Genomic DNA, 72,089 nt, shown 5'->3' on the forward strand with positions numbered 1-72,089 from the left:
GCCTCTCTGAACAGTTTAATGAAGGCATTAGCTAAGCAATAAAGGTCAAAGAAGCAAAGCAGTCTGAACTACTAGGCAAACAGATCAAACCAGAAAACATTCTTCCAGATGAACTTTGAGCTCATATTTTGCGTACAGTATGGAGCTCTCATACCTTTAAATTAGCTAAAGCAGAATTATGAAATGTACAGACAAGGGTGACCAGGATAATCAGAGCATTTTCCATATAAGCAGAGATTAAATAAATGAGGACTTTCCAGCCTGGAGAAAAAGAGGTTACTAGAAGCTGATAATAATGATGACACATAAAATCATTGATGGGCTGCAGGAGAATAGATGCAATTGTTCATTATTTTTCACAGTATAAAACTGGAAGACATAAAATGAAGCGCTCACATACCAGGTTGCATGAAATAATTACCTAACAAAGTGCTTTTCTCACACAGCCAATACATACCCGTAGCATTAACTGTAAAAGGGTGTTATGGTAGTAATTTAGGATAGTTAAATGAGCTAAATAATATTTACCTTGGACCACAAAGTTACAAAATCCTTCCCAATACTTGGAAACACTATGTAAATAGATAGGGCTATCCACACTTTAGCTGTGGAAAAGCAATAGCAGCAGCAGTGAGATGACTCTAGGCATTTATATTCATGCATGTGGTCCCTCCACATCTTAGATCACCCTAGATGCAGAGCCTGTGGTCCCCATAAAGGGAAGAGATTTATATATTTTTCATAGTGCCTCTTCTATCTATTCCTGGCAGTTTTTATTTTTAAGGATCCTCAAATAGATGCTAGTATGTTGGATGCCATCTATTCTACCCAGCAACAGAGGAAGTCATAGATGCCCTCCAGCTGCCCTCCATGCATGCAGAGAGATGGGATAGATGAGCTGAAGCAGGCTTCCCTTTTTAAGGATTGAAAAAGCAAAAGCCCTGGTGTGCTGCAAATGTTCCAGCCACTATTTTCCAAGTACATGATCTGCCTTCTCATCTAAGCTGAACATGCTGAACACTTGAATGTGTTCAGCTCTCACTGACACCAGCAAGGTCAGGCAGCAGTGCTGCTGTCCTGCTTCTCCCTTTGGAACCAGTGCTCTATTACATAATCCATCCTGTTGTCCTGGAACCTCTGCAGCCACTTTCAGTCAGGAGTGGTTAGTGAAGGAAAGGGAGTGGGGATTCAGCCTTGGAAGTTACTGTGCAACACAAATGGAAAAGGTGCCACCAAGGAGAAGTTGAAGGGACGCTGTACATAAAGCAGTGCCAAGTTCTCAAATGCATCTGCTTCCCTGGCTATAGCACAGGCTGCCAAAGTACAATGCTGGTTTATGGCTCAGTCAAATTGCACTTTAGTCACACTACTGTCACTGTCCTTTGCAACTGCTTTAGTCCAGGATTCCCACACAAGCCTTACTTCTTTCACATAGGTATCCATTCATGATTTTTGCTGAAGAAAATGCAGGCCAGGTGGAATTCACTCTTCAGCCTGGAATCAGGAGTGCTTCCTTTGCTGCTTCTGCCCATCAGACAAAACCCCGGGGGCAGAAGGCCAGGAGCTCTATGTAGAAGCTGCTGTGGTCTGCAGCTTTTTTCCCTCCAGCACTGTGGGGACGCAGGGCCCTGGGGAAGCCACGCAGCCAGGGCTGCCCCATGGCTCAGAACTGGACCAGCCACTGCAAAGCCCCTCAGCCAGAGCCCTGCAGCTCTGCTGTCATGGTGCAGGCAGGTGAGAACACCTCTGAGAGGCCACAAATCTGGTTCTTACACATGAAAGTGAAGAAAGGAAGAAGCTTGGTCTCACTTTCTGCAATACCCCATGGCTAAAAATAAGTCGGTACAGAGTAGGTATACCACAAAGCCTGGGAGAGTTTCCTTTTCCCCCAGGAGGTGGGGAGGGAGCAGAGCATGAACCAGACCTGGTGCAGCTGCTTTCCTTACGAGGCTGTGCAAGCCTGGCCCGTGGCTTGGGCTGCCCTGCAGTATTGCCTTCTGTAACTGCCTTCCCTTCCTGGCTACAGACTTGGCACAATCACTACTCACCATTGATCAGCGAGACTGTCTCTACATAAGGCAGACCACACATCACTGAGACACCAAGAACATGCTACAGGAACAACAAGGCTGATATTTATCAGCCTCTCCATTGTAGCAGTATTGTTATTTTCAAAATACTTACATTTACCCATCCCTTCCATTTGCTCTGAATATAGACACCAGCTCAGCTGAAGAGGTGTTTGCCCATCTATCACAAGCTGGGACTGTTGGTTTCCACACCAGATCTCTTTATGCCAGATCATCACAGAGCCCAGTTTGGGCAGTTTCCCAGCCAGCTGCATGCATTCCCCATTCAAATCCCAGACAACAGAAAAAGAAAAGCCCATCCAAAGTGTGTGATACTGTGTGTGCAGTATCTTATCTTTACACAAAAATGTCACTTCAGTTCACTTTTTCCCAAATACAGAGCTCACTGACTGGTGATAATTTTCTGTGCTATCTTCTTAAAACTGTAGAAAAGAATCAGTGCCATTCTTTGGTAGCATACAGTATTCACCCCAGCACAGCCAGGTAGTTTGAAACACCCGATGCTCTTTGCAACCAGTGCTTTGGATATATTTCCAGCAAGGGTTTCTTCCCTCCCGATGAAAACAGACACACATTCTCATTTAACAACTAATTGATTTATTTAACAATACAAATTTCTTTCTACTGCATGGTTTAGCAGAGAGAACTTGAGAAACAAAATTAGCTTCTTTTCTTTTTTCTTTTAAAGTTTAAATGTTTACACAAAAAACAACCTTTACTTCAGTAAATATAAAATTTACACACAAAAAAAATCTACATTAAAAAAGAACAGAATCATGACAAACCAACAAAAAAAAAAAAAAAAAAAAAAAGAGGATGGGAATTCAGTGTAAAGGATCCAATTGCAAGGAAGGCAAGATGGGGCAACACTAACAAGGCATCCCATTTGTACACCTAGGTATCTGAAGTCATAGGTACAATACAAACCCAAAATACATTAAAATTAGAATTAAAACCTGTATTTTTATACCATAATATTTTATGATATAAATATCTGTAAATTCTGTAGGCAACACAGTTAATGCATGAGCTCCACAGCTGGCTCTCCACTGGCAGGTCACTGGAGTGGTGTAGGAGCACCGTGTGCCCCACGAGTGCACTAATGGTCAGCAGGGAGCAGACTTTACTTTAGATGTGCAGCCCAGATGTGATAGCCCCTTGTCTCTGTGCCAATCTGTGCTATTTCTCACACATCCAATGACATGACAAGAAATTCTGGTCACCTTCAGCAGTGATCTCCAGCACTTCATCTCCTGGCATTAGTCTGTTACCTGACTTAGGCATGTTCACCTGCCAGATCCTGTTTCTCATTCCCTTTTGCACTTTTTAACCTGAACTCTAAAGCTATCTTGTAGCTACCAAGAGAGACTGGCTTCTAGGTTGAGATATTTGGGATACACAGTTCTTCAAGCCACCTTCAGGCATCTGTAGAAATATTTAAAGTAGGGTGGACAATTCATGGTCAAAGGTTATGTGATACAAAAACCAGGGACCTGTATAGTAATGGTTACTAAATCTTTAGCATTTTTTTGTATTGCTTTAATATTTAAACTTAACATTCAGTTTTCATATATTAAATGGGTAGAGCATCTTATTGATGGAAGTGCTACGTTATCTCCAAAACACCAGGTAGTAAGGGAGACTGTAAAATTTAAAATTAGGTGTAATTTAAAAGATCATTTAAAGGAATCAAGTATCTTTTTTTTTAATAATCAATATTGTGACTGGCAAATTATAAAAGCTTAAATTATAAAACTATTAGGACTCTACCTTTTAAACTGTATGTACTATAAAGCTGTATTTTTGTACTTACAGATGTTACAAAATTTCCAAGGCAGAAAGTGGAGGGGGGAAAAGGTAGTCTTAAACACTTTTACACATTTCATTTTTATTAAGAAAGGTTATTCCCCCACAACTCTTATTATGTCATATAAATCTGATTAAATTTATTGTACTTTTCTCTTTTCTGGGTAGATAATACAGTTTTCAATCATGCTTTGGAAGACCTTTTTCAGTGGATAACTCAGTTCTCTAGGTCAGCAAGTCCAACTTGCTTTACTCAGAAACAAAAGCACCAGATTATCTCTAACTTGGCCCTCCTCCTGCAAAAAACCTTTGTAGCAAGACTGAGGCAGCCTGTCCTGAGAGCAGGACTGGCCCTGAAGCAACCAGCTACAATAACTTCTGGAGTAAGAAGATGAAATGTTATCATTTCAACTTGAGAAAGAGCTGGAAAGTATTAAATTTCAGACAATTTTAGGAATTTCACTTGTTCTGTTAAAACAGGGAAAACTAAAACAATCCACAGGTGTGCATTAAACATTTAATAGCAAGCCTTTGCTTATGTATATTAATTTAAAAATTATCCACAGGGATCTGTGATACATTGGCCTTGCCTTGTTACTATAATTAAATTTATCAAAATATTAATTTAAAATAGGAAAACAAAGAAACTACTCCTTGGGGAACATGTTTATTGTGTTTGAGATGATACACTGGGTGCTCTCTGAGCTACAAAGGGAAAAAGGAAATCCTTTCATTACAAACTGACAAAGGTAAAAGTTAAAACAGTTTTCACAACAGCATGTACCACATATTGGAAATAGATCTGGGTTTAATACAAATGACATAATTCCTAGTAATCTACAGCTACCTTTAATAACTTCATACAGATAATGAATTAGGCTAAAATGCACTATAATATTTGGTTGACTTCAGGAACAGTATCCTTAGTACATCACAAAATACATTTTGATATCCCAAAGAAGCAAGACTTGCAAGTAGGCATTTTAAACATAACTAATCTACAGCTACAAACTTCTACTCTTGATAGCATTTACCTTTTTGGGGGGCAGTATCCCAGTCTTCCAAAGGATAAAAGCAGAGTAGAATCAGTATAACATATACACAGAAGTCCGTATTGTAAAGGCTATAAAGATTTGTTGCACACTGCAAAGTTGCCTTCTGCACCTTCACACTGCACAAGTAGTTTGTCATTTATGTTGCATATCTCTTGGTCCACTGTCTGGCTATCCTGTCATGTTCTGCTCTGTTGGTCAGGTATTGAGTGGCTATGCTTCCAACCAGAGGGTCAGCTGCAAAAGGCAGGAGAAAATGCATCAGAATCCATCCCACAAGTAACAAAAATCCCCAAGCAAAAACATACTCTAAAACACAACATCCATTCCAAAATATAGTTTAGACCAGAAATATAGTGGAGCTCTTATCATATCAGACATTTCCAAGAAAGCACACGTGAACAAAGCACAAAAAAGAGAAAAAGAAAACAGGAAAATCTATTGTGGTTATCTGCACATGAATGAATCTTGCCTCAGGCAGGTGCTCTGCTTTCACCCCTTTGGGGCCAGGAGACATTCAGTGAGTGCTGCCTGGCACCCTCCTGTCAGGGAGTGAGTTAGGGCATTAGGGCTGCAGAACACAGCTTGAGGGGAGCTGCTCCAGGAGTCACCAAGCCTTTGCACCTGAGAGGATGATGCATTTCCCCCTAACTGTGACCACTTTCTGTACATGAATGCTCCCTTAGCACTACTGCTCAGTTCCTGCCCTGACCACAGGCAATTAGCATCCATTCCTAATGACTGGTCACACAGTTGTTGCTGAGGTTCTGTACTGCTTCCAGTGGAGCTCCTCCCCTCCCCACAGGATCAAGGAAGGCTCTTTGAAAAAGGGAGAGTTCCCTCTGAACATCACTTCCCTTACATTTGCAAGATGAAACCTTTCAACTCCTGTCTAAAGAGACTTCCTGCGGCCCCTTCCAGCATGCAAGCTTTATAACAGGAGAATGTTGCTCCTTTCCAAGATTGAACACTCATTTGCTGGACCTCCTTCAATACAGACCTTCAATGACATCAGGTTATTTTCTCCATCATATCTTGGAAATAAAAGGACTTAGTGATATTTAATTTCTGTTGTGTCATAGGAGTGAAACACACCATTAAAAGTGGGACCATATCCAATCTGGAGTGCTTCATCTCAAATTAAAAAAATATTAAATTTTATCTAATCTGCATGCAATCAAATACACAAATTACATTCCATGGCAACTAAGTCAAACAACTGAGAGTCTCTCAAAAAAATGAGAGTCTCTCAGTGAACTATGAACTCCTCACCTGGGTTGCAGTCTGTCAGAAGAGAACAAATAGACAGCAGAACCTTTGAAATAGTCAAAGCAGGGCTCCAGTTGTCTTTCAGGATATCCAGACAGATGACTCCCTGACTGTTGATGTTGCAGTGATAAATCCTGGTGCGGAAAGTAACCTGGAATCACAGTGTAAGAGACAGAGAGAGTCATTCAGTGCTGCCCAGGGATGGTGCCCCTTGGCTCTGAGCAGCCTGTGGGACTCCCAGAGTTTCTGCACAGGCAGCTCCTCTCTGCTTGGCTTCCAAACCTCAGTTGATTTTCTATAGCCAGGGCTGCCTTTAAGAAACCTACCATGATAAGATTAGGGCCTGCTTTCACACAGGCTCTCTGTATGGTACCTACAAAAATTAGGACCTACTTTATAATATGAAAGCTACTTAATGGGCATACCACGTCAGGAACATTCTAATCACAAATGGAACTTTACTGTGGTTTCTGAAGGTGAAGAAGTACACAGAATTTGTCTGCATGTGCAATATTAGTTGATCTTTTTCTTCATTTCAAAAGCCTTAAATACAGACCATGAAAATTAGAACTAAAATTTCTTGAATCTTACCTCTTGATCAGAATTATCATCTCATTTATCACTTGGTGAAGTTTGGAAATCAGTACTGACTGTGGTAATCAAGAAGTAAATTAGAGAGGATTTTTCTGAGACTACAAGCCAAGATTTTGGACCTTGTAGTTTTCAAGAGACCATAAACAAATTTGATATTCAGAAAGCACTCACTTGGCTGCAAGCTGCATTCTTCTCACATGAAAAAATGATAAGCACAATAAAAACCTTACCCTTACCTTTGGTGGCTTGAATGGATAGTCAGATGAAAACGTGATATCCAAGAAGAAAACGCCTCCTTCATATACAGAACCTGGAGGTCCAAGTATAGTAGATCTCCATTCATAAATGTTATCTCCTTTAGGACCGGCACTGTACAAAGAAAGAACAGGAGAGGGAAAGAAAGAGTCAGATGTACCTTTGAGAAAGGCATTTTATGGATTTCCTCCAGCATTCACTTTATTTAATACAAACCACTAGACTATTTTTAACACCTGGCCAATTTCCAGGTGATTTCAGTGGCTCTCCAAAACGTATCCCCAGATCTATTTTCTGAGTATGTTGTTGCCCCGAGGTTTTTCATCACCCTTTCTACATCAGTCTTTCAAAGCCATCATATTCACACACAAAATGAATTTTACATCTTGACCACATTTGTCTTCTCCAAGCATTTAACAGATCATACCTTCATTAAAAATGTGGCTTTCAAGTATATTGATACACATTTATTACTACTTGTTTCATAGGCTAGAGTGAAATGTTACACCCTTGGGCAGCAAAACTAGGGAAGGGAGAGAGAATGAAGTTACATGGAACTGAGCTTCTTGCAGCAGTCATTCCAAATAATTGTTTCTTCAGGATGTATTTGTATTATGCCTTTGGGCAATCAGCATTGAGACGAAACAAAAATATTTTATTTTAAGAATGCATTTCTCACTAGGGGCAGGGTTACTGCATAATTAATTATTAAAAGTTTGAAAGAATGGATAATATACTGCCATTTTCTCAATTTCTGAGCTATCACTAATGCTATTATCACACAGTAACCATTTAACCTCCTCACAAAAAACCCTAACCAAACAATAAACTGCTCCCTCCCCCACTCCCCCCAAAGAAACAGCCACCAAAAAATCATATCTTTAGCAAGTCTGGATAAAAACTAACCTAGCCTTCCACAAAGGGTCCTGAACTCACCCTGCTGAGAGCCAAACATAATGAACTCACTGCTATGGAGAACAAAAGCACTGAGCTCATGCGGACACAGTGGCTTGATCACATCTATGCAGGTAACTCAATAACAGAGCACTGTAAAAGATCCTTTCAGCTCTCCCCACTTGGGCAGTTCCCCAGGCACCACCTCCACCTCCCAGACATGCTGAAGCTTCTCCCTCTGCCAGGAACAGGCCCTGAGGATTGTTACATGTGATTGCACACGAAGCGAGTGACACAGCACGGCACCACTCTGGAGCCTGTGAATTTGTGGTTTCTGGAACTGCTGGACACACAGAGAAAACTCCCCACAAATGTTAAGGCTCTTCCTATGTCGTGTCACCCCATGGATTTGTCACACACACTTGCAGTCTGTAACACGATGAGTTGGACATTCATCCTTACTGTGTAGTCAAACACGGAGACACTCATCAGAGACAAGGAATATGAGCAGTCTGCTCTATGGATCTGCTATCCCCACATGAAAAAATTAGCTATTTTTACATTGAGATCATATTTGAGGAAAAAATGCTGATTTTGATTATGAATTCTCTTTCAATTCATAGTTTTCCAAGATTTTTTTTTTAATCTTGTAGATATTTCATGTATCAAATGTCGCAGTTCTTTCATAAACAAGACAAAATAATCACGGAATTTGGCTGACACCCTATTTAATTAAAAACAAAAAAATATTTTATGAAGCTGCAGCTATTTTCCTGTTGCCAAAATGAAAGTAGGTAACATGAGAATGCTGGCCTCCAGAGCACAGCTAGGAAACGAAAAAACTACAAGTGCCGTCAAAAATAAAGTTTGGGTCTAAAATCTTACTTTCTATTTGCAATGCATGCATCAAAGTGGAAGGAAAATACTAGATACATTTTAAGAGAAAACAAAAGAAAATCTAGAAGCAAACAGGTCCACCTTTGGTAACACCATGAACTATTTGTACCTTCAATCACTCCAGAAGATAATTTTATTCATGCTCTCTAAAAAGCAATTAGTGTAAGAACTGAAAATATTGGGGCAATAATGACAATATTTAAAACTCACACAGGCCACTGAAATGTTTCAATTAATTCTTGACATTCATCAAGCTTACAGCTAATTAGTATTGTGCTTGAAAACCAAATTTCTGTGGAGCAAATCAATTTCAGCATTAGATGTCCTAATGGCTGTTTTATAGTTTAATGCAGAGGTTAGTGCTCTTGCCCTGCATGTCAGGTACCTTTCTTTCATACACCTCTGACAGCTGGATGCAATTCAATGAAATTAATGAAATGGATGTATCAAATCAGTGACATGTTTCAGCCCAATGAATCAGTCATGATTAACTGCAGCACTAGTTCAGGGTCAAACTATCTGGTAATCACTTAGCAAGTCAGAGCATGGGCATCCATGAGCTGGTAGCCATAAGCCCAGTGCCAGGGCCCTCTGCCTGTTATTATTTGCTCTTATCCTCCATGCTACCACCAGAAATACTGAAAAGGACCGGGCTACAACACAAGAAGGGTTGCAAGGCCTTAACCTTGTAACAGAAGAAAATGCTATGTTTGAAATCCATCCTAACTGCTGGAGAAAGATTGCTGCAATGTCAACAAAAACACAAAGCTGCAACAATAACTGCACTAGAGAAAGGAGTAAATTTTAAAATGTTAAATCTTTATATCTGACTGAGATTTGTTAAACTTCTATTTAACAGCTGAAGCAGTGTCTCACTTCCAGTGGTGTAAAAGATGCCCCTGCTTCACTAGCAGCCTAAAAATCCCTGCAATTGCTACATTATTGGTTTGAGGAGACACAAGACTACAGACCAGAGCTGACATCTCACTTGGCTTTGACAACCTTGTATTTCCACTAGGAATCATCCTCAACCAGCCATACTGCACTTTTGCCTTGCGTATATACGGCAAAGTAATCTCTTCTGGAAGCAAACAAGTGCATTTCTCTATGACTGAGCAGCGGACAGCAGACCCATTCCCAGCAGCAGCAGCCCTGCAGTGATCTCCACAAGGCCAGGACAGTGGGGTCCCACTCACTTGGCTGCCTGCAGGCAGAGCAGAAAGTGCAGCCCTGCCAGCCTCAGGCCACACCGTGCTCGTGTCCGAGCGGCAAGCGCTGCTGGAGCCCTGCTGGAGGCACTGCCTTGTCACTGCAGAGCAGCACTCAGGGCTGCAGAAAGACACAGGGAGGGAACTGCTTCTCCATTCCCAGAGAACAGCAAAATACCCAGGCTGAAAGCTGGCAGTAAGGAAGCTTTACCCTGTCCATAATCTTCTCTTGAAAATATTTTCTATTGAATATTTATATTAACATTTTATATTGATACAACCAGTAGAAATGCTGTCCTCCTTCTGGACACTGAAGAGGCTGGCACAGGAGGCCTTCTGGGAGCTATCCTTGAGCTCTTCATTCCCAGAAGCTCTCCAGGTGTTCAAGAGACTTTCCTACTGCAAGCACAGGCTGCAAGCATCTCACCTAAAACCCTGGGAACTCAACGAGTGACAGCCTAGGACTACTCCTCTCTGTCTGCCACATTGGACAGAACACTCCAAGTACAGCACTACAATGGGGAACACGGTTTTGTTCCCATTCTCTATTCATCACTGACAGACACAGCTCCTTACAACTTCCCACACAGACTCCATCCAGACAAAAAATGCTCCTCTATCCAGTCCTTTAAAACACAAAATCTTGATGAAGCAACAGGTCTGTTGAAATCTTCAGCGTTTTGGCTACAGAGCATACAAGTGCAGCCCATTGCTAATGGCAGGACAGCCTGCTGTCCTCCTAAATTAGCTTCAGAACATCACAAATTCAGTAAAGGCACCAATACTTCATTTGCAATAAAAAATTCACTTGATTATTTTTTTTACAATACAGGCTAAAAAAAAATCTTGGACAAAATAACAAAGCAATTTAATTGAAATGACAAAATATTATTTTCAAAATTAGGGGGGTTTACTTCATATATTAAAGATGAATTGCTTTTTAAAAATAAATTAGAGTGAACTGGCTGCATCTGCTTCCTAAGCAAACATTCATTATGCCACTTCACTGAGGGATATATATGTGATTCAGGTAAGACAAAGGATTTACAACCATGCCGTAGCCAAGCTAGTCCACTGAACTTTTAATTTACAAGTCTGACTTCAGATGGTGAATTTGAAAAGATATGAGCTTAAACTTGAGGGGCCCAAGGGTTCATACCAGGTCTTTCAAGCCTAACTCTGCTGAATCCTGGCTCTAAAGTTTCCCAAAGATGAAGAACAGCTTTTCCAGCACAATGTTAAGAGCATTCATGTGGATGTGGCAGCATTGACACCAGAAGAAGCCTGTTAGACTCCCGATGCAGTGGCTACAGAAATCCAAGTTCAGCTTTTGTTACAATTCATTAAATCAAAATGCACTGAAGCTGCCTATATGGAACTAAATGCGGACAAAAACTAGGGCATGAAATTTCTACATTCTACATCTACATGATGCTGGTAGCATTTTGCTTTCTGTGCTTGCTAAATGCACTGCTCTCAACAGCACTTCTCTAAAACACAGGGCTCTAAATCTGGCAACATAATGGAACTTCATAGTACTGAAAGTGTGCTAATTGAGATGAAAAAGGATGAAGGAAAATGTAATTTGGCTAGATTTGATGTTAACTCTGTGTTATGCTTTATTATGATATAGAATATGGGTCTGCAATAGTATACAAATAGGGGACAGGTGTGCATGTTTTTAGGAAGCTTCCAAAAATGAAGTCTGTCAGACTCTAGAAGTCTTATAAGAAATGTCATTGGTATCATAAAACTAAAGGTACTGATCTACACCTCAAGAAAATCACCGAGGGTACCTGCATGGCACAGGTTTAAGTGGTGGAATATCTTCTCACTTTCTTCTTGTGAATCAGGTGTGATTCACAAGCAGGCAGAATCATAGAACTGTGAAGGCTGGAGAAGATCTCTACTGATCATTACAAAGGCAGCAGCTAACAAACCAAATGGGGCACCTAGGGTGAGAAGTACGTAAGGAAGGACTTTCTTCCATCCTTCCCAAATGTTTATTTCAAAATAAGATTCAGTAAAAGTAAAACTCTTGGAAGTTCTTCACAGATAGCTCAGCCACAACTCTGTCATCACTATATAATTTTTACAGTGGTGTAAGTGAAGACAGTGCTTTAAGAGAGGAATAAGATATCTCTTTTGATTTTTCTTATTTCAACTGAAGGTACTAAGCAAAGAAAGAAAAATGCCCTCAAGCATGTTCCACAACCTTGTGCTTGGAAAATCCATTTCATCATGCTACAGTATAGTTCTGCAAAATCTTCAACACAGCTTTGAAATTGACTTTTACAAATCCTGCTGGAAGAAAGGCAATTAGGTTGTTATCAGCACAAAAGTCTGTGTTTTGGACACCACTGTCTCAGCTAAAGCTGTTGGAAAATCTAGTTCAGTGAGACACCATGAGATGCTAATGGGGGTGTGAAAGATCCCATCAGCATATACAATTCAGGCAAATACACAGACCCTATCTGTAGGGAGTCTGCCTGCTTCACCATCTCAGCTTCTGAGCTTGATGAACTCATTTCCAGTGAAAGAAAATTGCCCCAGGATCAGGTAACTTATCACAGAGGTAATATTTACCATGCAGAATATCTAGTGTAGAAGCTGATGTTTGCCCCTAAGACCACCCAGACAATCAGGACAGAGAGAAGAGAGACTGCAGCACACGAAACATCTAAATACTCCCTAACACCAACGTTTTACATCTCCCTCTGGTGACACCTACTTTTCACCAACAGCATGGGGAGCCTGGCTCCTAACTCAAGCTGCTAAGCTCAGCACTTGAGAAAATCCTTCTCACCCCTCCATGCAGTGAGAAAGTGAGTGTAAACAGAGCTAGACAACCCTATCTTGTAGCACACTACCTTTTTATCTAGCTACAGATACACACTGTCATGCTTCTGGTAATTAAAGAACAAAAAATAATCTCACAAGCAACCAAAGGATCTCTATCTGGTGCAAGCTGTCTGAGCTGCTCAGTGAGGCCTGGAGAGAGCACAAATAACTTATCAGTAGTTACGTTTTAATGTTAAGCATGGGAATAGAAAATGCTCCAAATATTTTCTTGCTTTGATATTTTCAACATTTTGAAGAAAATTTATCCATTATCCTTTTTTTTTTCTTAATTCTCTTTTCCAAGTGTGGAGGTACTCTTGTGGTTTTGGTTATAGAGTACAAGAAAGGGAATGAACATTAATTAAAAGGCATGTTTGTGAGTGGCTTTCAGTTCCATGACCTGTGACAAGCATGGATAACCATTTCCATTTTCTTTATTTTTCAATGCCTTGTTTACAATGCTTCTTCTCAGTACTCATATTATCAGTACCAGTGCCTACTTACAGAATCTGAGTACTACAACCTACAGACACAGAAAGCATTCTGGTTTCACTGGCAAGAGCTACAAGTATAGCCCTAATTTTAGGATTACAGCATTTTTCCAAGGTTGGACACATGAGGGCTGTCTACAGCAATGTATCAAAATGGTGCAGAAAACACGCTTCGATAAGGTGCTCACTATTATTAAGTTTTACATGTCGTGTGCAATTTTTTACAAAGACAACATTTCAGTCTATTGTGATCTTTATATAGTTACAACTGTTTTTATTTTACCTGCCACTGAAGTACCTGCTACATTTGTTTGCTGGAAAAGGTTATTTACTGCTTCTAGCACATCCACAGAGGCTCTGTGGAATTGAGGATACAAGGATCTAGTTCAGTGTACAAACCTTTCCTTCTGTCACTTCCCTGAAGTCTATCCTGTCCTTAAGAATGAAATCTAGAAATTAGCATTAAAAAAAAAACCAAAACAACAGCAACAACAAAAAACAAAAAACAAAACCAACCCTATTTTTACTTCATGGATCCCCTGACAATTCAGCTGGTTGTAAAGCAGTGCAGGACTTGTGCACAAGGACACGGTTCAATGCAAAGCAAGTGCAACTTGAGAGCTCCTCAAAACAGCATGGCTACTCCAAGCAAAGTGCTGATCCAGCCAAAACTAACTTGGCCAAACCATACACGTTCAAAAACCATCAATGGATTATTTGCTTTATGCTTAATCAGGCATCATTGGCCCTCCTGCAGAGTAGGGCATGAACTTCAGCTGCTTGCTCTGGCTTAGAAATGTAACCACTAATGTGGCTGTGCTAGGTTCAGGTCACGCTGTACCATGGGGGGATCTAAGCCAGTGCAGATCTGCTCTAAATCACCCTGAAGGGAAAGATGAGTTTTAGACCAGTAGAACCTCCAGTCTAAACTTGTCTTTAGGAGAAGAATATACACTGTTCTTACCAAAGGAAGCTAAGCAACAAATGATTTGCTAGTTCCACCAAAGCTGTAATATGTAGAAAACCCAAAGAATGTATTTTGGAAAGCTGACAGTTTTTCCACTGCCTAAAGCCCCATTAAATTGGTTCATTGCTAAAACAGCTTTAGATTATTTCCGTCCTTGTATTCCTGCTAGTTCCTAGGACCTTTCTTGCTGCTGTTAGAAGTCTGCACAGGTCCTTTCCATCCAAAACAACCCTAGCCAATTATAAAGGCAGAATTCCTGTAATTTTCCTTTTGAAAATTACTAAATACCAGAACAGTCTGCTGTCTTTACAGTCTTACAGTCTGCTAAATTACAACAGAAATACTTGACCTAAACCATGTAACAAAATACATCAGATTGTCTATGTCTATACGCTTAACAGAGGAGCTGTACCCACGCAATACACAAAAAAGTTTACCAAATGTGAGTTGTTTCTGAACACAGAAATCTCAGGACTCATAAGCATAAAGAAATTTAAAATAAACCAAATGTTCATCAGGAATTAACTTGAAATATGAACAGAAGTCCCTCTCATATGCCTGCACTGGAGAAATTATCCATACTACCTAATAAAACACAGAGCAGGACAGTCAGTAAAGGGAAACATTTTCTGCTACTCCACCATGTGTTCATAATAAGAAAGCTCTAATTCAGCATAAAATAAAAGACCAGCTCCCTTTCATCAGTGTTGAAAGACCTGTAGTACTAGTGTCAAAACACTGTTTTCTTGATGTTGATACAAAGCTCAATTTGAACTAGGGCCAAATCACTTTATTGAAGAAATTTATCTAGCGAGTACACATTCACATTTTCTTCAATCTTCTACTGCTCTGCAGATTACGTTTTGTTTTTAAGGAAGGTCTCTTCATCCAAAAATTGAAAGGAACATCTATGAGCAGTGTTTTTTAAGACAGAAAGCACATTGGTGAATTAGAGAATCACTGCCATCCCACAATTCTTGCCTAAAGGCACTCTGTGATTAAACTGGTGAACGGCGTTAATGTTGTGGAAAAATTTGATTCTAATATCGTAAAAGGATAAAGTGCAATTTATAGAACATGATTTATTCAGGTAGTTCATGAAGGACCAAGAAAGAATTGCTGAAAAGTCACCTTCACTGAAATGTGTGTGTATCCATCTGTCAAGAAGATGAACACCCAACATGCCTGGTGCTCCCACAGTGGAACCTCCCCCTCTGCCTCCAGCATGTCTTGGATTGGGCTCTCTACCACTTCACAACAATAGAGCTGGAAGTTGCCTTTTCCCCCTCCTCTAAAAAAAACAGCTTTTAACTTCAGCACGTAAGTTTCAGCTTGCCCACACAGAAGTAAAGACAAACCAATCAGTCAGATAACCTTGCCTCCATTACTATATATCAACACTCTGAATAGAGAAGCACCTATTTGGGGATTTAATGACCTTTAATACATGCATATCAGTTCTGTACTTACAGTTGTTTCATACTAACTTCCTGAATGTTAACCTGTAGCAAGAACTGAATATTTTCAATCAAAAGAAGTCGGTATTTTTAGCCTCTAAGTCAGTTCTCGGTCCAGTCTTCCTAACCTTCTAGCACAGGCTTTCTCCCAAATGTAATTCTATTATTACTTTGAAATACTTTCTTCCTCTTGCCTCTATCCAGTTCCACATCAGACTGTACAGCCTAACAAACCAGAAAAGGCTGTGCCATAGTTCTCTGTGTCAGATGCCTACCTTGAAGCCATAAAAGTCTGATGCAAATCTCTGTAACTAGAAAAAGGCTGTATTTCTCAAAACATAATTGTTCTTAGCCAATTCATACACCAATATCTTCTCCACCTTGCACACAATATGGACACCTACTCAAGTCCAGTTCTTTTCCAAACATGCTTGGGGTGGACTAGCTGAATTGAAAGTAGCTACCTGTTTTGAAGGGGTGTGAATCTGATTAGGCAAAACTCAAGAACCTTGATCAACACAACTGTTCAATATTCATAAGGTTTGTCTTTAGTTATGTCTCCACACTGGGTAACAAAATTTCCTACACTGAGGGTTGCTTGAATGAGCTTCTCACTTTTATTTTTCTTTTTCCACTGAAATGAACACCAGAACTCCAGCTTAGAGCGAAATGATGACAGGCTTCACATCCTGTGCAGGGGACAAGTTTATCATTGCTGACAATTTCTATATATCTAATTAATTATTTGATATCAATTGCTCTGTGGTGCTGAGCAGATTGAGAAGTAACTGTGATTGTTGCCAACACTCCTGGAAGCAGCAGCTGGCTGCAGACTGGCTCAGGTGCCAGAACCAGCACAAGAACTGCTGCAGTGGAGAGGAGGGCAAAAGTGGGGGCTGCAGCAGCTCAACCCAAACTGGCTTAACACATGCTGGAATTATATTCTGTCTACAGCAGGGATAAAGTCAGGGCTCAGGATCCTCTCTCTGACACCATTCCACAATGCTCATGTAGTATGTGAATTGTAGGGTGACCCAACATTATAAGCATTAATTGCCCTGTACCAGGACAGGGCAGGCTCCATTTGGGTTCTGAAACATTAGCCCAGTAATGTCCACTTCACTAGTTAAACATGAGTGCTTGGAGATCATCAAAACAGAAGCAGTTGAGGATAAGAATCTGCATTGTGTAATACAGAACAGGAGACAGCTGAAGCAACACTTGGTACAGAGAATATATAAATGTAATTTGTGGATAAAAAGCATTAAAACACTCTGGGAATACCAACTTTAGTTCCAAAAGCAGAGCAATTCAAAGGAACTGAGAAAGCATCATGCATACAAATACACAGAAATCAATGTCTGATGTGAGCTAATTCTACTCCACAAAGGTGTTCTACACTAAAGAAAAAGAACGTGAAAATATGTGAAAATAACCATAATTTCAGGGGAAAGAAAGGTCAATAAACATCTGAGTGAAACAAGTCTCACCTAGTAAAAACTCTTTATTGTAAAGTCAAATCCAGCCTATTTCTTCTTCTACCAATAATAATTCAGTATTCAAAGCAAGTGTTCTCTGTGGATATAGTTGCAGCGTAAGGAGCAGAGACTGTCTGGGTTACCCCTGGGAGCAGGGCTTTGTACCCCTCCTCTAAGGCAGCTGCCACTGATCAGGACAAGTTATGGAATTTGCAACCCCCATGGAATTGGGCCAGTGATACAACTAGACTAAGATATGCTGGAACTCTGTGGCAAGGAAAGTCATTTTATCCCACAGCCCAGATTTGAGGCAGCTGTTGGAAAGTGACAGTTTACTGCCCGCAGCAGGATTCAGCAGCTCAGACCTTGGGCAAATCAAAAACACATGGACAGCATCAACACTGGGTGCTAAATCCTTCTTTCCAACAGCTCAGGTAGCTGCACCAGTTGCACCATACTCAGGAATTAGATACTGCTACAACACAGACATGGAATGGCTGTGATCTTAACAAGAAAAGGCTCACACTGTGTATGGTTTTTATTTGAGGCTATAAGCATGATTTATCAGTGGAAAGAATAAACTTAATGCCTACTGCAGCAAAATTCATCAGGTTATATACAAATTAGTATAATCTCTTCCAACATCTCCTAATATTGTATATTCATACATAACTCTACTTCCTTCATATTTTCAGTCAGTATAATTTAGTGAACACCATTAACCACACATTGGCTTACATTTGCAATCTAGGAAAAATAATTTTCTTTCTGATAACAAATCTCAATAAAGCTTTTTCTCTGCTGCAAATGCCTAATTTTTAAGTATGCACTGCTATAAAAATTAACTTAAGACAGGCTGTCTGCTCATTGCACTTATCAGAGCTGAATCAGAGCTGAAAAGATAAACATTTTTACTAGTATTGAGTGTGCTGGGACTGATTGCTGATGTTTAGATGGTAAAATATTTGTAAAAACAAAAATAGTAAATATATAATTTTGTTCTTAAACATTTTTACTGCAGATATCTAAGACACAATCAATATTCTGTTTTACTCAATGAATAATAATCATGACAGGACAATGACTTGAGAAAAGTGACTGCACGGGTAAGGGACAGAATAGGGTACAGAAGAGTCTCCCAAGTCTCTGACAAGTAACCAAAGCACCAGGTCTCAGCAATTCCCATTCAGTGCTTGAAGGTTTATACACCTGAACTTCAGATACCCTACAAACACCCCTTACCCTATAATCAGGTGTAGATAAGTTCTCCCAAGAGACAACTTACTAAAGCAACTTACTAAAAACTAAGTCAAATGACAAGTTTTCTTTCTTGCTTAAATCTTCCTTAATGAAATCAGAAATACAGTGCCGAAAAATAACAATAGTAGTAGTAATAATAACAACAATGATAATAATAACAAAAGGATCAAGCTCTGGCCTGGCTCTGGGTCCCCTGCACTCCAGCATGCTCCCTTACTTCCCTGGAGAAGGCTGCCCGGTGCCAGCTCTGACATCAGTGCCAAGCCTCTCTGGTATTTTGGGCTGGGCAGGAGAGGTAACCAGCCAGTCATGTTCCAGCAACTCCCAGCTGAGGTGTAGCCCCTGGGGAGCACAGCAAGCTGGTGTGGGGCAGACTGACACACTGCTCAAGCAGGGAAGGCCATAAAGAGCTCTTTGATTGCTTGCTCCCTCTCCCCATCATCCCATCATGCCAAGCAAATGCCACACAGAAGACAATCCTGCAACGGCAAAAATACTGGACATTCTTTTGGTAGGAATTAGTTTTCCAGTGGGGTACTCATGGAGTTTTCAATAGCCCACTGATAATTTGTGGACACAGAGATCCAGCTTTTCAGAGTTATACTTCATCTCACTCCTGTTCTCCCATCACCACAAGCAGCAGCAGCTTTCACAGGGCAGGACTCCATAAGAGCTGGAAGCTAATTACCAGATGTCTCGGAAATCTTTCCAATCTGCACAACTTCATCCAGTTTCCAATGCTTAGCATTAGCTCTTCTGGAACCTCTTCATCCTTATTTTGTGTAACAAATTTTCAACAAGGCAGGAGTTCTTTGTTCTCTCCTAATAAAACAACCTAAAATGTTAACACTTCAGCATGAAACTAATGAACTAAATGCACTTTTCTGGAGTTCTGAGCAGACGTACGGGCATTTCCAGATTTATGTGAAAACATATTAATTCTGGAAGAAGTCCTTTAGGCTGTGTTTTTAAAATAACTTCAGAACTACAAAAATGAATACAAACAACAGTTGTAAATTATCTGTGCTTTGCCAAGCATATGGCCACTCAAGTGCTGCACTTACTGAGGATAATCTAAAATAAAATCTTATAGGGGAATGAAAAGAGAAGTGGACCAAGTCAGACATTTACTTAGATGCAAAGTTTTGTCCACAACATTTTACTGCAAATAAATGCTAGCAGAAATGCAGAGATATACTCTGCAGAGCATTGAGTGTTCAAGTCTATAATTTACAAGGATGGAAATGATTTTAAAATGTCTCCACTTGGGGGATATAGTGAAAAAGATGAAGAGTTGGTTGAGTATTTCTATTCCTGCAGTACTGCTGACACAGGAGTCAGTTTGATACAACCTATTTTACAGGGATACTTACCAAGCAACAGGATGGATTTAGTACGAAGTGGGGATATAGACCCCAATACAGACTCATGCACATGAATCCTCCAGCTGGCAGAGTTGGGTTTGAAACACCACAGAAAGTAGCTGGTAGCATCTTTGTATGTGCAGCTGACTGCAAAGCAAAATGTCTGACCATGCCCTGACTGTGCTATGGAAGCGAAGAGGACCCTGAACCACATAGGAAATGTATCCTATGCCCAGAGCCAAGAGGAATGGGTGACATATAGATTTTTGGTAGCTGTACAGAGGGAATGTCCTGTTAACATCAGCATTGCTTTATTTAAACCTCTTTGGACAAAAGAGTTTTCACCTTGGGCAAATTATCAAGGCTGCTGAATGCCACCTGCTCTGGAAAGACTGTTGTGACTAAAACTGGAAGCAATCACTTTTATTTTGTGCAAATTTTACCCTGTGGATGTTGTCAATTAAATACCATAAAAATAAGTAACCTTTATCAGCACTCAGATTTAAATGTATTTAGAGGCATGCATTTTAGGTAATAAGCCTACAATACTGTATTCCTTAAGGGCTGAAGGTTATCTATTACAAGCATCATCTTACCACCCTTCTCCAAAATACTAACTTTAGTACCCAAAATATGGTTCTCAGTAGATGATATTCAAAATAATCCAGAAACATCAAGTTTATAAGAACTGACACTACAGAAGGAATGTCCCAAACCAAGTGACACCTAAATCACAATCTCAACTTGAGCTGCTTTTTCAAGCAAACACTAGTATTCACTACAAAACTTCCATGGCTAAAAGGAAGTGGCAAACAGAATTAGTAGCTGTGTTCACATGTGGATGACTATCCAAAAAGACTGTGGTGACATGAAGCTGCCCTTCTAGTAGGCACAGACAGAGGGCACAACAGCCCTCTGCTGCTGGCATGGCCACAGCAGCAAAACTTGGAAATGTCTGGCCCCTTCTACTACGTTACATCCCCTGTATCATTGGAAAAAAGGAAGCAAGAAGCTTCATTCATTCAAGGCAGTGCTGCTCCTGACTGCATGGCTGTGATGAGCCAGAGACCCGCATGGGCTTCCACATGGGCGTCAAATGTGCAATGCTAAGGCAGAAACACTGTTTTTTTTCCAATCAGACTAAAAGTAAAAAACTCTTCAGAATATATTCTATGAAGATAAGTACTGCAAACTGCAGTACTATTCTCCTGCTGACAGTTAATGCTGAACTGATCTATCAATCATTTCTGACTTTTTCCATAAGTTTTCCTTGTCAGTCTTGGCAGCTCACAGGAGCCCATCCTAAGCTTTTGTATATTTAAAGACAAAGAAAACATTTGCACCATTTTCCCCCAGGGCACTTGGCTCCCCATGCTATCCTGAATGCCTTAAACACTTCTATGAGTCGTCTTTTTTTTTTTTTTAATGTTAACAAATTTCAGTTGTTATAACAGGAATTTTACGAGTGTGGCTTTTTGAAGAGATACATCATCTGGAATGCTCTGAAGTAGTCAATCTATAACACTTCCACATGCCTCTGAAACACTTCAGAGCTTGCACCTCCCTTTCAAGATCTGCCCTGGAGAGACTCCAGCACTGGCATGACCTCATTAACCACTGACTCATCTGAGCCATGGAAGAAGCAGCAATCCACGCCTTATACAAGGCACTACACCACTCAGGTACAAAGACAGCGATTAGCAATATGAAGTGGAACATATTATGGTGATATATTTTTGATGATGCTTCTCTGCATTCTTATTTTCATTTTGAAAGCTTTATATGTACTCTGCAGATCGGCATTTCTGTGCTTCTTGGATCAACTAAGTGATTATGCCAAGCCTTCCTACAAACAAGAATTACATTTGCCACTTAAAAATCAACTGCCTACACAGTCATAAACTAATCCACTCAGCTCAATTATATTCGAGCTAAAAATCCTGACCAGACCTGTAGTGTGATGTGGGGAGAACTTTGTGGAGCACTGAAAAAGGTGAACCTGCCAGGCTCTGGAGAGAGGGTGCCATTGGGATGCCCCTTGGAGACCTCCCCAAGTCAGCAGGAACGGAGCAGCAAGAACCTACCTTGCAAACATCCCAGCCTTGAAAATCTCTAATGCTCTGAAGGTGAGACTCCACTCTTGAACCCAAGTCAAAGGCAGGAGGCAATTTTGCTGGCACTTTGAATAAAGTGCTGCCTAGCAAACAGGCACAGGCTGGATTTTAGCTTCTGAATGGTCTCTGGGCACAGCTCCAAGCACAGAGTCAAGGAACAAGGTGAAGCAGGAATGACTAAGGGTTGTATCCAAACAACATGGCACATTTGATATGCCAAGCACAAATAATCTAGAAATAGCTATAAGGCATCAGAAAGCAGCCAACAGAAAAATAAATCCCAGCTTTTAAACACTGACTCTCCTCCAGCTTTATCTACTTGTTGTTTGACTAATTTTGACAAGTTTGGTCCACAAAACTAATATACCACTTCTGCAGACTGTATATTTCCATCCTCCTTATAGTTCAAATTTTCAAGTTCTTTACACCTTCCCACTCCATTCACAGCCTTCTCAACCTCCCTTCAGGAATGCAAGAAAAAAAGTATGTGTTCACTAAAAACTCAGCCAGCAGAGACTGACTGCAGTTCTCCCAGAATGTGCATACGTTTGCTCTACCTCTCTTCCTCCATCTGGCTCAGCTGAATGCTTCCCATCTCCTCCTAATGACATCTTCTGCCCCTTCCTTGAATATACCCCTAGTAATCCTTCTGTTACCCATCTTACAATGAAGACAATCCTCATCCCACGAACACAAAATTCCTTTTCCTAGACAATCCCTCAGATTCACGGAAGAAACATTAGCTATAAATGACATAGTTATGTGCTTCCGATCTGTTGAAAATACATAGCAGACACCAATACTAAACACAGCAATACCAAAGTGTAATTCACCATCACTGATTCCAACTTGCTTGAATTACTCACCTTAGACTCACATTCAAACTAGAGGAGTTTGATTCACAAAACTTTACTTCTGAGCATGCCATTAAACTAACAGCAACTACTGAGAACTAGAGGGTTTTTTCTTCATGAATTTCTAGTCAAATGACCCTCTTTTTATGTGGTTGTGTGAATCAACACACACAGCTGACTGAGGACAACCGAAAAAACCACAGTTGAAATGCAAAGAGTAAATTTATTTTGCTACCTCACCAGCTAGAGGATCCCAAAACCACATCGGGCTGCAGACACCCAAAATGAGGGCACAGGCACTGTCAGGCTCAGCCCAGTCCCAGGCAGGGCATCAGGGCTGCTGCTTGCACTCATTTATCAAAGGGCCATGCACATGTGGTTAGCACCATGCTGTGATTTTCCTCTCTGCTTTTTGTGATCTCTGTTTTGATCTCTCTCCCAAGACAGGGAGCTCAAGCATGTCTGGGAGAGGGCCTCCAAGTTTCTGTAAACATCTGTGCTATCTCTGCACAGAAATTCTACTGCTCAAACAGACAAAGGATAAACATCAGTAGGCATAATATATGGTTTCCCACACTGTTATTCTCCAGGCCTTGGCATTCCCAGCTGCAAGGTCACTTGATGGAATCTACCATCCTCCTTGCCATTCTTCTGCTTTCAACTCTTCCCTCTCCACACCAGCAAAATGCTTCCTGGCTGGTTTATGCCTGTTGCATAATATGAAAATAATAATATTTTTACTATAAATTACATCTAAAGAGGATGATACCCTGTCTCTTCCTCTTTGCATCTTAATCTCAAAACTATATCAATGCAAATCTGCTGCAGTTGCCTGAAATACTTTGATCAGTTAACAGTGCTTATATTCTTCCTGTCAATATTTATTTCTCCTAAAAAAAAAAAAAAAAATCTTTCTTTTTAATCTGGAAACATTTCAATAGTAAGGAATAAAAAAAGAAAAGGAAAATGACAAAGAAATATTAGAGGAGATGATTAAATATTCATAAACTAGGTAGTGCTAAATTCAAAATTACACGACAACTTTAATTCTAAACTCTCCTATAAGTTCCTGACATTCCCTTTAACTCTGACTGTACACTGTGTGTTAAATATTTTTTACAACTTCAGAGACACCACCTATTAGTAAGACAAATATTTTGTACCTATAACCTATTCAACAAACTGTCTATACCCAGCTTCCTGCGAGTCAAAACACCAAAATGCCAGAGAACAGCTATGGCTCGTATGCCAAGATGAGTTCATCACTAACATGCCTTGAGAATTACAAGGATGACAGTTCCACTGCTAAAAGGAATTAAACTATTAACTTTGATATGGAAAAAAAAGTCTTGGAGAATAGCAGGGCCTTTCTGCTATCAAAGACATGAAACTAATGCCAGTGTCATAACAGAAGAATGAGGCAAATATACAAGAAATAAAATATCACAGGATGTACTAAGTGCACGTGAAAACAGGCAAACCCAGCATCCTCAATTTGAAAAACAAACAGAAATTTAAAGCAACTGTACAGTACAGGACAGTTGTGTGTATCATTTTAGAGATACTGCAATTAGCCTGTGTACCATAAAAATACATATGCACATTCAGATTTGCAATTATTTTACACTTGGGTACTTGAAAAGTACCCGAGCAGCAGCAGCATTCCTTTTGTGCTCAGTAGTCCAAATCCTCATTTTTTTGTAAGAAAGCCTAAAAGTGGTAAGACATCAAAAATCCTCTGATTTCTTCACAGTCAGTTCTCAGGCAACACTGGGAGTTTCCTTCCTTGCTCTCAAGTCCCCAGGCATTTTCCACATTTGCCACGCACAAGGCTACTTCCCTGCATCCTGCCTTTCTTTCAGCTATGTGACACTGATGTTACTTTTCTGCAACTTGTATCTAAACCAGAGCTTGAGATACATGGTAATACTCATATACTCACAAAAAAAAGACAAAGGATTGGATAATTTTTTTCTGCAGATCCCCATCTGTGAGAATGCTTTTCATCTGTAAAGACATTATTTCATCCACCCTTTATCTCAATAAATAAAACTGTAAACATCTTTTTTAACACATAACAGAAACATTTGATTTATTTTGATTTAGTTTTCCAAAATACTTTACTTTTACTTTAGCTGAGGACTTAAATTCAAAACATAGCTGCATTGCTGAAGAAGACAAAAAATGATCCCAGCAGCAGCACATTTGAACTAAACCAGCTCTCCCTGAAGGACAAAGAAAGTTCTTCACCCGCCTGAGGCTGAATATCCCAGTCTTGCAGCACTGACTCATCCACAGAAGACACACTGGCAAAAACCAGTTAAAACCTACAGAAACATCCACAGGGATTTCTGCACAGCTACTGAATTATGGCTGGATCCTTCAAGAATAATCAGGCTTCAGCAGCAGAAACAAGTAATCAGAGTAAGGAGGAGAGAGCAGCAGGAAAACTCCACCCACGTGTGCTGCACACAAATAATACAGAAAAATACTAGAGCTGCTTTTCCTAAAACTCACCTCAGTGCCACACTCTGCTCTGGGAATACATGACACCAGTGCTGAGGGAGGCAGGAGCAGGCCTTGTTCGTGGTGAACATGAATGAAGTCTGGAAACAAGCCAGCTGAGTGCTGCATCAATCCACGTCCCTGCCTGGCATAAGACAGGTAATGCTGAGAAGTTAAAGCCATCTGTATACGGTGTTTACTGGCCTCTGGGCTGTGCCCTACTCTGTAACTGAGAGGCATTTTCCAGGTCAAATGCCACCTCCAGACTTCAACAGGTCCCATGTGCGTTGCAACAACAATAAACCAGAAAGACCCAATTCCCAAAAACTAAACCCTCAAACTGTATGTGGCTGGTTTTTTTAAATCACAGAAACATCAAAAATAAACTCTACTGAGGCAGAGATTAATTTGGTATCTGATGAAGCAAATGGACTCTATCAGTTGAGTCACTGCATTCCAAAGAACTGTTCATCAAATGAAGCCACTCACATGGGATTTTAAAGAAAGAAAAGCCTGGCTGGAAAGGGGTCAGTACTGCTCCCTCAGCACCTGAGGGCCTGCCTCTGTATGTCCTGCACCAAAAGGATGGACAAGATGCCCTTTACTAGAGCTGCTACTGGTCTTAGATGGGAACATCTGCTGAAGATGAGCTTACAGATGTCACTGCCCTGGCAGATGTACCACGCACACAGGAGCTAGTGACACCAAGTCTGAAATTTGACTCCAAGGCAACATTCAAAGTCTTTTCTGTATGCTGACACAACGTTAACTTTTGAAGACTAATTATAATCATTGAGATTTCAATAAACTTACTCCACTGTTGAACAACAAACAGAAACATGTTATCAGGCAGGATTTGTTCAGAGCTGCCAAGGAGACACTTGGCATGTCCCACTCCTCTGTTCCTTTCAGCAGGGCTGTTCCAGGACAAACACGCTTTCAGAAAAATTTAAATAGTCTGGAGCAGCTGGATGCAATCTTGATTCTTACTTAGAAGAGCAGCATACAAAGGCATGTCCAAAATAGAAACCAAAGTTGTGTGCTCAGGTCCAGACTTGCAGGGAGAATTCATATGAGGGCTGAGGAACTATCAGCAGAGGATCCATGGGAACGTGTGGAGAGGAGTGGAGCAGAAAGGACCCTTTTCCCAGTGGTTACGGAAAGTCAGACAGGATCAGTTTTATTATCTGGGAAGTGCAACGAATGCCAGCAACAAAAGGTCAACTAAATAGAGGCTTAAAATGATAAATGAGATCAGCAAAACACACAGCATTACCTTCTGTTCCTAGAGAGGTGAGAGTTTATGTTGGCTGGAACAATTTTAGAAACATTCCAAGCAGAACACACTACAGGAGGAGATCCTATTGTCCCCTTTCCTGAAGATTTACCAGACACCTCGACTATCCTCAGGGAACTGGGTGGATCTAGGTAGAGGAGCTGATTTCTCAGCCTGAAGCTGGACTATCACTGCCTGTGTCAATGTGATGAGCAGGTTTAGCTCTTGAGCTGTTAATGGCTTTTAGTGGCAAATCCAAGAAACATGCAACAGGGCAGGAGAGAGGGAGGTAATAAAGGCCAATGAAGACCCCAAACTGAGAACGTTTTCCTATTTAAAGGCTTTCTGGGTAGATGCTCCTCCCAAGTTTAATGGAGGAGGTTGACAAGATTTCAGCAGAGCTATTTTAATCTGTAGCATTTCACAGGACACATGCAGGGTATATAATGGTTGGTATATTTAGTTGGTATAGAAATATTTTCCTGCATAGGCTATGCAGAGCATTATTAAAATGAACAAGTATATTCAGTCCCTTTGACCAAGTTCTGTTCTCAGTCTTGTCTGAGGCTTAATTAATGTCACTGATGTCAGTGGAGTTGCCTTAAACCAATACACAGTATTACACTTTAGACACTAAGAAATGCTAGTAGAAATTAATTTACTTAATTCAAAATTCATTAAAAGATGGCAATTTGTGCTTTTATCTAAGGCATAAAGTATACTTTAATGTATATCTAATGAATTAACAATAATTAACATTTAACAACTAAATCACTAACATTAATAATGTACAACTAATGAATTAGTTTAGTCAATGAATTAATAAACAATGTAAAATGAGGCAATAAAACTGAAAATTAATCAGACCTCCAGTGCTTTAGATAAAAATCTATTTATAATTTCTTTAAATTTAGTATTTGTTTTACAGAAAAATCTGTCAGATCCTCTACAATCTCTCCAAATTCAATACAAAATCTCTTAATATAAGATACAATCTCTTGGCATAAAAAACAAAATCTCTTCAGGTTAATTCACTGCTGTTCTAAGCAAGGGCAAACCTCACAATCTTATTATTTGCTGTCTTGGTAAACAGATTAGATCCATATTCAGCTTACGGTGTTACATATGTATGTGACAACTGCTGGCATATTGCTCTGCCAGTGCTTAAGAACATTTCTTTACCAGTTAAACAATCTTTCCCAAAATAAACACATCTTTTCTGTTATCACAAGCTATAAAGCAGTTCAAGAGCCCTGAAATGATCTTTTCATTAGTTTGAGATACTTAAGGATCTCAGTCCTAAAACATCCCCAATAAGCCTTATGAGACAGGAAGCGAATAAATCCTGCTCTCCCATTCCCTTAATGAAAATGCCTAATAAAAATGTAAACTAATTCTCTTGACTGCCACTATCCTGTCTACTGAATGAAATCTTCCTTTTCCTCATCATATATTCCTATAACTTTAAAGCTACAATATATTTATGGCTGTTTGAGATTACTCAGCCAATGCCAAAAGCTGGCACTAGTTTCTTACTTCCTTCATTTTTTTTCCCTTGGCTGAGGCCAGACAAGATCACCCACCCTGTTAGCAAATCCATCCTCTTCAAGTCGATACTGTAATAACCTCACCAAAGTCCATCCTCCATCAACAAAGCAATCACAAAGCCCTTAGCTTGCAATATTTCCTTGCTGAAGGTATACTTCAGTTAATTTGAATTATCTATTTGATTATAAACATTTATGGGTTTTTAAGCTCAAATGAATATTAAATATACTTAAACTGTGCTTTCCTTCTTCTCTCTGTAAATGTCTCCTTGTCCTCCTAATGCAAACAAATACAGATAGTGCTTCTCCCCACAACATTTGTCACTTAGTAGCTGGGTGGACACTTCTGTCCCCTGTTCTACCTACACAGAGGTCCTTGCTCAGCTCTTTTCCTGTATCTCCTGGATACAGGGTCTCTGTAGGGAAGTAAGAGTTCAGGCAAGCAACAATTTGCCTGTCCAACAACAAAAAGAAGAGAGTGGAGAATATGGATATTTCAGCTCATTTTTATGCCAGACCTAGAAGCCAACCAAGAATTCCTCTAGATAATTTGAAAAGCTGTAAAAAACAAAACAATCCTGAAGCCTCCAACTAAAAGCCAGGGGTTATAAGAGAGATTCCAGAAACCCTGAGATGATGCAGAAAAGCAAGTTGTCTGGAGAATGGGTCAGGAAAGAGCTGAAACATGGGCCATGCTCACACGTGGCCAGTAACTGCAGCTAACTGCAGAGCAGAGCCATGCCACCCACACAGCCTTTTACCACTGCCTGGTCTAAAGAAGGATCACAAGATGTGTTTCAAGGCAGAGGCACCACAGTGGAAGCTGCCAGAAAGAACATGAAGACTGCTGGAGAGGTGGGCTGCCTTTCACCACACAGTGCTGGAAGCAAAAGCAGGTTCCTTTGATCCTGATCAGCCATTCAAACTGCTGTCAAGCCTTCTGCTAGGGAAGTGTTACTCCAAGCTCACTCCTGATGGTACACATCTTGCCAAGGGCCAAACAGGGAGAAGGCTGCCAATCTGCTCTTCCCCTCTAGTAGAATGCTGCTCCTTGCAGCATGGTCAGCACGTGGAAAGAAGCATTTGGACCTCAGCTACCCAGGGACACAGTAGACATAGCTGAACAAACTGATTTTTAGATTTGCTTCTCCACACTTTTTTTGGGTGCTCTCCCTCCTACTGGCCCACATTTGCCAAATTACAGGTTCAGAATGGACTGGCAGGCACCCAAGCTTGTTCCTGGCTCTCACAGGTGAACACTCACTCCCAAAAGTACTTTCTCTGGAAACAATGATCTTCTCCCTCCTTGTCTCACATCTAACAGGGCAAGAGTCTCCCTGGTCATAGAACAGGCTTCCAGGCTTGGGAGCCAGCTCTGTGAACATCAAGGGAAAGCAGGAACTTAACACCACTACCCCTTTGTGGGACTGTACAATAGAATGAGAACACTTGGGGGACAGCCTCCAACTTACTTGTTTTCTGTAAAGAGCCTAATGCATAATTAGGCAGAGGGCCCCGCCCTTCAAAGTCCCTCTTCTTTCAGCCTGTGCTCTAACCTTTAGATGAAAAACAAACTGAAGAAGAACTGAGCATGTTTGGCCCATGTAACATAAGCAGGTCTGGTGGCATGCTGATACTTCCCAGTCTCCAAGGAGAGGGTAGCAGCTGTCTTGCTGCTTCAACCTCCGGCTCCTTACTTGATTCACAGTGTCTGAAAAAAATAAAACTACAACACAGTGGGTCCGATCCGAACTGGGAGGCAGGCAGAGCATCTCAAGTAAGTGTCATTACACGGTTCTACACACAAAATGTCCTGCACCAATCTCTCTGTACCTGCATGACTTGTTTCCTTCTGAAAAGCTCCAGCTGAACCTTTTGTTTTAAGTAATGCTTTTTTTTAATTGAAAAAAAAAAAAAAGGAAAACAAATTTCACTCGAGTATTGATGTCTTCTTGGAGCATTGGAAGGCAAAGGAAGAGCTCCTTCTGAGAAATACTCTGCCAGTCTTCCTGCTCCAGGATGCTCCTGTTGTCTTCTCCACACAATTGTAGGGTGTGGAGTGGGTCCCTTTCAGGGGTACTGGCCATCCTGCCTTTGCTGTGTTACACTGCTGCTCACACAGCTCCTCACAGGATCCTGTGATAGCTCTGCACTGAAGGGCAGCTTCAAGATGAAGGTAGACCAGCTGGTGTTCCCTTACAGGATTCATGTCTCTGTGGAAATCTGCCATTTGGCACTCTCTGTCAGGCCTGGCAGCTCACCTGTGCCTCCCGCTCCTCGCCTTCCTCCTGGCAGCACAGGAAGGGCAGCTCACTGCAGCACTACCTCAGCCCTGCTCCTAATGCTGGCAGCCACACCATCCAGTTCACAGGGAGAGCAGCTCCCAGCGGAGGCAGGAAATCAAGATACACCCCTGGTAGATGCCCACTGCCTGCAAGTCTGGTCTGTACTTTTCAAATACGCACATGACTCCATGTAAGAGCTCGCTGGCACCACAGTGACCCTCAACACAGCCCTGCCTGCACAATGGCTGAGACCTTTCTCAGCTCCCAGCTTCTGGCACTTAACATGACTTTCTTCCATGTTCACACAACAGACCCAACAAAAGTCATCCAAACTGTTTGGATCTGAAAAAACAACTGGGATAAACTTGCTGACAATCACAAAAGTGTGTTTCAGGTGCTGAGGACAAGCCTATGTGGTTTTTTATTATTGCAACCAATTCAAAGCAAACAGAGAAATCCCCATGTCTGGTACTGAGGTAAGACATCAGATCTGCTTCGTATGATTTCCTACAATGCTAACTTTACATGGGGAAGCTCAGGCCCATGGAGAGGAAGACAACTTCTGCAGTGATGGCAGCCATGTGTAACACAGATCAAGTCTGCTTCTCACAACCAGTAAAAACTACATTTGCTTCCATTTGGCATTTTTCCCACCTTCCTCAAAATGCCATGGTTAAACAGTTGGGTTTTCTTCCAAAAAGTTGTGATTTAAGATAAACACACATAGTTTCTTTAAGAAATGAGAACTTAATCCTGATTTCAGCAATCACACAACTGCTAGAGGAACAGCACTCAGCACTCAGGCCTGGCAGACAGACACACAGAACAGTGGCACTGGGCAGCCTCCTCATCCCATTCCTGCCTGGTGTCTGAAAGGGACTGATGATCTGGGGTGATCATCCTAATTCTCATCTGTCCACCACCATAGATATGCAGACATTGCCTATTCAAACACAGGAGCTGCAAAGCAAGGAAGTGACTGAGGAGGATCTGCAGCAGCAGGGTTATAGCTTGCTCCTATGATACAAGAGGGCAGCTCAGAACAACACTGACTCCTGATCCGACTTTTTATTCCACTACTCATCCAGATTACGGCCCAAAGCATTCACAGTGTACTGTGAATTTGAATCCCCTTTGGATCATTTCCCATTTATGTGCACTGCTAATGAATTCAATAGCTGCAAATCAGGGAGGGAATAAGGAGGTTTGACATCTATGACTGCTTCATCTGGCCTACACCTGCATTTCTGGCATATGTAAAAAGTGCATCCAGATCAGACTCTCTTCACTGTAAATAGGGACCACAGGAAATGCCTGCATCATGTGGAAAATGTACTTAATTGACTTCTACCAAGGACGAAATTCCTCTGTAAGACACTCTGAAAGGGGTATGTGCTACCTCCCTGTGCAGAGCAGCAGCCTGAGCTCTGCTTCCTAATTATGTCTGACCTGGAGGACATCAAGACAAGCTATCCAGATTACTTTTTCAACCAAGCAGGAGAGCCATCAGCTATTGCAGATAAACTCTTCAGTACAAAAACTGTCCTTCTGGGCATGTCTTTATTAGGATTAGCACAGCAGGGCCTCTGAGAAATGTCCCAAGTAAGAAACCAAAAGGAAGTATTTGTAGTGTTGAGGAGGCCTGTACAAACAGACAGTGCAAATGAACAAGAGCCCATGATGCCTTTCAACCCTCTTACTTACTGGGTAGTGCTAGGGTTTGCCCATCCTTCTCCCACATGTGAGCCCAGAGCCATTCCTGCCCAGAGCATTACACCCTTCAGCACTTACTGATGACAAAAGAAGGTGCAGTTTACACTTACTTTTACAGCTCCATTAAAAGGTGACCTGCAAATAAAAAAAAATCAAGCACATTTAGTATTATGTGCTGAATGCCCCCAAATAAACAGGATTAAATGAGCATTCAGCCCTCATGTAAAATTTAGGTGAAAAGACTGGCACTGAATGTGTACTTTGATTTTATGCTCATGAAACGGAGTCCTTCCAAAAGCAATGCTCTGAGCAATTCCTCAGAACTACTGGCTCCACATTTCTGCCTCTCCCTGCTTGCTGACAGCACACTGGGATGGAGGTGTGGCAGAAATATCATCACTCTGAACGGTGTATTTCTGAAACTGCAACAAGAAAGCTGGTGCAGCAAGGGGACAGCAGGCAGACCCCACTTACCCTGCTTTCTCCCTCCTCACCCCGCTCAGGCACCAAAGCCTATCCTTTCCAAATGCACTGGCCTGACACTGGGCTACACATATTTGAAGATGAGGTCTTGAGGTCTGGTACAAATTTGAGCACAGCTACAGGTAGAGCTTTTCCCTGCAAAGTAATGAACATGATAGCTATTTCTGACTGCAGTCACCAGGCTGGTTTCCCCTCCTCCTTCTGTGTTTGGCCCTGCTTAACTGACTCCCTTCCCTGAGACCCAGCTCAGGAAAGTGTTTTTGCAAGTGCTTAAAACCCAGTGGCTTCAATGGGAGACAAGCAAGTGCTTCAGTACCTTACTGGCTGGGGTGTTCAAATGAATGTATACTTTTCCCACCAGTGCTCTCTTGTACCAAATTTTGTACCTTTATTATCAATTACCTGGTATAAAGTGATGAAAAATTAGCCTATAAGTGACTTGATCACTTTACAGCTACTCACATTATTCTGATTTAAAAACATATGGATATATAAAAGAAGATTAAGGGTTTTCCTGATCTGGTACTCTTACACCACTTCCCTGGCACACATGAAGCGCTATTAAGCATTGTGCTGCAGCTCTCAAGCAACCCTGCTCTCTCCCCAGATCTTATTTGCCATTTCTCTGAAGTGGGGCTTCGCAAAGAGCTACCTTTACCTACAGAAATAGACTCACAGGCTTCCAGAAAGCTGTTCAAATAAGGTCTAGCACGTAATTTTAAATCTCTTTTATAAACAGAAGCTTTCATCAAAACACAGTCTAGTACATGCTTACTGTTTGTTGGTTTCTTTAACTTGGCTTTTTAATTCTTCATTCTTTTGTGAAATGTGATACTGCTTTATAGATGTTCAAACTGTTAATGTAAACCCTCAACATTATCCTACAATTAAGATTCTACCATGAAGTCTTTAAAAATACTGTTTTGTAAATACAAGTGTTAAAACGACCAGAAGTGTGCACACTCTCTATACCTAAAAGTATAACTACAGGTGAACTGATTGACATTATCTAGAAATATTATTTAAACTAAGAAATGAAACAAATGAGTTATACCAACTCCTGTCAATAATAATTATTTCATTTTAGTTGACTAATAAAGACGTCTGCAATGAGTTAAGAAATAATTTAAAAATAACTACAATGTCGAGCAGGAGATCTTTTAAATTCAAAGTGCTAGTGAACTAAGAAAAGGGAGTAGGACTCTCACAGTTTAAAGAGGCAGATGATGGAGCTGAACTGAAAGCACTGAACAAAACCTGCTTGATTCATCATCCTACCATCCTCCCTGAATAAACCCACCTACCTGATGTCTTTTTGCTTTCAGCTAAATACACTACTCATATAAAAGGCGGGCTTCCTCCAGCCTTGCCTGGGAAAAAGCTCACCAGGGAACAGCATGCAGGCACGGTCACGCCCCATAAGCAGGCACAGCAGTGTCATGGTAGTGCTGCTGTCAGAGCATGACTGACCACTGACAAAATAGAGCAAACCAGCCACAGAGAAAAAAATGCCGCATGGTGTCTAAACCACAAAATAAACAACATAAGAAAAGTCCTCAAAACCACTTTTGTTTTATTTCATGTTGTCTATAATAACAGTGGACATCATACTTTAGAAAAACACGCCACACCAGGAACTTTCTATACAGTAATACCAGCAGAGTTTTTGTTGCCTGTCTGCTCTGGCATCCTCCAAGCAGTCCTTCTGCTAGTATTAAAGCATACCATTAAAAAAGGCTAATTGTGTACAGAGAAAACCGTGCATGAAACAGCAGCACAAGCTCTGGCTGAGCCTTGGTTCCACAACATCAAAGAGTGTTCAATAAAGCCAAGGAAGAGCAGGATCACAGCAGAAACTACAGCACACTCACTACTGGGTTAAGAGCTGCAACAGGCAGAAGTAACACTTCAGCACAACACCCTCTCAAACAATTACAAGCATGATTGAAAAGGAAAAAGAAATACCTAAGACATACACTGAAAGATTTAAATGTTTTAATTACTCTACAGATTTACATTAATTTCATCTATTTTCAGACTCTCAGCTGTTAGACTACTAGGCAACGCCATCTAGTGATGCTAGCCAAAAAAAGTCATGCTCCATTCTTTGTAGGAAAGAACCACTCTTGAAAAGGTTTATGCTTTCAAAATTCATTTTTGTGGAACCACAGTATGAAGAGGTGCAAATATTTCAGTACTCATGAGCATTTTCAAATTGGCAGCATTAACATAACAAAACGGCCTGAGCTATTTTAGTTATTATCCTGAAGTAATTTACAGAACTGACAATATAGAAAATGAGCTGAGTTAATCACATCACAATTTTACAATGTGCACACTGTGTAGTGTTGATATGATATTGGGATACAGTGCAAAGCCCAGTAAATGGCCTTCAGATTTGGAAATATCTAGAGATATTATTTGTATGATAAAATAATTTACCTGATTTTTGAAGATTTCTGTTTGTGTGTGTAAAATACCTGATGAAAAATGCTACCCCAGTGTTACAATTTCAAGGAAAAAGAAATCCCTCTGTGGGTTTAAACTTCCTTTTCTGTGAGGTGGAACCAGTCAGTCATCTGCTGGTGATAGCTGTGAGCTGTAATTAGCTTCTGGTGGAAATTGCCAGCAGATGCAACTAAAAGTTTAAGTCAATTGGCTCTGCTTCCTCCTTACAAGAAAACTGGCGTTTCAGGGCTGCATTCCAGCGTGATGGATCTTAGAAACCAAAGCTAATTTGACAAGAAAGGGAAGTGTCCCTTTTCCTGGTCCGCTTTAACCCTGAACATGCTGCATGTTCCTGCCAAGGATGTATAATTTTCTTCTTTCCTTTTGTTGTTGTTCTTTTTTTTTAAATCCCCAAAGAAAGTAGCTATGACTATACAAGAAATATTCCACTGAAGAAAGGCCAGTGGTTAGTCCCAATTACTGAAATCACAGCTGTGGAGATGGGAGAGGGAAGATGCAAAAAGTCAGAAACAGTGAATGAAGGCAGCATGTGAAACAGGACTTGGAATAGGAAGCACAGCAAGCTTAGGGACGTGAAAAGCCATGCAAAATCCTGAAGCACCAGTACTGCAGCTGAGTACACACTTGGTCTGAACCACCGGCCTGTGACAGTTCCACACTCTGGCTGTATCACACTGCACCTTTCAATGGTTCCACAGCAAATGCAGCATGGCTATTTGCTCTCACCCTGCTTCCCACAAATTTCCTGCATCTGATTAACATTTCATTATTTCACCATTCAGGCTTTATCAGCCTGTAGTGGTGTATGGGCTGCACATTCTTGTGACCCATCCTGATCATGTCCTCCTTCATATCTGTTGTAGTGGATAGCGAATGTTCAGCCACGACAAGTAATGGGCATTATTGCTTTGCCAGCTGGGCTTTGTACAAGCCTTGCTGGGATTTAACTTCCTTGTATCTAACTCCCAGGGATATTTGAAGATCTCAAATAGTGGAGTAACGTCACTTCCCCAAAGCCACCATTAGTTTGCAATGACCACATCTAACACAAAGTGTTTTTCAATGAGAGGGTATCTATTCACTGAATGTTGGAACTTCTCTTCAGAAATAAGTTCTTAACAAATCAAATAAACATCCACACCTCTGTGTCACTGTCACACATGCACACGTGCCTTATTGAACCAGGCAGCATGAAGAGAGGGTTTCTGCAGGCTGCCTTTCAGCACCCACTTTATCTGTATATAACAAAACCTAGCTGATGATGTCTTCAGACTCACCAGAAAGTGAAGTGATTTGAGATATGTGAGAAACTCACATGCAAAACATACTAAATACAGCACTTACACAAAAGCCTAATGGAACAATGAGGAGTTTTGTCAAGCAGAAACTCAAGCAAAGTGGCCGTTTTTTGACACTGGATAGACTGATCATGTTGTAAACTACTGGAATTATGAAGATCTTGCTACAAAAAGAATTATATTAGTGACTGTTTTGATGCATTCCCTGAAGAGACATGCAGCAACAGCACAGCAGAACTGCCACAACCACTCTCACTCCAGCTGCCCCATTTATGTACAACTCTCTCCTGTAACTATCTTTGAATACTCACTTTGTAACAGGTCAGCTTCTCAATAAGATACGTTAAAAAGGGGTTATTTACCACCATTTTTCTAGCAGATTAACCAGAAAAAACATATGTGCACATGCGTGAGTATATTGTCTTCACACAGTGTTGGATTTTTCACAAGGTTTAAGAGCACTCTTAATAATTTTATTTCCTTTAAAAAAAGCCCATTTTAATATCAAACCTTTTCCAGTACGCTAGATGGTTTTAGCTAGATGGGATCCCTTCCCCTCCAATTAAGAAGAAAAAATCTGGTAGATCTAATCCTGCCTACAGGATAACTTGCTCTTTCTCCTGTTTTTTTTAAGGCTAATCCTTACTACTTAATTATAAATTTAGTGTTTTGCACAAAAATGGGATCTTTCTTAAGTGCTCTTCTGTTCTGTCTTCCCCTGAACTGCAAAGCTGTTTACCAAGACTTTTATCATATCTTTCTTGTTAAATAGTCATTTTTCCTATTAAACAAGCAAATAGAACAAATCCTGATTTCCTCTTAAAGTAGTGAAAAAGCAAAGTTTCTGCCAAAAATCCTACACAGCCAGGATTGTTAGCTAATGTACCTTCATGGCTCTTAAGGCGAAAGCAGTTGCACCACATAGGAATCCATCCAGGAGCTGAAACTCTCAAGATAAAAGTTCTTCAGAGGTAAATGAGCAAGACATTAATACCTCTAGCTAGAGAAGCAGGTAAAGCTGGACTCATCCCTAGCTCAAGGATTCCCTGAACACTTAAGTGCTGTGGATAGCCCCCTGAGAGGGTCCATTCCCCAGCAGGGGTGGCAGGACACAGAGCCAGCCCTGCCTTAGGTCTTTCCCGATGGAAAGCAGGCAGCACGAGCTGTGTACAGCACCTGCACCACCCTCTGCCTCTCTCAGACGCCACTCACACAAACCCCAATATCGTCTTCACCCAAAGTACCCATGTGGGTAGAAGTATGGCTCACAGCCTTTGCTACTCCTTTTGAGATCTCAGCTCAGTTTCCATATGCTTGCTCTTTTCTAAAGGCAGAACAAAGAGAATATTTGGCTTTAAAAATGTCTTGGAAACTACAATGAAAAATTGCATGACAAGTGTACAGCTTTAATTACATCTCTCAAGGGGACGAGATAGCATTTCTGCATCCCCATCTTGTCTTCTCTCTGCCCTGGAAATCCGTAACATGATCAGAGGTACAAATGTTCGTATTTGTAGGGGGGAATATGACCTACATTACATTCCTAGCAGATCTTGTAAATAACAGGATGTAAAGTCTCACGGAATTAGTTTACATTTGAAACATTTTCAAAATATTGTTTTAGCTGGGTATAATAGACCACCATAAGATGTGACACACAGCAAACACAGGGCTGCAATTAAACAGCTGGCAAACAGCCAGAAAGAGATAAAGGCCCAGGCTGTCACTTGCTAGACAATATATATGGCTATTTTGGCAGCCAAAATGAATGTGATAATTGAGCCATGACACATTAAAAAGGCACACAATTTCCAAGGAAAGAGTTCCTGAGCACTAAACAGGGAGCATCTATAGTGTGCTTACAGCGAACGGCAGTTTACGAGTAATAACAAGACCAGACTGACGACAATTCAGCAGTGACAAGCCAACCTTGGCTCATGCACTGCACCACTGGATGCACTTATTTATCAAACACAGAAATACAGTCAAGCCCACCATGGCCTTCAGAAACAAAGGGGATCTGAAGAGTGTGGGCACTGACTTGAAATGTTTCTCTGAATGGTTTTTAAAATAACAAGGATTTTATACAGTAGCATTTCTATCTCCAGAAGTCACAGTGACTTGATTTGACTTCCAATATCCAGAAGATGCCCAATTGATATAATTCAGTTTTAAAATAAAAATACACAGTAACACATGAAGAGTAAATAACTCTTCAAAAATCATACTTTTTCTAGAAGGAAAAAGGACTGTTTTGTTCAAGACATGAAGACCCTCAACACTGAGCAACAACAGCTGTGTGGAAAACAAAGTGCAGGAGCTTTTCAAGTGTTTCAGGGCATATTTTATCTGATAACCTAAGGATACAACACACAAATGTAGCATATAGACACAGTTTTAAGTTAACACCCAAGAGTTATATAAAGCCTCCTAAAATGTACTCCATCAAATTAACATGCTGACATCAGTTGCATTTCCTTCTTGAGTAAAGGACTTGAAAGCCTATACACTGTCAGCCCCCAGCCCATTCATTCACTAATCTCCCACAAAGTGTAGGTACTTCATGATCTAAAATTATGTTCATATGAAAGGAGGCTAAATTTAGGCTTTGTTATAGGAAAATCCCTATGAAGAGTTTACTTCCAGATCTTCGTGTAAACTTAACCACATTAGAAGTGTATTCAAATAAAGAAATTTTATGTGTAGCTTTGCCAATCAGAAAGTGCAGTGCATCAAGAGAAATTACAAAAAGTGTAAGAACCCACTTGTAGATCCATTCACACCAGTGACATCTCAGAAGACATAGCTCTCCATAGCACCAATACCAGTGAACCAAAACTGACGTGAGGGATACTGGCAAAACTTTTGTAAATGATCCCCTGTACTAAGCATCAAAGAAACAGAGGAAAAACTTTTGAGACATTAAAACAGGGTCTCTTCAATGTAAATTAATTTCTTTTCTCAAACAGAAGTATTAAAATGCTCTAAACCATTCAGATTTCCTCAGAACAAACTCCCTAGCCACATCAACCAACCAGCACAGACTTCTAAATCCAACCATCAGAGCAAAGTGGCATTGCCATACTGGGCCAAAATAAAGAATCAGAATTGATGCTTGACTTTATACTAAAACCAGCACAACTTTGATAATTACATAATCTACTTTTACAGAATTATCTTTAATGGCTGTGATAGTAACTTCATTAAGTATGAGTAAAGGAAATTGAAAGGCTTAAAGATGAGGTCAGAACATGCACTTTTGGCTGCTTCCTCAGGAGATGCATCAAATATGTTATTCATGTCTAAGGAAGAGCAGACTCTTGAGGGTAGTTGCAGCGCCCAAAAGAAAAATGAATTAATGACACTCATTTTTCTAACTCACAAATTAGAAGAAGCATAAGGGGACGATTGCAAAAATAAATTAGATGACCCTCATCTGAAAATTTCATACTATTGCATGCAGAAATGGCATGTGAAATACGGTGAATATAGTGCACTATATTCACTATATTCAATATACTTCCTTAATATGTAGTGAAATACATTAAAGAAGTATAGTCTTAATTTTTTTTTGTCCCCAATACAGCAGCACACACACAGGCATATTATCCCACAGGCTCTATCAAGTGATGTTTAATGGCAGCTGAAACAAGGCAAATTTACACTCCCTTCAGAAAAGGATTTAAACACACACAGGGTTTCCTGGAAAAGGTGAGAAAGGTGGGCTTTCTCTGACTCAGGGCACAAAGCAGAAAGGCAGTAATTAAAAAAAAAAAAAAGTAGAAACAGAAGAGGAATAAAGAAAAGTAAGTCCCAGTTATTTAACATACCTCATATACTTGCCCCTTGCCCAAACATCCTATGAAATCTCAGTAAAAAGGGGGCTTTTTCATGGATCTTCTATCCAGCCTGATTGTGAACAAACATTTATGGAAACAGTTTCATGGAATTAAATTGCAATCAAAAATTAATTTTTCATATAGGTTAGGAGAAGCTAGGATGGGAAATTGGTTTAGGACAAGAAACAAACACACTTTAGCAGCTTTGCAGTACGAGAAACTTCAAGGACTGTGAATAAAACTGTGTCAGGCAGAAAAGACTGAGTAACTCAGAAGAAGAGGAATAGTACAAGTAGGTAGTTTATTTACACCTACCAGGGAATCAGACAGTATTTCTCATTATGGCTACATTAACTGAAATCAACCTTTGGCCCCCAGTAATGAGCTGTAATTGCAAAAGAAAATTTGGAAATACAAGGAATTATAAGAAAACTTTTTAATCTTCTGCTGCATAGAGTAGTAGCTGTAAAAAGGTGTGTCCCAGTATAATGCAAAGTACTAATCCTCCCCAAAAAGCAGAATACCCTGGAGTAGATAATAACATTCTCTGCAAAGTAAATCCTCTATTTATTTATATTCTAGCACAGTTTCCAAGTGTTTACATTTATTCAGTAAGCCAAAAAATTACTCAGACTTTTTCTTTCTTTATTTTTAACATATAGAAGAATGGCAAAGCTCTGAGCACCTGAACCATAATTAAATCTAGAACTCATACAGCAGCATGGAGACTACTACATAAATTAACTTTACCTGCCAAAAGAATTAATAATATCAGGAACAACTTACTGCAGATTTCAAAAACGAGAACAGAAAGGTTTTATAGCAAAGTTTCTGTCTTTCAAACTTCCCTCAGGAAAATCTTTTCCCCCAAATATCTATTCCAGACTCCACCATTTAAATTTTAGAGGCAAGGAAAAAAGCTCAGAGAAACTAGTGACAGACTGAGAGGTGCAGTGCCCATCAGCACAGGCTCTGGAGTCACACTACGAGCAGAGCATGGCTGCACCACCAGCACACTGGGCCCAGCACTGCTCCTCCCAGGAGAAAGGTGCCCTGGCTTATTGCTGCTCTGCTGGCTCTGGAGCAGAGCTGGGGTGCCCCAGGAACATGTTCACCCCTAACAGACTTCTTAGGAACACATGCAGCTGGTGCAATTCTCTACTGCAGTTTATCCACCCACCTAAGACAGACAGCACAATGAGGTGATTCTGTGTCCTGCTCTGCATCCAAACTGGAGAAAAGCCAAGCTCTGGCTTGCACCTAGCTAAGAGACTGTAGTTACACACCCCAGCAGTGCCAGGATGACTCACAGTGCCTTGCACTCTGCCAGATGACTTTGAAGGAACAGAGAGTTGCATATGGAAAGCACAAGCAGATGCAGCACAGCATCTCTCAGACACTTGTCAAGCATTCATTGCTTGTGGCATCTACTGCAAAGCTAACCAGAACCGACCCCTCAGTCTGTGACCAGCAACCAACTTCAGAAAAAGATCAACAGAGCTACTTTCAGAAATAACATTCAGGGCACTGCATGAACTGCTCACTGCACAATTCTTTGTTTTGTTTTTTTTTACTCAGGCTTCAAAACCCAATGGCTCTTTCAAAGTTAATATACATGGAACTCTTCTGGGCATAAATGGATTTGCACTAAGACCTTGGGCAATACAGTCTGTCATAATTACCTGTTCTTCACACACTTTCAAGAAGCAGAAAACCAAAGTGATATTCCTATATTGGTGCTTTTTCAAACAGCACTCTTATCTTCCCACCTCCTGAAACCAGCTGCTATCACACTGGTGGGCACGTGTCATCTTTACTGGAAAGCTGCCCAGCCTGGATGGATGATTTTAGCAGAGAGGTATCCAGCTTATCTCAGGTGTGGGGAGAGGTGTGTTCACTGTCATTCCTGTCTCCTTACTCGCATGTTTGCAAACAAAAAGAGAGTGCAAGCACAGCTGAGTCTGACAGTCCAGATAAGAGATTTTATTTATATTTATTTTTCCAAGGTCAGAATCTGGGAGTAAAGAAAAATTAAGCACATCAACTTGCGTTTGTCAGAAAAAAAAGCAGAGTTATCAAAATCTCTCTTACAGTCCTGCCTGAATGAAAAGCAGGCAGTAGCTGTCTACAGCAGAAATATCAAGCACAGCTTACAGAGGAATTCAGAGGCAATGCAAACAGCAAAAACAGCATCCAAAAGGATGAAAAGTCATTTAACAGAGTAGCACAGTTCACATCTCCCTCCATTTCCTCTATCCCTGACCCCACCCTCTCTAATTTCTAGTAAGGTATACTGGTCATTGTACAGGAATTTTGCCAGAATGCCCTTTATATCTGGGAGAACCACATGGTGCTCAGCCTACAACAGCTGTTCCAGCATCGACAGCCGCTACTGTTAGCTTGCTTTCTAACTGGTAAGAAATTATTTTGCTTCTTCTATTCCTAAAACAAAAAAATCCCCAAGCAGATTTAAAAGAAAACAAAGACTTTAAATAACGCTAGTCTGCAGTATTACCATGAAAAATAAACCAAACAAAACACTTGAAAGCAAAATGCTTTCACTGCATTTGTTTTCAGAGAACCTTGAAAGTAACCAATTTCTCCACATATGGATCTATTTAAGGTTTGCTACTCTGTATTATCAAACAAATCACTGTTTTGTTTTGCTGATGTCCCTTTCACTTCAGAACCTTTTTTCTCTCTTAAAAAAAATAGTTGTGGTGTGTTTGCCCTGGTATAACTAAGTACAATACCTGGAATTCTGGCTTATAAAAAAAAAGGAAGAAGCAAACCAAACCCAAAATACACAGCAGGCAAGTTGCTACTGCAACTCTTCACACTACCCCAGCAATGCAAGACTCTGTGGAAGAAGGGGAATGTGAAGCTAGGCACTACCTAGGTGTATAAAACTGATATGGATATCATACAAAATCTCTACTCCAGACAAGAAACATCTTTTCAGCCACTGACTGTGCTTCAAATAGTTCATCATGTGAAGACCACCCTCTGAGACTAATGTTTAATCATGCTTGTAGAATTTTAGGTTCTATAATATTTCTACCTTTTGTGTAAGAATGTATACCACTTGAGCAATGCTTAGTGTGCAGTAGGCTGTGCTGTGTAACTTACTTAGATCACTTAAATTTGCTTCCATGTGAATACAGCTCGAGTGTTCAGTGCAAGGTGATTCTAGTCTCTTAAGACCTCTCTTTGCATTAGTTCTAAAGAAATCAAACCAAAACTCATTATTTTCCTTCTAAGTCCAACACTCTGAAGAGAAAGCTGGGTATTTGCATAAAGGTACTGGTTCTCTGGGCCCTCAGGGTGTCTGTAGAGGTAGATGATGCTAAATCTGTAATGTCCAACTACAACTTCTGCCATTGATATTAATGAAGTAGATATAGATATGCCCTAGGTATCTATGAACAAGTTAGGGCAGGCAGTGGTGCACAATGACAAGAGCTCTGTGTCAACTAATCATCCCTGCACCACTTCACCTGTCCCCCGGATCCTCCAGCCTGGATGAAGTCTTTTATGTTGGGACACCAGGGGGAAGGACAAACACCAGCTGAAGTGTTACCAAACCCCAGGCAGTGGGGACACAGTCCTTTGTCAGAAAAGGTGTATTTGGGGAGGAATCTGCCCATTGTCGGCTGCAATAGCAGCCTTCACAAGCAAGAATCATCATCAGCTGAACACCTCTCCTATTGCATAGCTATCTATTGAAACATCTTCCCAACCCCACTAAAGCCACTCTGCTCAAAGCATTTACAGCATAACTGCTTTACTGAAATTGCAAACAAAAATAGCTTTCTGCTGCTAACCTTCCCTTACAGAAAGGAGAGCACCCATGTTTCCATTTATCCAATGAAATCTGACCAGCTGATGCTCTACTGATTCACTCTGTCACATTTTGGTGACTTCCATGTCTAGGCTTCAGAGTGAGGTGATAACCTGAGGTCAAACCTAAACTCCCTAACTGAACTGAGCCAATGAACTGAGTCAGCACAGATCGAGAACCCTTGGCTTTCTGCAGCAGCTGTACTGGTGAGCCAGTCACAGTGCCCGTGCTGGGCACGGCTACCTTTGCTCAAGCTAAGTTAAACAAGCTCCCAAAAGACAGGCTGGCTTTGCACTGAATGAGAGCCTTAATTTGCTTACTGATTTCCAGCCCTGCCACTGAAGCTACATGAAGGGTTTCTGGCAAGGGCGGAACTCACCTCCTAGACAATTCGTTGTGAATCCCTGAGGCTGGCCTTTAGCTTTGCTGTCTGTTCTTTGACTTTGCTGGCTACCTTCCCAGTGCCTGCACCCTTCTGCATGCCTCAGAGAGGAACTACTCAAGTTTATAGCAGCATTAACTCATCAGTTGGAAACCTGCCAGGCTGCTTACATTTTCACTACAATCATTTGAGCTCTGATTCCAGAGGGTGCTTTGAGACAGGACCCATGGTCACAGAGTACTACACAACTGCTTTCTGATGTGCTTGGATCCATGTGGGGTCCAGGGCAGGATGCATTAGTGCTTGCACAGCTACTGCAAACTGCCTCTGTGTAAGGACAGAAATGCCCCTCGCTTTTTTTTAGCTCAGTGCCAGAAATACTTATGTGCCTGTGGAACAAACACAGAGAACCCAAGCACAGAGCATATGAAGTATCAAAAATCAATATCTACTGCAGACCTACTGTGCTATTTGTTTCTCACAAAGGTGACACAATTCTAGAGAACTGAGGACACATGCCTAGTTTATTTCAAGTTAGCAGAAGGTGACAACTTTGTGCAATTAAAGTAGGAGTAGGTAACAATTAAAGCCAGAGTTTGGGGGTGGAGGGAGATGGATGGAGGGGAATAATAAATCAGCAGAAAAATCACAGGACATTTGCTTTTTTTGACTGACAAGAGCACAAAATCTGTGCACTTCCAGTGACTTTCTAAATAATTGTTGCTGCTGCCTTCCTTTCACATTTATAATTTAAATCCTATATAAATGCTAGTTTGGCCAAACTGGTCGTTAAGAGGTCACTTTAGTCTATTTCCTGCTTGAAGCAGAATCAACTAAACTGCTCCCATCAGTCCTTTGTTTCTTAAAAACCTCTGGCAATGCAGACTCACCACCTTTTGCATGCTGTCTTTATGTCCAGATACTCCGACATTGGTATTAGGTCTTCATTACGGCACCTGAAGTTGCTTTTCACAGCTGGACAAGCAGCAATTGCCTTATTTCCTATGTAAATTTCTTCTATATCCGAAGATCTTTTCCTTTCTTTCCTCCTTCCTTCAGAGCACAGCATTCTCATGTGAAGAAGCTCCTCATCCAGTCTTTTTGTCCCCACGGATTTGTGCAGCTGATTATGTGTAGTAAAGCGCTGTACCTTGCAGTTCTCATTAGTAAATTACACAATATTTTTAAGGTCACTTCCTACATTGCTCCCATCACTTAGCATTCTAGTTCTGTCCTCCAGTGTGCCTACAACCCTTTTGTCCCCACTGTTAACTCCAAATGCAGTATTTATATGCTCTAGTCCAGTATCCTCATCAATAAGGAAAACTTTGATTACTATGGACTGTCAGATGGTCCTTTATAGATTCTCACAACCTGAAAGTGGAACATTGCTAACTACAGGTCACTCTGGTGTTTCATCAAAAACAACAAAAAAAATCTTACCCCTCCCTTGTTTCTGAAAGAGATGCTTACAATGGTAGTTTAATCATTGTCAATTAAACTTGTACTGAGTTCCTAAAGGGTTTGGCCAGTCTGTTTTACAGTAAGTGATATAAAATGAACAACTGCTCCAGCCACAGCTCTGAACCAGGTAACAGTACAGTGCACTCTCTGCAGAGGGAAAATTAATCCAAATTAATGCAAGCAGGCTAGGACTCATTTATCACCAGCAGTTACTGGCATCAATGTAAAGTTCCTGGATAGCTTAATGGTACACATGCCCCTGTCTGAGATGGCAGCTGGATATCCCTGCTCCTGCCTACCCAGCCCTAAACTCAAAAAATATGTTCAAGGTATTTTTTTCATCTGTGTATTACCTGTCTCAAAACGTTCCACATCTATGCAAACCCAAGTTACACCAGCTCCAGAAACCTCCACACATCAGTTTTATAGGAAGTAGGCAATTTTACATAAAGGGTTTGATGCTGTTTAATTGATTCTCTTGTATTTACACTTTGTTAACTGAAGTAGGTGTCCCAAAGTGTGTAACAGTAAAGAAATTGATACACAGAGACAGCCTGAAGGGAAAGCATTCAGTGCTAGGACCTTGCTGCACAAACTAAGTATTACAGGCTGGCAGTGGTGAGCAATGCACAGTTTGAGTGTAAAGCTAAGAAAAAAAAATACATATACATGGCATATTTTAGTCAGTTTTATCACAGAGCCTGAAGTGCCTCTGTACAGTTATACAAATGGATATCCAAAAAGCAGATTTGTCCTTAAGACTAAGACCCATTACTTGGCACTTTTCACAAATTTTTGCACAACAATGCCTAAAGAACTGTTTAAAAAAATGGTGTTTCATTCTATTGTTTCCAGATAAAACTCAAGACATAATGAACATCAGTTCTTTAACACCAGTAGCTGAATGAAAAGTGTTTGAACTATTTCTGCAACTGTAAAGTAGATAGACTACCATTAATTTTATTTCTCTTTTCATTTTGACAATAGTGTTACCAAAAACTAATGAAATATCTATACAATCTTTGCACTAACACACAGATTACAGAGCAGGCAGGACAGTACTGTGGACACTGCTCACACAAGTGTCAAACCTGCAAATCTGAACTTACTCCCATAAGTAGATATGTTGATTTATGTTGCATAACTCTCTCTTAATTATGCCACTGAGAATACTTGCATGAAAAATTCACTGTGTGGGGGCTGATAAAAAACCTTGGTTTATAGCTTGCAGGAGGTCAATACTAGCAGAGGGGAAAAAAACCCCAAAACTTGAGGTATTTTAGTGAGTTAGTGGATCTGTCATCTAGTCTCAACTGAAAAGAAAGTAATTCAAATATCCTGACAATTCAAAACATTCAGGAGTTACACAATCTTTCACTATTGCATTTCTTAAATGAAAGTATATTAAATAACAATACACTCTGGCTCTACTTAACACTTCAACATTTCACTGAAATGCCTTTCTAAATTTGCATCATCCCTCTTCCTGAAGCAGTTTCACTCACTACCCTCAAATAAGGTAAAAGCCACTTTGTAACATAAAGGTTGCTACTACAACGGGACAGAAATACAAAAATACCAGACTTCTGATTGCTTTCCTACTCTGACCTGGACTATAACCTTCTGGTTAGAAAAAAGGCAGGAAGAAGAAGGGAAGAAAATGCTTAAGAGAACAGACAAAGCAGAGATGGGCAACACTAACAAGTAGAATTTCAATATTCATTTGAGAGTTACTTCAAACATGTTTTTAGAGGAGCCATGAACCCTCTTCATTGTATTTTTCTAACTGTGAGTTTCTGTATAGGGAAGGAAGTGATAGAAATAATCGTGTGGGTTGTATTCTCGAAACTATTCTGCAAACTTCAGCTTTCTTTTCATGTAGAATGCATTAATTGCACTTAGTGGTGACAAAGTGCTGGGTAGGGAGAGACATAAAAATAAAAACCATAATGTAAGTGTCACAAGATACATTACCAAGTAGAGTTTGGGTGATTTTTTAGAATTTTGCTTGTTCAGCTTCAGGACAAGCTTTTGTGGACATACTCTTAACATAACTATCTCTTACACACCTTAATTAACTGCTCTTCTATAGGGAACCATTTAGTGTTCATAACTGGGTATTCACTGCAGAGGTGGAAACTAGAAAAACTGACAATTTTTATTTTCCTCACTTGGATTCAGTATTTAGTACTATGAAGACATTTGCCCAATAAGAAATTAACAGAATAAACACAAAACTGGGGGACTTAACACCAATCTGAAAAGTCAGCAGCTTGAGTGAAAAAAAAAAAATCCACGTGAAGACAGGCACACACTTGTGCTACTGTATAAAGGCCTGCTATTTGATTGCATGCAAAATATTCTTTCTCCTGATTTCATAAAAGCAACAGAATGCCTGACAAAAGGGAGATGGAAACTTACTACATTTGAGAGACAAAGGAATGGATTGGCTTATTCATATCCTGGTGTGTGTGGCAAAAAGCTTTGTGTGAACAATGCCTACTCTGAGAGGAGAGAGGAAAAACCCAACAGAGTTCATCTGAATCACCTATTTAAACCATTTAAGCAAACTTGGATTATTTTTTTTCCTTTTTTTTTTTCCCCTCCCTGGGGAGCATTACAGAGTAATCACAAGAATCTGCTTCACTTTCTGACTGAAGCAGTCACCTCCGTGGCAGAACTGGAGCAAACCACAGCTGTGCAGTAACATCTTCAACAGGCACAACTGTTTGCAGAGTAAACATTTGCCTATAACCTTACTGCAGACAGAGTATGTTAACAAAAGGAATGCTTCTATAAGCTTAGCTGCAGCACCTTCCTCCCAAACACAAGGCTGCATTAGCTCAAATCCAGCACTACCTCTGCACGTGGACGAGCCTGCACCACCAGCACAATTGTTCATTGCTCCTCATTGTTTCAGACAGCTCAACTGAAAGAGCTCAAATTGCTGGTCTGAGGAATACCTTCACAATATTGCTTTAAACACACACTGCAGTGCTCCCACACTGATGGAATAACAAGCACAGTCCGACAGTTACAAACATCTGGATACATGGGTCCATCACTGAGGCAGTAATAGTGTTCGCCTGCCAGGGTTCTGCAGGCATTCTTCTTTGTGTCAAACTCCAGACCCGGTGTTGGCAACACTCTGCAGGGTGGAATTAGCCCAAGATGTGGCAGTAATGAAAGGGACAAATGCAGTTCTTAGGAAGCAGAAGAATCCTGTATAAAAACAAACCCCTTACACGTCTTGCTTCCATTTGTTCTCAGTCCACATACTTCGGAGTGTTATTTTAAAATACACAATTTCAAAATGAACTATTCATAAACCATCAACCTATTTGCAAGTTTAGGAAAGGTTACAAACAGCAAAATCAACTGCCACCTTTTGTAGCACTGCTCAAGAAACCACATTAGTATGTATTAGCATACAAGGCCTGAAAATAAATAGGAATCAATATTGTAATCCCTATTAAGGAAAATCTCTTTCCAACAGACCTATAAGGTCAAGCACTCACTAGATGAGACAGAGGATGAGATGGAGCAGGGAGCCTTTGGGGTGATCCAAACAGCTCTCCCTTATCTATAAGTCCCATTTCCCAGCAGCTACAAAGAAAGCAAGTTGTTTCTCTGACCAGCACTCCCAGGCATGTATTTTGCCTGGCTTTTCCACTTTACTTTTTCCTTTTAAACCACCTGCTATCAAATATCTGATTTTCAGTTTAACAAAGAGAAGAGATTAAAGCAAATTTACAGTGCAGAATATAAAAGACTTACATTCTCCTACTTGCCCAGGAAAGATGCACTATTTCAACTCACCGCCTTTTAAACCACATGAATTAAGCTCTGAGTGGATACACTGGTGTTTGCATTCATTTCCTGCAAAGTTTACACTAAAGTGGATTTGTTGTAAAATTGGTTGTAAACTATAAACTAAGCTGACATGAGTGTTATTGAATTGAACTTCAAAAACTTTTCCACAAAGAAGAACAGTATTTAATTTAGGAATGGAAATGAGTAAGAGTGAGCAAAGAAAATCAGGAGTGCACATTTTTGTTATTGTAGATCAGCAGGGCAGCCAGGAACAGCTAGAGGAAGCTGCTATAAATCACAGCACCCCCGGGAACAGCCCCCACTTGTGCCAGCCCTAAAATCCAGGAAATCCAATGACCATTGGATACAGCAGCGCCCTGCTCCACCTGAGCTGCAGCCTCCAAGTTGGGCAGGTCACAACAGCAGCCTCAGACATAACCTTAACTACAGAGCACTGACCTCTGATCTAAACAGTTTTATGCTATGAGCTGAAAATAGTTATTCCAGATATGTCAAACTTATTTAAGAGCATCTCTGCAGCCCAGATTTACTATGCACTATGTACAAAACCTTTGCAGCATTTACCTGAGTCTGTAACAGTGGGGTTTGGCACACTTCCACACCTTGAAGTATGTATAAGTGTTTGGCCATGGTTTGAAACTGAGCTGCCTAGGAGCAATAGGGCCAAGATCTTTTTAGCTTTGCTTTATGCTATTAAAAGCACAAAAGAAATTAAATACAGCACACTGCATCAAGTAGAACAGCTTTGAGTTAAGCCAGCAAAAGCTAGAAAAAATGGAATCGGATACCTGTCCTCTGTTTACCTATGCATCCTAATGCTATGGTGTATGTTGGACAGTAATTGACTTGTTTCAGGCTTTTCTGTTGGACAGAAGAAAACATGAATGAAAGCAGCACTTAATTTTTCTACCATATCTTTAGTGGCCAAAAACTGAATTTAATTTTATTGCTTTTGATGCTTTATCTTTCTCAAAAATCACACCAAAATCACAGGAATTTAGTACTACTGCATGTTAAAGAGTAAAGCTATCAGCATTGAAGATATTAAAATTTTTAGTTGGTACCCCCGAGATGCAGCTCGCATTCACTGCTCACAAACATGACAGCATGATACACGACAACATTATTTTTTCAACCATTCATTGTCCAATTAACAGAATCAGAAATCAATCTTTACTGTTGAGACAGGCAAGCAAAAAACTACTGTTTAGCCAGTTTTACTGTGCCTGTCATTCTGCTATCTCAGTGCCTAAAATAGAAGTTAATGTGCAGCCCAGGCCGGCTCAGCATACCCAGGAACAAGGCTTTCTTGGGGCTCTGGCATGTTTATAAAGCAGATGTTATAGCAATGGATGTGACTTTGGGAAAAACAACTGCTGGGGAAATCTACAACTCTTTTGCGTGACAAGCACAGTGCAGCCAGTCAATGTTATTTTAAAATAGCTAAATTAGCCTTGGCTCACTCCAATGGGGCGACTCTGGGCAGTTGTATTGGCAGGTGAGAAGGGGCAGCAGGTATCAGTATTTAACATGATATGAGAGAGTTCAACGTATTTTTACTTGAGTATTTGCACCATATCCTGTTAAAGGAACATTTAACATTTTATGTGTGCCATAACTGCATTCTAAAAATTGCTAATTTTTCATTACTTATGTAACTGAGTAACTAGAAGGACTATCAGCATCCAAGAACATTAGTTGCCAGTTGCATTCTTGTGAAGCTTGCAACATGTGAACTGCAAGTGATAAGGGTGTGCTCCAGAACTCCAGAAAGAGAAACAACTGTGCATGAAAAACTGTTTATGGAAGAACTTAGACACAAGGTTTTTATTTTTAAAGCACATGCAAATATGCCCAAATTATACAGGCTTTTAAATGCTTTGGGATTTTTTACAAATTCTTTTTCTTTCACAAGAAATATAATAAGCAGCATTCTGCTGCTCGTTGCATGATTAGCAATGCAGAGGTGTCATCAGCCTGCTGTTTTTGTCTGTAGCCTAACCTGTGCTACTACACCCTTTAAGAAAGTAAAAGTGTCAGCTGTTTCTGCACGTAACACACAGCTGCATTAATAAGTCAGTTTCAATGGAACAGTAAATACTCTGGGCACCGAAACTCTGTTCAAACTGTTCATCATGAAAATCCAGATCTCCAGTTACAGAAGCTTGTTTCTCTTGTAGATATTTTATTTTATTTTATTTTGCAAAAGGTAAAAATGCAGTCATCATGAAGTTGTTACTGAGTAAATCCACTAAATTCCTCTTAAAAATACCTATGGGAACAGAAGCATTGACTTCCTCATTGGCAAAAAACCACATTTTTTCCTGCTCTCTGTAGGAAAGAAACTTGAATAATTTTAGACACACTGGGGGGTTTTCATCATTCTCAATAGCATTCCTGGGCATCTGGCTGTACCAGCTCACAAGCAAAATGCTCTGCAATACTCTTGTGCTAATATGAGAGGAACACGCTTTCCCAGGGAGCCAAGTATCAGACAGTGCTGCAGAGTGTGAAAGCTTCTCTTTCTAAAAGCTGTAACTTGCTGTACCCAAAACTGCTACAATTATCTTTTTGGCAACTGTAAGCAAAGCATCAGAGTTCTATTTCATTTAAATACTTTCTCTTCTACCATGCCCCTTTGATGGTCCAAATATAAAGCGCGGGACCAACACAGAATCTAGATCCCAGTAATTTATTTAAAATTATCTAAAGCAGTTATTTAAAACCAAACCAAACTCATCTCCCCACAAAAAAAAAAAAAAAAAAAAAAAAAAAAAAAACAAAAAACAAAACCCTAAACAAATAGAGCCACTGACCCTGCATGCAAATACATCAGACTGCCACAGGCAATACGCAGCACAGTCCTCAGGACAAGACGCCTTCATCACAAATTCAATAAAACACTGCTCTGGTTTAGTCCCTGCGCTCATGGATTAGTGAGACAGAAGAACAGCTCATATTTTACCAAATTCACAAAACACCCACCAAACCTTTCCAGCTATTCAAAAGCCAAACAATTCCAACAAAGAATCAGAAAGCATTTCCAGCATTTTCTTAAAAACATGTACAGGGCTCACTGTTACAGGAGGTATTAAGATACCTTCCAGTTAGAGAACTTACTGAGATGCCTCAAATGAAAGCAACATTATCTAAAGCTAGCTTTACTGCAAATTTGAACACTGGATGCTCACAGCTAATGAGAATTTCATGCATCCTTTAAACAAAAGTAAAACATGCAAAAGATCAAAAGAAATCAGCAAACTGTGCTACTATCTATTTTTCCCACAGATCAAGTGCTTCAGTTCCAAACCATCACTTTAAAACTAAATCAATCACTCAGTCTTCCACGCTTAAAATTTCTTTTTCTAAAACCCAACGGAAGTGCCTCCCAAATTGGGAACTTTTAAAAATATTCTTTATCACAAGACAATTTTGACCAACAGACACATAAATTTAGAGGCAATACTTCAGTTTATCTGTTAAACAACATACTAAGAGAAAGCATAAAAAATCACATGCAGTTCTTTACTTCAGAATGAAAAGATCACTCTGGAAACTCAGCACTCAAAAACCCAGTTCAAACTACATGCAGACATTAAGTTGAAATCTTCAGCCTATTTTGACATTCATATAATTAATGTTTCACAAAGGCAGTAACCAGCTATGAACAACAAACTGAATAGATTTTACTGTGCACATCAATCACTAATGACTACACATCCAACATGCAGACAAAATATCAAACTTCAGTTTCAAACGTTTTGTATGCTTGTTCAATCTGCTGTATGCAATTTCTGTCTAACAGCCACCCGTGGAAAACACTAAGTTTGCCTTTTGTTAACCTGAGCACATTAATTTCCTACCAGCGACCACAATTTTAGAAGCCATTACATACCTGCAGTTAGGAGGAGGATCAAGGGTTATTTCAGCTAGCTCCTTCTGGATTCTGTTGGTGAAATGAGAACAGACACAAAGCATTTGAGATAGTCTATAGAATAAATCAGGGAATTACACTGCCCTCTACCACCATGCAGTTAAATGCAAGATTGGCTTTGCCTTCAGTAATGCTAACATGGCTGCTTCCTCTTTGTTCTCAGAGGCATAACCCAAATCCCACAGCTGAGAAACTTTGCAGCTTTTTTCCTGCTCCACGCTGTATGTAAACAGAACACTTACAGCAGGGCTGGGTAGAAATCTCCCACAACTATTCATAAAAGTAACTCTTTTTCACATCCGAGCACTTTTTACCAGGGAGATTTTCTTTTCAAGCTAATATGCAAATGAGGCGGGGGGTGGGGGGGGAGCCTGCACAGGCAGATTTGACAATGACTTTAAACCAGAGCTACAGGACCTGTGACTGAGGCTCAAGTGAACCGTGCTGGCAGCAGACACACTCTTTTCACAATATTTTACCTACTACTTTGCAGTGTGTTTAAAAAGTGGATTTGCAGATCTGCCAGGCTGTCTCTGTTACTGGAATAATCTCTCTGGATCAACTCTCCATACCTTCTGCTGCCTTTCCTCCTGCAACCTTATACAGTAGCTGTATTTATGTGATAAAAAGTGATACCATAACTTGAAATTATCTGTGTGTAACTTTACTCTATCATAAACACTAACAAGGAGTTAAGATCTGAAAAATGAGTACTGAAAACTTCCTGTCAATTTAAATTTATTCAGGTACATAAGAGGTGCAATTTTAAAATACACATTAAACTCCTCTTAAAAATATCAAGTAAGACTTCTCTTCACAAAAGGACCCATATGAGCAATACTGTGAATTTCTTGCAAATAGCAGATGTTAAAAGATGAGCTAACAGAAAATGCTCTGGATGTCCTTGTATTAATACCAGTAAGTTCAGCCAGCCTACTGAACTATCCCAGATGCATGGAATTAGACTTGCAACAATTAAGTGAAATAAAACAAGATGGGAAAATTCTGTGTCAAAAACCTGTATCTCAAGCTTGTCAAATAAAGACAAATTACAAGTGCTACATAGTAGTTGCAAAACTTTTTTCTCTTTGGCCAGTTCTATTTCAAATGTTTTTTTTAACAAGCTCAAAAGTCATCAGAGCCACACAGACACTCTCTGCAATAATTTGAACATATTTCAAAAAGAATTTACTAAGTTTAAGTCCAATACAAAATTACTAAAATATTTGTAAAACTCAGAACTACAATACTCATGCTGAATAAGCAAAATTTGAAGCTACTACAGCTATTTTACAACTTTTCCTGCTACAGGATACTTGTAAATGTTTGTAAAGAAAACCAACTCCAGAGAAAGGACTGGAAAGCTATGTTTCATCTCCAAAGACGGCTGGAATTTAAAGCTTGACTATTTCACACAGCTGATCTTTGAGAAAATTACCAGAGTATACATACTGAGAGCCAGACTGCCAACAAACTTACACATAAATAAAAAGCAACTAATATAACTACAGAAGGTTTCTGAAGATTCTCTTATTTAAAGGTAGAGGCTACCTGTAGAACGTCATGGCTTAAATCCACAGATCCTAAGGGAGAAAACTCACCTAAGTTTCTCCCAAAAGAATGGCAGAATGAACCCATTCCTTCAAGGTGCGTAAGGCGCTCCTGTGCATCATCATGAAAAAGCTCTCATAAGGCCCAGAGAAGCCACTGGGGTTTTATGACTTCTTTAATTAGACAGCATTGCCTGTCATCAGTCTACAGACCATAATAAAATACTCCAGGAAGACTCCACCCTATACCAACCAGGCATGGAAACCTAACTCAGAGAAAAGTGCTGAAGCTCTCTCACACATTTTTGCAAATGTAAAACGTACCTAGGTGTTCCCCTGCCAGTCAGTCTGCAAGTTACCAAGTTCTGTACCAACTCTTCAAAGGACATTGGATAGGTCCGGGTAACTGGTATGGATTAATTAAAACACTGCTTAGCAGGCTCCTGTACTACCCAAGTTGACAGTTCACTCCCTTTACAAGAAGAATCCCTCTGCCCTGACAAGGGCAGTGCAAGTACTGTGGGTACAAATACTGTGCAAAAACACTACAGGATGCTTCACTCTCCCCTTTACCTTTTTGCACTAGTAGATAGCTTAGCAGTAGTTTTGCTGGATAGTTTGGTGTTCTTCTTCTGCTGGGTGGCAGAGGGTTTTCGTTCTTCTTGCTCTTCAGGTTCAGGTGCAGGTGGATCCCTCTGGTCAGCATCTGAACTACCACTGCTGGTACTTGGACTTTCATCATCTGACCTCTGCCTATCACTGGACATCGTGGGGAACTTTTTGGGGAAGGAAAAGAGGCAGAGTTAATATACAAGGAAGGACTCTCTCTTGTCATTCCCTAAGTTCCACTGATCTCTGCCTATCACTGGACATCATGCAGAACTTTTCTGGGGAAGAAAAGAGGCAGAGTTCATACAACTGGCAGGACTCTCTCTTGGTATTCCCCAAGTTACAGAAAACTTTGAATAGGTGACAAGTCAGTTTCAGTGAGAAATTAATCAAAATATACTTCTTTGTTTCATACCCAAGGGCTGGAGTTTGACAGCTACAAAGCAATATTTACACTTCTGAAAATACAGATATTTCCAATTTTTAAACCCACTCGCATTTTTTTCATACTTTAAACAATATGCCAATTGTCGACTTTGTTCTAAGGCATGAGACAGATTTAGCAGGGTACTTAGGCAATGAACATTAATAACTTATGACACACTGTAAATAACAGACCTCACTGAAAATGTTTTTTAAAAAGTCACTAATAACCTGTAAATATTTACACTGGAGCAGAGCATTCTATTGGGTCCAAATGCCAGATCCCCCCTCTTCCCCTCTCTCCGACAAAATACACTGCCAGTAACACTTGGGTTGATTTCAGATGGAAATGTACACTTGCTCTGGGCATTTAAAGGGCTGGCACGGGGGGGACGAGGTTTGCTTTTTTGTTGGTGGTAGGGCTTTTTTAAGGAAGGGGGAAAGCCCCGCGATGCATTTAAAGCCACTGGGGTAGCAGCAGCCCCGGTTATTTACATGGCCAGCAGCGAGAACTGCATTTGGCCACCACAGAGCTGCCGGAGGGGGAAGAAGCATAATTCAAACTGCACCTTCTGCACAGCTCTCCCCGCCGCCGCTCCCCGCGCAGCTCCGCCAGGCAGACCGACATTTTTCCGCCGATCGGGAAAGGCGGGGGGGGAAGAAGGAGGGGGCTGCCCCGGCGGCCGGGGGGGCCCGAGGAGGAGCGGCGGGAGCTGCGGCACGGCTGGATCCAGGCGGCCGCCCGGCCGCGCTTTGTGGGGAGCGCCAGCCCGCCTGGGCTCGGCTCGGCTCGGCTCGGCTCGGCTCGGCGGGCGGCGGCTCGCCCGGCCCCGCTCCGCACCGTGCGTGTGCACCAAGTGAGGCGTGAACTCGGGCCGGCCCCGCGCCCCCGGCCGCCGCCAGGCAGCGAGCGCCGAAAACAAGAACAAAGCTCCTCTACCAGCCCCCCCGCCTCCTCCCCGCCTCCCCCCACCGCGCTCGCCCAGCCGCCGCGGCGGCCGCCTCGCCCGCCGCTCCCTTACCTTCGCCGGCGTCCTGTCCCGCTGCTGGGTCGGAGGGGCGGGATGGCGGGGGGCCGGGCCGGGCCCGCGGCGCCCGAGGAGGGGACGGAGGCGGCCGGGGGGCTCTACGGCGGCGGCGGCGGCTCTGTGGCCGGGCAGTGTGGAACATTGAGAGCCGGAGCAGGGGGGGACGGGGGGAGGCGCGGTGCGGCCCCGCGGCCGGCGGGTGGCGCTGGCGGGCCCCGCTCTGCGGCGCGGGCTCCCGCGGCGGGCCGGGGGGCCGGGGCGGGGGGCGGCGGGCGCGCGCCGCCGAGCGGAGCGGAGCGGAGGCGGGGAGGGAAGGGGGCCCGGCCGCCCCCGGGCTCCCCCCGCCCCGCCCGGGCTCCCCCGCCCGCCCGCGGCCCCGCCGGAGCTCCCGGCCGGCGGGGGAGGGGAGAGAGGGCGCTCGCTCCCGCCCGCCGGCCGCCGGGGTGCGCGCAGGCGCGCTCCCGCCGCGCCGGGGGCGCGCGGGCTCCGGGCCGGGCAAGGACAAAGCGGCGGCCCGGGGATGGCGGGGGGGAATCGCCCCTCGACGGCCTCTCCGGCCGGCCGGGCGGCGCCGCAGGCGGCAGCTGAGCCCGGCTCCCGAGGGCTCCGGCCCCCGCCCGCCGCGGGACTCGGGGCCGCTGCCCGGCTGCCGCGGTGCCCGGGGGTCGTGCGGTGCCCGCAGCCCTCGGCCCGCCCGCCTCACACCTCACGGCTCGGCCCGCGCAGGCACGGGAGCACCGCGAGTGCCTGCCCTTGGCACTGTGTCACGCGTGGGGCTGGCGAGACACCCGGCACCCTGCAGCCCTGAACGGGAGCATGCAGCACCGAACCGGTTCGTTGTTCCGCGAGCAGCCAGCGCACCAAATCACTAATGTTTCCAAGAGGAACGGGGATAATTGGTAGGAACTGTGGTGTCACAGAAAGCTGGTATGGTCTGGAGATGTAGTTTGTTTTCTGGCCCATCCCAAAAGCACAGTGGTGGTGTGCACTGGAGCAGCTTCTCACACTGCCCAAAGTAATCCACCACTTTAGAGAATGTAAATACTTCAGTCTTAGAGCCTGATCACACTGGCATTGAAATCCAGTTTCTTTATAAAAGATCTTGTCTATCTGTGGAAAGTAGACGAGGTTGAAGTAGTGGATAACTGGCTTCGGCAGAGAAGAAATTAACAATTACTCTAAATGTTTGTGAAATGTACATGAAATCTCAAGACTGACAGGTGCTGTCCAGCACAAGGGCTTTTGCCTAGATAGCTTTCATTATCAACAGCTTAATGACTTAAAACTACTGTGTTTTCTTAGCTTGTGCAAGATCAAGGGGTCAGAGAATGTATACCATGCTCTAGAGGGAATAAACAATTGGTGTGCTGAGGAGTACCCTTCTCTGGGGTTAGTTGAGTTAGCTCAGTTGAAAAGTATGCTGAAGATTTGGCAGGAAAGTTGAATGATACGATGTGGAGGTTTGTTTGTTAAAGTAGGCTATAGAGAATTCCCAGCTCACCACTACAGGCAATTTGCCCCTGAGGTATGCTGTAGAAAATTCCTAGCATAAACAGTATCTGGCATGATGAGCAATCTGGGCATAATTAGTAAAAGGGAAGCACAGCAATACCAAAAATCTATCAGTCAGCACCGAGAGCCTTTCCCCCTCCCCTCCTCCCATTCTGTTGAGGATGCTCACAATGAAGCTAGCTGGAACTTTGAAAGTCAGGATCAAGTCTGTAAAATTATTTGAGGTGAAAATTTGCAGTCATCCCAAAAAAAGTAGTAGAAGAATGTACATCTACAGAAAGAAAGTAAGTAGATTGGCCAAGAATTGCACACCACATCAGCTACTACATGTGTGGCTTTTGTGGCTTTCAGGCTACAAAGTGAAAATTAAGAAAGCCCATTTAATGGAGAATAATTGAAAAACTATTCTAGATTTTATTTATTTCCTGGCATTTTTTACTATATTAAAATTAATTTACTACAGCAATGTGTGGGTATAACAGATATTTATTTGGTTGAATATTCATTAATTTGACATCAGGTCTCAAAGGATGACACTTTGTTCTTATGAGGTGGTATGTTCCTTGAGTATGTTTGTAATGTTATCATCCACAGAAAGAAGGCAGTGCTGAAAGGTACAGTTTGAAGGAGAGGGAGAAATGCCAATTTTAGTAGCTGTTGTTACAAATCTGCATCTCTGCAACTTTTCGTATCCCTCATAATTTGACTTCAGTGTAATTTTAACTGATGTACCCATCATGAAAGTGTTTTCTCTGTCAGTTTATTGTGTGCTCAAGTTGTGGAAGTGCAGCTGACATTGCAAGCCTTCCTAAGGAAGTCCTGGCACTCAGGGTGAGGCCTATATTTTCTTTCCAATCAGTTGCCCTTGTTAATGTTTTGTTGCTTTTGTATTCTTTGGGGGTTTTTTTAGATGCCCTGTTTGCAGAGATGATAGATTTTTTTCAGGAGCCGGGTGTCTTTTTGGGTCTGTCTACCTCTCTGTTCTGTCAGAGCACAGATAGGAGATTTCTGTTAGCACACAGAGGTTGAACTGCTGCCTTGGACTGCACAGACATCTGAATATATTTTTCTACGTTTAGGAATTCATAGTTGAGTCTCCTCCATCTGACCTGAACTTCTTAGCAAACAATGGGACAAAACTAGGTGAAAAGCATTTTGATCTTCTGGCCCTGGTCACTTTAAGGTATACAGATGGTAAAATAAGGCCAACTTACATTTTTCATTATTAAGAGCAGCTCAGCTGAAAATGCTACTTAATGCTTACAGTTGTATGCTTCATCTTTTTTATTACAAAGTCATAGTTTCCTGACAGTAAATTCATCACCTAGCAATGCGTCTCTCTGTCCTAAGTGTATTCCCATTCCAGGTTGTGTTAAAGCCCCAGTTGGAGCCCTACTACAGCACCCTGCTACAGTCCTACAGATAGATGGGCACAAGCTGCAGAACCAGGAAATGTTTTTTGTTTTTGTTTTTTTTTTTAAGTGGATGGGGTAAAATTTAGATCGTGTTTTTATTTGTAGGCAATGTCACAGAGCAACTAGTGCTCCTTGTAAGGTAGCTCTTTTTCAAATACTCAGTGTGTCTTGTCCCAAGATAATGAACTGTTTTAACAGAGAATTCTAGGAAAGCAGATTAGGCAGAAATCTTGGGCCAAGGGGGATGTAGTGACTTATAGAAGGGAGTGCAGGAAGCCTGCAGTAGCTGCAGTTCATCCTGTTGTGCCTTCACCATAAATGGGATTATTCTTACATTGTGATGCTGTGGATTCTTTGGGATTTCTGAAGGAAAAATAAGCCCCTAAAGAACAATGTCTCTACTGTGTTTCATTTGTGTCCTGAAGAATTTGCAGGAACAGAGGAGATAAGTTTTTTGAGAAGTCATTGTGGCAGTAGACAGGAGCCAGCCCTTAGGAAACCACCTCCTTGTCCCTTTGTCAGCTGGTGTTTAGCCCATCTGTTGGGTTTGTGTTTCCACCTTACAACGTCTGGCTTGGGAATGTGGTGGAGGAAGGATGGAAGAGGGCTGGGTGGAAGAGATGAAGGCAAGTGCCAGAATACTGCTGTTCTTCAATTGTTCTTGTTTGAAAAATGGCTTTTTGGAGTCTGCTATAGCTCAGCAATAATCTTGAGACAGGCCTGTCATGAGGCCTGGAACTTGGGATTCTTACAGGACTTTTCAGGATATCTTTCCTTCTCTGAATCCTTACATGCTTTAAATAGAATCAGGAAGAAAATTTTGCCAACATTCTTTAACACAGGAGTTAGGATTTTTTATAACATTGAGTATCTAAATCCACAGAAAAATACTTAATATGCACTAAAGCACTGCAGATATTAATTAATCAATCTTCATCATAACCCTAAGAAATAGACAGCAAGTCCTATTGTTTGTCATACATTGTATTTGGCAGTTATATTTTGCACACTGAAAGACTAAATGGTCAGTTGGCTACTGGTTTTTAATGGGCAGATTAGCATTAAGTGCTTAAAAAGCATTACAGATAAATGCATGTTTTCAAAGCACAAAATCATGGGGATATGGTTGTATTACAGTGTTCCCATAGCGTTCTTGTGTTCTGTTGTGTAAATTATTTCATTGTGTGTGGATTATTGATGCAAAGAAAAACACAGTGGCCCCTTTGGAGTTCCTGTAGTCATTTATATGAATTCAGTGCTGTGCATGTCATGTATCAGTGCTTTAAAAAAAAACCCCATACTTTATTTTTTGTTGAAAGCAGCTTGTATTCACCAGCTTTTAATCATTATAGTTTTCATTTTACTTGGAAAGCTTTAGGAAAAACAAGAAAAATAGAGAAAATGCAGGTGGAATTGTTCTTGGCTACTGGACAAAAGTAATTTGACTTTTGTAAGGATATTTTCCTTAACAAATAAGCATTATTTAATCTGTAAGCAAGAGGATTTTTTCCCTTGAAATTTTAATTGTAAATTTCTCCTTGATGTATAGGTATGTGTAGTTACAGTTGCTTTAATGCATTTAATTTTTAGTGCAGTGTCTTGGATATTTGACTACTTGAGTAGAGTAAAATGTAAATACTGGCAGAATTTTACTTGTACCTAAGTGTGAGAATAATAGGTCTCTAAGTAACTTCATAAATTCCATAAAATTATTTTGTGGTGTATATTCAGCAATATAGTGTGTAAATCATAAGTTAGGGAGAGCAAGGCTCTACTGATACAACCCTGGCAGACCAGCATTTCTGGAAAACTTTCAGTATGAAATCTGCCCCTTTTCTGCTCCCAAGGTGTAGTAAAATAGTGTTGTCACTCTTGGTATGTGTGATAATCTGCTATGAAAGCTGTAATAGTGAATGATGTTGAAGGCCTAGTAAAAATTACACTTCCTTGTTACAAAAGAGACCCCTAAACTATCTCAGATTGAATTATGTGTAACTCTACACACAAGCATATATCTTAGTGCTATCTGCAGACTGCTTGGATTGGAAACCTTTGGCGCCATAAAAGCTCTGGCTCCAAAAGACCAAAGTTTTAGTGAAAGCAGAAGGTGAATAAGCTGGCAGTAATCGAGCTGATATCCTCATTCATTCCAGCCAAGGGAAGGCAAGATAATTATAAAGTCAAATTCACCTGACCAACTTGAGGTCAGAAAGAAACATACACATGAGGCAGACTTTATTCATAAGCTGATGGATGTTTTTATAGAAAAGTAATAATTAAAAAGTACATGACTAAATTGGCCCATACTGAGTGTGTTATTTAGAAAAAGGATCCTGGACACTTCCTTACTGCCTCAGTCTGACTAATCTATTTATTTTCCTGGCGTTAGGTGAGTAAAAGATTTCCTTCATAGCCTTTAGAGCTGGTGACAATTGGCACAAATAGCTTTATCTGGCATATCAGCATTTTGACACTTCAGTCCCTGTCAGGCTCTTCAAATTCTGTCATCCCATTGAAGAAGGAACCTACCAGCATTTAAAGAAAATCCTACAAATTTCCTGAGAGCCATCACACCTTCTAGTGATGAGTCACAGTGCTTTACATTTGCCTGCCTGGAAAGCCAGGGACACTTCTGAAAGCACCTTAATTATAGGGTAAGGCCTGTACATATTTCCCATTATCATGTCTGCACTGTGTAAAGACTGGCTTGACTGATGCTGTTTTGCAATAGAGAAAAGCAATACCTTTTTTAGCTTGTGATGTCAGGATTACCAAAGACTCCTGTGGAGTAGATTTGTGGCATCTTTCTTTTTTATTAGAACAAAAAACTATCTGCATTTGTGCACTCCCTTCATGTATAGGAGCCCTGATCTTCCACAAAGGGACAGGAAAGTCAAGTCAGGGCCCATCATGAGAAATCACCTCTGCAAATAAGTGGGCAGGGCTGGTCTTCCACAGCCCAGACTGGAGCGTGCTGGGCAGTCTCTTCAATAACAGCAGGTGTTGCAACTCCCAGCAATTTCTTTTGTGCCCTGGTCAGTGGGACTTGTTCCCATAGTGGGACTTGTGTCCAGTGTTTCCAGTTGCTGCAGGAGAATGGATCTCCACCCACGGTGGAGAGGGCTGAGAGGGGAGGGCAGCCTCAGCTAAAGAGCTCCCATGTATTTGATCTGCTACCTCCTGTGCTAAAGCAGTCACATACAAGTGGAGAGCCTGAATGGTGAGGTCTCAAATAATTCCAGCTAAAGCCATCTAAGATGGAAGGTCTCTGAAGTATTTGAGTGGTAAAGTGGTGCAAACTTAGAATTGAGCTGCTTGAATGTTACAGTCATTTTTATCAACCTGCCTGTGTGATGTCAAGATGTGACTATCTTCAAGTAGCTCATTTAGTATCACCAGTCAGAAATCTTTGCACAGGAAAGAAGTTATTAGATTATATTAGATTAGCAGGTGTGAGACCAGTCTCGTTTTAGTCTTGTCCCATGGTTTCAACAATGAACTCTTCTTTGAGCTTTTGTTCCTTTTTGTAATGAAAATTTCTGTTTTGCCAGTTGGAGCAGCATCCTCTCTGAGTGAGAACTGAACCAGTCACTCTCTGGAGTCCTTCATTACTGCTCATCTGGCTGGGTAGCAGCTGATGGATGTGAGTGTCCTTCCTGGCCAGCCACTGTGCTGTTTGTCCTGCACTCCCAGCAGAGAGTGAGACACCAAGATGATCTCCATGCCCCTGTGGAGCACAGCTGCACTGCCAAATGAAGGTATTTCTCACTTTTTAAAAAAAAAAATCTTAAATAGCCATTGTGTCATTTCTCTGGCTTTATTCAGATGTATGTCAGCACACTGACTGCTGTGTGTTTTCCCATGCAGTAATCCCAGCTGTGAGCCCTCCTTCACAATGCAGTGCATTCTGCAGTTTGTGCTTTTACTTACAATGTTTAATAAATATGTAAATTAAATTACTCCATCTCTTCAGGTAGGAGACTTGTATGACTGCACTTGTGTATCACAGAATATGCTATTCATGAGGATGGCACTGTGGGCCAGAAACTTGAGGTGGAAGTTTAAAATATAATTAGCACAATGAAAGTGTCAGTTAAAGCCTAAATTTAAAGTGCTTTAATATCTCCAAACTGGAGTTGAGCTGAAATGAGGCTCCTGTGTTCTGTACCACACTGGTGAGAAAGTGTAGGAAATGCAAGCTTAATTCATGCCAGCTCTGCTTGGATCAGACTAACTATAGTATTGCCTATTCACATTTTAATTTTTAACAGTTATCACTTACAACCATTTATTATGTTTTCACTAATATTTAATGTGAATATTAACATACTGTGGTTTTATGAGTGCTTTTGGGTTAAATAAAAATAGAGAGGACTGTGCTATGACAGAACAAATAAATACATGGTGCTAACTTCAAAACAGCAGAAAAAAATATGCCAGTGAAGCTGCTTCTACTCATCTAACATCAAAAGATGACTTTACTTTGTACTGTATCCATGATCTTGAAAGCCACCAAAAAATCTCTCAGGGGTATTCTTATTCCTAAGTTACCTTACGTTGTTTTAATTAATTAGCTAAATGGAGATCATTATTCCTGAGGTCTGCTTATTTTTGTCTCTCTTTCAGCTATGTGTGAGAATGAACTTCTGGCCTTTGCTGTCAGGCTGATCATGATTTTAAATAGTAATGTTCTTCTTAGTAGACTGTATTAATCCTTCTGGTGGGAATTTTAAGAGAGAATATCTTGGTCAATCGAAGTAATCTAATTTAGTGTTGAACTGGAACACAGGTTAAAGTTAAGTGTTTAAATGTCAACATATAAACAGATGGCCAGGTGCTTTTGAGAAAAGCTAGTAACTCCCATCCATGTTTTCTATATATTTCCTAATATCCAGTATATAGTTATCTGATGTATTGGTGTGGTACTTTATTGTCTCAGCATCAAATCAAGTATAAAATGGTTCAGTTAATCAGAAGTATCAGTGTATTCATTTAATAATTTTGCAATGTGCATTTTAAGTCTCCAGAAAAAAGAGATGTTTTTCTATTTACTTATCTTTCTCACTCTTCACATTGAAGTATTATGGTGCTAATAGAGCCTTGGCTAAAACGCTTGTTAGATATCTCTTTCAATGAAGAAATCCTGAAACAAACAAAAACTCTTTTTAATTATATATTATTTTTCATTGGTTTCTTGTACCAAGGAAGCAGTCAAGTCAGTCTTTACATTCACAAGTTAATCTTTCATGGAATTCTAGAATTGACAGAATTCTACAAGTAAACATGTAAATGGAAAAAGAGTTTTAAAAGTGCAACACAAGTTCTTTTCTTTGCATTATTTCTTAGCAGTTACTATGCTATTGATGGGGTCATTCTGAACCATCGAAAAGCACGGTTCATACAAGCAATATCCAGCAGGATAGGAAGTGCTTTTGTGCCTGAGGCTCAGGGCTGGCAAGTGATAATCTCTGGTTCTTCCCCCTGTAAAAATAAACAAAAATCAGAAAAGAGTGGGAGAACTTGCAATGAATGTGGAAGGATTGTACTGTAGGGAGGCCTGAGCATATTTACCAGAATAGGTCAACTTTCTTTAGGGGGCAGTAACCATGCAGTAGTCACAGGACTTAATATCTTCCAAAGAAGTTGACAGATTTCTGGGAAAAGGTACTCCTTTGAAATGTACAAAATTCCTACTTCTGATTTGGGGTCATGCCTGTCCACCTTTACTTCAGAATGCTTCAGCAGCTGGGAAAGGAGCTGATAGATTGCCAGGATTGTATCTGAGCAAGCAAACTTGTATTTTGTTCAGAACTGTGCTCAAGTTAGAAACATTTCCTCATAAAACAGAACTTACAACTGAAAAATAAATAGCTCTTTTCCACCAAGCATTAGAAAGGGGAGATTTCTATTCTGTTTTCAGGAGCACCTGTTCACTAATAGTTACCCTGCTGCCTGGAATCTAAGAGGTTTCCTTCTCTCTGTAGGCTGGCCTCCACAGAATTTGGGTCAGTTTCAGAATATCATTATTCAATTTAAAAGCTTTGTTTTCTAGTCACTACCTGGAACAGCTTATTTTCAGACAATGTTCTCTCCTGCCATCTGCCTTACATTATGAACAGTGTTTCTCCTAAACTCAAGGGTAAGTCTCATAACAGCAGAAGACATAGAAGACTTCTGAGGCCCTTGCAGAAACAGAGGAATGATCACAGCATTCAAAGCCTTCAGGGTAAAGTATAACATGTTATTTTAGCTCTGCTAGCTCCACAATGTACTCAGCTTAAAGCATCAATGAAGAAAAGAGGAAAGCAGAAAAGGTCAGAATGAGGAGAGAAGAGGAAATAAGTCAGGTAAATCCTGTCTGGGGAAGTGAAAGAGCAACTTTAGAATTGTGGCCTGTTGTAATATTGGTTATTAATTTGTGAGAGAAGATCATATACTGTGGGAAAGGGCAGCAGAGATTGACAGATGAGATAGATAGCATTGCTGCATTCTGACCCCAGAGTCACAGAACCATTCTGTGTCTGAGTTCCCTCATCTGCAAAATGAAAATTGTTCCCATTTACACTTCAAGGTCCTTGGAACCATTAATCAGTACATATTGTTAAGGCTTGTTGAGTCCACCAGTTGGAAATACAGAATAACCTGTGTCTTCTGGGCTGTCTTTTGCTGATGCAAATAGAGCTGCAGCCCTTGTGCTCCTCTCTGGATGCCTGCCCTTCCACAGTTATGCAGGGTGGGACTTGCACCAGTGACCGTGGTTGTGAAGGGCGTGGTGGGCATGGGCAGTTATGGAGAGGATTGCTTTTACACCATCTTCAGCACTACCCACCACAATGCTCTTAACAGCAAGGAGAGTACAGCAGCTGATGACATGTTCTGGTCCTCATTAAAGTCATATCAGGAAAGGATTCAAATCATTCAGTTGCATTTCTAGGTTTTAAATTAGCATTAAACTCACAATACATTGCTAAATAAAACGAAAGACTTTTTCATCCTCAGATCAGGTTAATTGTAATCTTTACAATTATTCCCATTTTTATAACATTTCAAAACCAGTTATACTGTCAGTGACTACATGCATTTAGAGGTTATCAGTTACTTATTAGCTGTCACAGAGCTCCATAACTTCTCTCACCATGGCCTCTTTCCCAAGGCAGTCCAGGGGCGTGAGCCTTCTTTAACTGAAGATTATTTTACAGCATTGCTCAAATATCTGTTCTGAACAGCTTCACATTCTTGCAGCTTCAGTTTGCAGCATTCTTTCTTTTTGCTCTCTCTGCTCCATCTTGGAGAATATCAATGACATCCAGAGCCTCTGATCACTGCCATCTCTTATGTCACCTGAAATATATAGATTTTTTTTTTTCCTTTTGTATGTTCCACTGCTTGCATCATTCCTCTGTGCTCCCACAATTGATACTCTCCACAGGAGAGTTCTTCAAACTGTTTGTTACAGCCCCCAACAAGCTTCCAGTGGATCCCAGGAGCTGTGAATTTTTAGACTCTGGAAGGGGCAATGAACTACTTTGACTTCCTGGCAGTCTACATCTGCAGCTATTATATAAAGCTAGTTTTCACTTCCTTGCCTTGGAAGTGCTGAGCAAATGCTGTCTCCTCAGAGAAGTGGAAGGACTGAGTGGATAACATCTCCTCTGAGATGCCCTCCTCTTTTTCCTCACATAATTTGCGTGAGGATGAATGAATGTTCTTGCAAATAATTTGGGATGATATCCTCCAGAGGGTCTAGTTGTTAAGTATTGTCAATCATTACTTCCCAAAAAGCTATTTTTAATCTCCATGTTCTCATCCATTATATATTTATTTATTTTTCTCTTTTCTTTCTTTCTTTCTTTCTTTCTCTCTTTCTCTCTTTCTCTCTTTCTCTCTTTCTCTCTTTCTCTCTTTCTCTCTTTCTCTCTTTCTCTCTTTCTCTCTTTCTCTCTTTCTCTCTTTCTCTCTCTTTCTCTCTCTTTCTCTCTCTTTCTCTCTCTTTCTCTCTCTTTCTTTCTCTCTCTCTCTCTCTCTCTCTCTCTCTCTCTCTCTCTCTCTTCCTTCCTCCCTTCCTTCCCTCCCTCCTTCCTTCCCTCCTTCCTTCATCATCTGGTTTTAGGACTGGTTCCTCGAGGAAACAAAATGTCTGTGATTATCCTGTACAACTGCATCTAAAGCTTTTGGCAAAACTTGTAAGAGGAGTAAAGGATTTAACGTGTCTTTAAATTTTATCAAAGATGATGGCCACACAGAAAAAAAGAAATTTGTTTTGTATTCATCTGAAAAGAAAGAATGCAGTTTGATCTTATTTTTACTTGACAGTAGAAAATCCCTGTAGAGAACTGAGGGACTTGATGTATTAGGTATTACAGAGATTATATTCTTAGTCTGTGTTTCTCTCCTCTGTGGACTCTCCATCGGCAAAGTTTGATTTTGTGGATTTTCCCACAGGTGCAGCCTTGAAATTTTTTTCTCCTGCTTGTATTCTTTAGTATCCAATAAAAAGTGAATTTATGGTATATCATTAATATTATTATCAAAACCACTCTGTCATAATGTGGAACTCTAATAGAAAGAAGGCTTAATGGACTCTGATATTCACAGACTTGCTGGGGACTTGTTTCTTAATCTATCGTATTGTTTAGATAATAAATATTTTAGATAAGACATCATCTTTGGGGTTTTTTGATCGCTATATTGTGTTGGAATAGTAAGCAATGGTTATAGTTAGAAAAATGGTTCACATAGTTTTTAAACATTTCTATATGTTACATATGTTTTAGGAAGATTAAGGAAAACACATGCTTTCAGTTGCACTGCCTTTTGACAGTGGTAAAATGAAGAGTCCTTAACACATTCTTGGAATATTTCAGTCTGAACTTGGTGCAATGAAATTGTTAATACAGGCATTTCTCAGGAATATACTTACAAGTGTGAAACATGTTGCAAGAAATAATGAGCAAAACTAAGTAATATACCAGTTGAAATCAAAGCAGAAAATACCTAAATCACTTGCAAAGACATGAATTACAGTGAAGTAGCTGTGCAGTGTATAACGATGAGAAATGACTGGGGTCTACAGTAGAATGGACTCCTCTTGCTGTGAATGAGCCCAGGTCCTACAAAAATGGCAGGGAATTGCTCCTGGCCCAGAATATGTACAGCACAACACCAGGAAACATGTTAAAAAATAATAGTCTGGGTTTTTGCAAAGATAATCTTCCATAAACTTCCTGGAGGACTCTTGATGCACCTGTGTAAGTCACCTCATTTTGTTTGACATATATAAGGGCAGTGAGTACACATGAGATACTTTCATACACACACACACAACTAAACCCAAGGATATGGAAAGGAAATTGTACTTAGGTGGATTTAGTGACAGTTAAATATTAATCGGAGTGAACATTTTTTGCATCCTATGTAGTCTGTTGTACACTCTATGTTCTGTGTGTAATTATTCATTTACACCTGTGTGGAATGTTGCAATTCTTATTTCATAACATTTTGCACTGAGTTAGGTTATATCATGGCTGCAGGGGTTTGGTAAATAAATTACTTTTCTTATTTAGTTATTTGTTTTCCTCAGATAGAATATATTAAATGTGTTTCAGACCTGATCTCGTTCCAAATATGAATAGGTTTTCAGTAGCAACGTCATATATCTTAGTTGAAGGAGTGAAGAAAAGGAAGAAAAAAAAAAAAAAAAGTTTTTACTCCAGTGCAGTGTTTTCGTTCTTCAGCATACTTGTGTTCCCTAGGTGTCATGTAAGTGATAAATTAACACTTTTGACAGCAAGCATGTTTCTATATAACCTTCTTCACAGAATGTGAGTAGTTATTAATTTTAATTGCTCTCTGGCCTCTGACTTTGCTAAAATTCTTGAACACTATAGAATTTCATGACATGCTTGCAGGGAAAAAGGCATGACTAGATCCTAAGAGGGGGACAGCTGTCTTATTTTATTTTGAGTCAGTGTTAACTAAGTGGTTAATAAAAATCTTTGCAATTAAAACCAGTTTGTTTTTACAAACTTGCCCTTGTCAGCCAACATCTTCAGTCATTAGTTTGCTTTTCCTTTGAAGATTCTTTCTCTAGGTAAAAAGCTGTATGAAATATTCCATGTGGAAAATTAACCCACAACATGTTCCTCTTTTATGGAGGTCCTTGTAGACTACTGTGAAAGCTGAATCTCTAGGAATTCTCATTTTAGCCAGGAAAAAAAATCTAATGACGATACCAGTTGAGTCACCAGTTGATCTGGGGGCTGGAGCTTCTGTCCTTTAAAGAGAAGCTGAGAGAGTTGGAGTTTGTCACCCCAGAGAAGAGAAGGCTCCGAGGAGACCCTGGAGCACCTTCCAGTACCTAAGGGAGCCTACAAGAAAGCTGGGGTGGGACTTTGTACAGGGGCATAAAGGGACAGCATATGGAATAAAGGCTTCAGATTGATAGAGGGGAGATTAAGGGTAGATATGAGGAAGAAATTTTTCTGTGAGGATGAGGATGGTGAGGTGCTAGAACAGCTTTCCCAAAGAAGTTGTGGGTGCCCTGCTCCTGAAAGTGTTCAAGTCTGGGTTGGAGGGGGCCCTAAGTTGCCTGGTTTAGTGGAACCCCCAAGTGGGGCTGGACCCAGATGGTCCCTTCCAAGCCAAAACATTCTACAGTTATATGAATTCAGCACTTCTTTCAGCAGGACAGAAGAACCACAAAGAATCACAAAATTGCTGTTACTGTCATCTTTCCATGCTGTTGGTAGCACTTAGACCAAATGTTGTTATCCTGGGGAAAAAAAAGATGAGAAGGTTCATTTAAAATTGGTATAAAACCTGAAAGATTTAATTCAGACCCAATTTGCACAGTTAAAATGTTTGATTTCCATGGAGTTGCAATTACACTGCAGCAGGTCTGGATCTGGATACACATTCCCTGCCAGGAGCACTTGTACTGCCAATGGTTCTCTGTGTCAGTGTGTGTCAGTTGCCTCTCCTGCTTTGTCAGCTTTTGGTCACTAAATTGCCAAATTGCCTCAATGCAGACATGTAGCTGTGATTCTGGGATGTAATAGCTCCTTTATTTTTCTTAACTACATTCACAGTGTTGCATGCTGCTATCATCCCTTTGAGCTGCTGAGACAATGACTGAATTTAGACCTTCAACAACAGCAGCTTCAGTATCCTTATTAAAAATGATATTGTCATTGCTACAGTCTACATTCATCATACATTGATGTCTTTGATCACATCCTCTCTATCCCTGCCAAACCTATGTTACTGTTTTCTTTGAGGACTGATGTACAAATTGAACTCACTGTATCTGATGTAAAAGCTTACTTTAGTTTGAGCCCCCTTCTGTCCCCAGAAAAGTCTGAAGTCTTTCCCAGCCCACAGATGAGCAATGCTAGCCTGTATATTCTTCTCTACATTTCTCATTCATTGTTGTATAAATTAATATCCAGAGGTATAAAATCCAGCAAGTAGAAGCTGTGCAGAAAGCATTTAACCAATCAAACGTGGTCATCTTTTCCTGAAGAAGTCAGATGTTTTGATAAACTACTCACTTAGCAGCAAGAAACAGAATATGTTAGTTGGTGTCTCTTCCATATGCATTTCTTGTCTGATTATGTCAGAAACAGCTGTGTTTAGAAACCTTTAACCTTAGGACGTGTAAAATTCTTAATTTACCTCAAATAGGAAATCATCATTTTCTGTCAACAAATGCTATGAAAGGAGTACTTTTTCTAGGTGTATTCTGAAGGAATCAAGGAACTTATGCTCTGCAAAATTTTCAGATGTTTGAAAA

At 40.8% G+C, this 72,089-nt stretch overlaps 1 protein-coding gene across 1 annotated transcript; it reads right to left on the reverse strand.

The window, feature by feature from the left end:
* Positions 1 to 4,550: 4,550 nt before the first annotated feature.
* On the reverse strand, positions 4,551 to 57,567 carry UBE2E3 (ubiquitin conjugating enzyme E2 E3). The gene is made up of 6 exons (XM_056496673.1): positions 57,366 to 57,567; positions 55,885 to 56,087; positions 53,723 to 53,773; positions 7,048 to 7,180; positions 6,221 to 6,368; positions 4,551 to 5,185 (listed from the first exon to the last, which is right to left on the reverse strand). Exons 2-6 carry the CDS (start codon positions 56,076 to 56,078, stop codon positions 5,088 to 5,090), a joined length of 624 nt encoding a protein of 207 aa, XP_056352648.1. The 5' UTR covers positions 56,079 to 56,087; positions 57,366 to 57,567; the 3' UTR covers positions 4,551 to 5,087.
* Positions 57,568 to 72,089: the final 14,522 nt, after the last annotated feature.

Source organism: Oenanthe melanoleuca, chromosome 7, assembly GCF_029582105.1.
Source record: "Oenanthe melanoleuca isolate GR-GAL-2019-014 chromosome 7, OMel1.0, whole genome shotgun sequence".
NCBI classification, from domain to species: Eukaryota; Metazoa; Chordata; class Aves; order Passeriformes; family Muscicapidae; genus Oenanthe; species Oenanthe melanoleuca.

Excerpts from the sequence above, each read along its gene's own strand:
- UBE2E3 (XM_056496673.1), bottom strand. The coding sequence starts at position 56,078 with ATGTCCAGTGATAGGCAGAGGTCAGATGATGAAAGTCCAAGTACCAGC. Across the intron at positions 6,369-7,047 it reads ATCCATTCAAGCCACCAAAG|GTTACTTTCCGCACCAGGAT; the intron begins GTAAGGGTAAGG and ends CTGTGATTCCAG. Across the intron at positions 5,186-6,220 it reads TCTGACAGACTGCAACCCAG|CTGACCCTCTGGTTGGAAGC; the intron begins GTGAGGAGTTCA and ends TGCCTTTTGCAG.